This window comes from Rhinolophus sinicus, chromosome 3 (assembly GCF_057876585.1).
Source record: "Rhinolophus sinicus isolate RSI-liver-muscle chromosome 3, RSI-T2T, whole genome shotgun sequence".
In the NCBI taxonomy this organism is placed as follows: domain Eukaryota; kingdom Metazoa; phylum Chordata; class Mammalia; order Chiroptera; family Rhinolophidae; genus Rhinolophus; species Rhinolophus sinicus.
Window position 1 is genome coordinate 90,983,546 of NC_142503.1, and position 55,551 is coordinate 91,039,096.

Sequence of the window (55,551 nt, forward strand, 5' to 3'; positions counted from 1 at the left end):
GCTGGAGGAGTAGGACTCCTGAAGGCGTGGACCCACTAGGCCCCGCGTTCCCGGTGACACACCTGCGCCAGGTGTCGCGGTCCCGCCCACCTGCAGACTGCGGGCATCGGTCTCCACACGCCCCTTTCAACAGTGGCTCTTCCGGACGCTTCCGAGCTCGGAATGGGGTCCCGCCGGGGCGGCGGACGCTTGTTTGCACCAGAGTAATGGGTGCTGTAGGAGCCGTGGCCCACACCCGGCAGGAGATGGGCGCCTGAGGGGAACTCCGGCCACATCCCGGGTGCACGTGGAACTGGAGACTCACGGACCGCCAGAGCCCAGAGAAGGGCGGGGTTTCCCGGACGCGCCCACGGGGCGGGGCCGGGCCCGGGGACCAATGGGGCGCGTGTGCTGGGGGGGGCAGGCTCCGGGCCTGGCATCCCGGTAGCCGCAGCTGTCTTTTCCGGTGCCGGTGCCCCCTCCGCCGGTAGCGGACCCTCCAGGCTCTCAGAAATCACCCTCAAGCGGCTGCGTCCTCCGGGGGGGTAAGTGAACGCTCTGCCGCACCCGGGATGTGGGGGTGCGCTTGGCCTGGGAGAAGGAGATCTTGGCCCCCTCCTACCCGCCCCGGGCGAAAGTGGGCAGGAACTGGTGCAGGGGAAGAGGACCCACCTTGTGTTTCTATTTTGTTAGTCGAAGGGTGTGTTTGGGTTGGTAGTGTTTGGGGGGAGCCTCGAGTGGGTGGGAGAAATCTGATGAGACTAAGAAGAGGAGAAGCTGATTTGACATGGCTTGAGGGAGAGGGTTGACAGAGGGTGGGGCGTTGGAAGATTTGGAAGTTTCTTGTTCCCTTTAGGTGACTACATGGGGAGCTTAGGTGGGGGCAGCTAAGACTGCTGGGGTGAGGAAGGTTTCCTGCCCATAACTCACTTCCCTTTTGGGGGATTTGCTTCCTCTTCTACTATTAGTTAAGAAGGGAAAGGATCTTTACCCCTTTCTAGAGCCACTGCCATCCCTAGCCTCAGGGACATGGCGGAAGGGGTTGCCCACAGGAGCTGGGAGGGGCCTTGATAACTAAATTCTGCCATTGTTGGGGCAGTGGCCAGGGCCAGTGACCCCCCACTAACTCTTTGTGTGTGTGTTTCCTTGCAGCTCTCCCTTTGGGTGAGTCTTCTGGGTGTTCGCTTAGAGGTATTTTGTGGGGGCCTCAGTGGACCTGCTTTCCATTCAGCACACTCTCCTGTGCAGGCCTCATAACCCATTGCTGGTTTCCTCTACCTGCTCTTGGCCATGGCCAGCGAGAACTCTCCTCTGCTGGCCTACCGGCTCCTGGGGGAGGAAGGGATTGCCTTCCCTGCCAATGGGGCCGGGGGGCCTGGAGGCACATCAGCCCGGAAGCTCTCCACCTTCCTGGGTGTGGTGGTACCCACGGTCCTGTCCATGTTCAGTATAGTTGTCTTCCTGAGGATTGGTGAGTGGATTGGGGGGGGCGGGCTTAACCGGGGTGCAGTGGGGGATGGAGGGATTGGGATGAGGTTGGGGAAGGGCCCTGGGAGAAGTGGGTGGATGAAGGGCTTGGGGGGGCTCCCTGTGGCCTGGTTTCAGCTCTGGCGTGGAGCTTACTGATGACCAGTGGGGTGGGGTGTGGAGGTGTGGAGTGTGTGGGGGGGTGAGCCCCCAATGACCTATTTTGCCATTCCTGTCCCAGGGTTCGTAGTGGGCCATGCTGGGCTGCTGCAGGCTTTGGCCATGCTCCTGGTTGCCTACTTCATCCTGGCACTCACCGTCCTCTCTGTATGTGCCATCGCCACCAATGGAGCTGTGCGGGGTGGTGGAGCCTACTGTATCCTCTAACAATGATGGATTGGGGTCTGGGCTCTTCAGTCTTGTAGGGAGAGGAAGGGGTCCCTCCCTGCATCCCCTGGGGGGCAGGGCAAAAGGAAGGCGAGCTCTAATGAATGCTCTGCCACAGGCTGGTATGGGGAAGGTGACCAGTGTGGCTTTACATGATAGTGCCACTTTCCAGTCTACCAGGTGTCTTCCAGCTGTCACTTTGGTTTTCCTCACAGTCTCACCAGTTAAGTTGCATTCATTTTACAGAGGAGAAAACTGGAACTCAAGAGCATTAGGGACTTGTGCGAAGCCATACGGCTTGGGAGTAGCTGTGCTGGGACACAATGCCTCTGGGAACAGTCCGAGTGTGTGCAGGGAGACAACACCTGGAGGGTCAGCTGCAGAGTGCTTTGTGCCAGGGTCCTTCCTCACACTCCACTTCAGTTTCTTTTTCCTTAATGCTTACCCCCTGCTTCCACTTTTAGTCATGATCAGCCGGACCCTGGGGCCTGAGGTCGGAGGCAGCATTGGCCTCATGTTCTACCTGGCTAATGTCTGTGGCTGTGCTGTCTCCCTGCTGGGGCTGGTGGAGGCTGTGCTTGATGTCTTCGGGGCTGGTCCGTGCTCCCCAGCCCGCTATGGCAGGGTTGGCAGGGTCTGGGATTCTGGGATCATGAGGGAGAGAGGCCCTCTCCAGGACAGGGGCAAAGTGGCCCATTAGTTTGCTTTTCTCAGGCTTTTACTGTGTGCCCAGCTATGTGTAGATAGATGTCCAAGAGATTGTCCTGGCCCACAGGGATCTTACCATCTAGTCACGGAGGCAAGGCTAATAACCCTAAAATCGTCAGCAAGATTGGTAGTACCCACCAGGCAGGGCTAGTATGCTGGAGTACAGTTGAGTGGGGGAGTAGGAAAGATGGCCTTTCTGAGGACAGGTGGGCCAAAGAGGGCATCTCTCCTGCTTTGAGTCGTGGTTGGGGTCCCACATTAGGGCTTGGTCTTCTAACTCTGTTCCTTCCTCTGCAGATGCCACTGGGTCCAGTGGGCTCCGGGTCCTACCCCAGGGCTATGGCTGGAATCTGCTCTACGGATCCCTGCTGCTGGGCCTGGTGGGCGGGGTCTGCACTCTGGGGGCTGGCCTCTATGCCCGCGCCTCCTTCCTCACTTTCCTGCTTGTCTCTGGTTCCCTGGCCTCAGTGCTGGTCAGCTTTGTGGCTGTGGGGCCCAGGGTCGTCCCTGTGACCCCTCGGCCTGGCCCCAATGGCTCGTCCCTGCCGCCTCAGGTTGGCCACTTCACCGGCTTCAACACCAGCACCTTGAAGGCCAACTTGGGTGGTGAGCTGGGCCCAGGGCTGCTGGGGTTTCTGGGGGGAGGAGCGGACATGTGTCTGGGCTGCGCCCCTGGAACCCCTGCATGAGAACTGATGTCAGAGGGAATTGGGGTAGGAGGTCTGGACCCCAGAGAAGAGCAGGTTAATTAAGATCTGTGTGGTGTGTGTTGGCTGCTGTGTGTTTGGCCCAGCAGGCACAAGAGTGACCGCAAGACAGTCTCTGCCTTAGAGGAACTTGTTTAGTTGGAGAGATAAGATGTACATTCAGGAAACAATTAAATAGCGTAATAGACCATGTGATTCAAGTACACAAGAATCACAGAGGAGTTGAGAGGAGCGAGACCAGAGTATGGCCTGGGGAGGGCAGAAGCAGGTGGAGCTGGAGGTGGCCTGAGGCGGGCCAGGGAATTCAGGTAGGAGCCAGAGGGAAGGCATCTTAGGAAACATGAATGAGAGGGAGGGAGGAACAGAGGATGCAGGAGAAAGAGGTGTCGAGGAGCTGAGTTAGGACTAGAGATGGGTCAGGGATGGGGTCTTAGTGAGGGTGGGGGAGGCAGGGGGATTATGGAATGTGAGGAGCGGGTGGCAGGGCCAAGATGCCTGGATCACTAGTAGGGATGTTGACACCCTCTCCTCCCTGGGCATGATCCCTCCTCAGCTGGCTATGCCAAGGACTACACCACAGGCACCATGATGACCTTTGCCAGCGTCTTTGCCGTCCTTTTTAATGGCTGCACGGGCATCATGGCTGGGGCCAACATGTCTGGTGAGAGTCCCTGCCTGCTGCCTCTTGGGGGTGTTGGGCTGCCGCCCTGTGCCTCAGTCTGGGTGCTGAGGGCTCATGGATGTAGGGGATGGTGGAGGGCTGACCTTTCTCCCTCTGCTTACCTCCCTCCAGGGGAGCTGAAGGACCCCAGCCGGGCAATTCCTCTGGGGACCATTGTGGCTGTTGCCTACACCTTCTTTATCTACATCCTGCTTTTCTTCCTCTCCAGCTTCACCTGTGACAGGTGCCTCGGGAGGGGGTGAATCACCAAAGGTAGCACAGGCTTGGGGGCAGATGTCCATGGGGTGCAGGGAAATGGGGACTGTTTCTTCCATGGGAGAGAAATGGAGCTGCTGCTGCCAATGGGAGGGCTGGCTAAGTGGTAATAGATAGCCTGCAGCCAGCGTTTGCCACGTGCCTGGTACTGTTGTAAGTACTTGCTTTGGGGGTGGGGTAGGGAATGGCTTCCTAGTCAATTTCCATAAACAGTTGGCTCCTTGTGTGTATACTGTTGGGAATGTCCATCACGTGATTAAACCCAAAGCAGTCCAATGATAACCAATGAATGCCAAGTCTATCCCCCTGGCACACTTGATCTGGTCCTTGAGATGGGGGTTGGGGTTAATTGAAAATGCGTAGCTCTTAACCTCACACAGTGTTATGAGCGCTGTTCTCACAAGGACCCCTGGATGGCTGAACATTTATTTTCCGCGTCCTCCTCTTTCCCTCCCGGTAGGACCCTGCTGCAAGAGGACTATGGGTTCTTTCGCGCCATCAGCCTATGGCCCCCACTGGTGTTGATCGGTATCTATGCCACAGCGCTCTCAGCCTCCATGAGCTCCCTCATCGGTGCCTCCCGCATCCTTCATGCCCTGGCCCAGGATGACCTCTTTGGTACACTGTCCCCTGCCTTTGTGCCGGGCTCTGAGCGTGCCCTCCCATGTCTTTCTCAGTCTCCGCTTGGCCCAGGCTGATGGGTCTGTTGTATTTCTGTTTGCACAGGACTGATCTTGGCACCAGCCAAGGTTGTGTCCCGAGGGGGTAACCCTTGGGGGGCCGTGCTCTATTCATGGGGCCTAGTACAGGTAAGCCTTCCTCTTTAAGCTGCCCTTCCCCTCACCCTAAGCCCCTCCTGATTACGCTCACAGGATCAGGAGGGCTTAGGCTCTGGGTGAGAGATGTGAATGAAAGGCAGGATGCATCGGCATTTGGTGGGGGGTTGGCTCAATGTCCAGCCTCTTGGTCCTTGTCCAGCTGGTGCTCTTGGCTGGGAAACTGAACACACTGGCTGCAGTGGTCACCGTCTTCTATTTGGTGGCCTATGCTGCGGTGGACCTGTCCTGCCTGAGCCTGGAGTGGGCCTCAGCCCCCAACTTCCGGTGAGAGAATAAGATGCCCATGTCCCCAGAAAAAGAGGGAGGAATGGGAAGAACTCAGACCAAGGTGGGTGAGGCTGGGAATGGAGTGGGGTGGCCTAGTGTTCAGCCAGTCCTGAGTGTCCTTCCTTCTGTCTACCTACAGCCCCACCTTCAGTCTGTTCTCCTGGCACACCTGCTTGCTGGGGGTGGCCTCCTGCCTGCTCATGATGTTTCTCATCAGCCCCGGGGCTGCTGGCGGCTCCTTGCTGCTCATGGGCCTGCTTTCTGCCCTGCTCACTGCTCGAGGCGGCCCCAGCAGCTGGGGCTATGTCAGCCAGGCCTTGCTTTTCCACCAGGTCAGGGGAGCTTGGAGGAGGGTGGGGAGGGGAGGAGGCAGTCTGGGAAAACCTACCCTACAAGGAGGCCTCTTTTTCTCTTGGCTAGAGTTAGGGTTCCTGTCTGAGAGGTGTTGAGTGGGGGCTGCCCACTTAAGTCCTTCCTCCCTACCACCTTACCCTGTCCCCAGGTGCGTAAATACCTGCTCCGGCTGGACGTCCGGAAGGAGCATGTGAAGTTCTGGCGGCCCCAGCTGCTGCTGCTGGTGGGGAACCCCCGGGGTGCCCTGCCCCTGCTGAGGTTGGCTAACCAGCTCAAGAAGGGGGGCCTCTATGTGCTGGGTCACGTCACCCTGGGAGACCTTGGTAAGTTGCCCTCCATTCCTCCTTTCCCTGTCAGTCTCAGAAGCTCTTGGTGTTTTTTATGTCCCAGAGGCTTCATGCTTCTTCCCAGATGACTCTTAAACCGGCACACAGTCCTTCCAGACCTTCTTCTTCTGCCAATCGGGGATTTGGACTCAAGGACAAAGTCCATGAGTTTGACCCATATTTGCTGCTTTCCTTCTCTGCAGATTGCCTGCCCTCAGACCCTGTGCAGCCGCAGTATGGGGCATGGCTGAGCCTCGTGGACCGGGCCCAAGTGAAGGCCTTTGTGGACCTCACCCTCTCACCCTCTGTGCGTCAGGGGGCTCAGCATCTGCTGCGGATCTCGGGTCTTGGTAAGCTGCTCCTTCCTGGGTCCCCTCTGCCTCCTTTGTGGCTCTTGTCAGTCTCTGCCATACCCGTGACCCCACCACCACCCAAGAGACTAGACCACAGATTACAAACTCCAAACCCTCAGTTTAGTGCAGATAAGACATAGCACTCAAAGATAACAGTGTGTGATCAGATCTCGGAAGAGATGTTTAAGGACTAGAGATGGGGTGACACTTATTTTTTTCTGATCCAAAAATTGGGGCACAGATTCCAAAGAGTATGTTGTATTTCTGGGGATAGTGGGAAAATTATTTCAAGCCGGGGGCTGCCCCATCAAATCTGTGACAGATGGTTTCTAACCACTCAAGTTCCAAGAAAGGAAGACCACTATGCACTGATACAGCCAGCAAAAGTATTGTGATGAGATGATCTTTCAGCTGGGCCTTGAAAGGGGCAGAGAAGTAGGGAGTGGTGTCACATGGCCCCCAGAGACTGCAGAGATGCAGAGGGTGTATGAGGCTGATGCTTTTGGGTGGAATGGAAGATGCCCAGCTTTGTGACTGTATTAGTGCTGAGGCCTCCGGTCTTGCACCCCAGTTTCCTCCAAATCTTTGCTCAGCCACCTCCTTCTTTCTTAATCCCGGTACAGGTGTCTGCCCCCTCTCTGAGTGTATGCTTCCTTCTCCACTTAGAATCTGGGTAAAGATCATGTGTTGGACATTGCCCTATTTCGTGTAAATGAGAATCCTGGAAGATGCTCAGGAGGGGGTGTGATTAGTTTAATTTGCAAGATCAGCTAGAGTTCCAAGGTGTTTTTGGATGTTATCAAGCATTATGAGATAGACCCTGGAGCAGCTGAGGGCCTGGTCTCTCCACAGCCCCACATTTTGTGGGGAAACCTATGCCAAGAGACCACTACTTTCATGAAATTTATTCTGTGGAAAATGATTCAAATAAAAGGAAGGAGATTTCCTTTTATTTCCTCCTGGTAACCCATTTGTTTCAAGAGAAAGGGTCTAAGGAGAGGTCTCAGAGTCTTCCTGCATAGTCTGCCCTCTTGAGGGGGTGGAGAAATTATCCATTTCCATATTGGTTGTTCAAAAAATTAAAAACCAGGAGCTGTTGGCAGGGACTTGGGGTGTTGTGATTGGTACACATAAAAACTCAGAGGCTCAGAGAATGGGCTCGAGTGCTGGGTACATTGTGTTCACCTGTCGCCCCAGTATTTACCAACCATGAGCCTTTGGGCAGGTGACTTCACTGCTCTGTGCCTCAGTTTCCTTATCTATAAAAGGGAGTGAGTAAATAGTCTCTACCTCATGGTGTTGCTTCAAGGATCAGATGAGTTAAAACATGAAGAGCTTTCAATAGGACATGGCCCCTGGTTAGTGTGCAGATAGATGTTAGCTGTCTGATCTCCGGGCGCCATGCTTTGGACATGCCGTCATTAGGGAAACAGATTGCACAGCCCCAGCCTGGAGTTCTCATCCTCCCCCAGCAGGGTCTGGGTGCTGTTTCCCTGGATATTGAGGCCATGAGCTTGACTAATTAGGGGGTCTGGTCTGCCCAGTGGAGTCAGACTCACCTCCCATCACGAAAAAGATGTGCTGCTAGAAGCTTGGATTGAAGGCATCCTACTGCCACTAAAAGTGCTCATTAGTTAAAATAATCTTAAGGTGAATTTCTTTGCCTATTTAAACAGGGGAGATTAGTCATGGAGATAAGTCAAGTAAATGCATGCAAATGTGGGAAAACTAAAAGTCATCATGCAAACATGCATAGTGTTGTCCTAAGAGCCCAAGCACAGTGGGAATGTCATACCCAATGTTGCCACCAGTGTGTACGAGTGGATGTGTATAGCATGGTGAAAACTCAGCTGGTGAGTCTGATTCCTGTCGGTTCCTTCCCACCTCCCCCCTCTGTCCCCAGGTGGCATGAAGCCAAACACGTTGGTCCTGGGTTTCTACGATGATGCTGCACCTCAGGACCACTTCCTGACAGACCCGGCTTTCTCTGAGTCTGCTGAGGGCAACCAGGAGGGTGGGTCCCCAGCCCTGAGCACCCTGTTCCCTCCACCCCGGGCTCCTGGGAGTCCCCGGGCTCTCAGTCCCCAGGACTACGTGGCCACAGTAGCGGATGCCCTCAAGATGAACAAGAATGTGGTTCTGGCGAGAGCCTGTGGGGCCCTGCCCCCTGAGCGGCTAAGCCGGGGGTCTGGGGGCACCTCTCTGCCCCATCACGTGGATGTGTGGCCCCTCAACCTTCTGCGGCCCCGGGGTGGGCCCGGCTATGTGGACGTCTGTGGTCTCTTCCTGCTGCAGATGGCAACCATCTTGGGCATGGTGCCTGCTTGGCACAGTGCCAGGCTACGGATCTTCTTGTGCCTGGGGCCTCGAGAGGCCCCAGGGGCGGCCGAGGGGCGACTCCGAGCCTTGCTGAGCCAGTTGAGGATCCGGGCTGAGGTGCAGGAGGTGGTGTGGGGCGATGGGGCTGGTTCCGGAGAGCCTGAGGAGGAGGAGGAAGGGGACTTTGTGAACGGCAGGCGGGGAGACGCTGAGGCAGAGGCCCTGGCATGCAGCGCCAACGCCCTGGTTCGGGCCCAGCAGGGGCGAGGCAGAGGAGGAGTGCCTGGGGGGCCTGAGAGTGGGGATGGCAGGGAGGGGCCCACCACTGCCCTCACCTTCCTATACCTGCCTCGGCCACCTGCTGATCCTGCTCGCTACCCTCGCTACCTGGCACTTCTGGAGATTCTGAGCCGAGATCTGGGTCCCACGCTGCTCATTCATGGTGTCACCCCTGTCACTTGCACTGATCTCTGATGCTCCATTCCTGAAGTAGAGTGTCCAGGTCTGGTGGCCCACTTTGATAAGTGGATGAGGAGGGGAAGGGCCACCTTGGGCCTGCCCTGCATGTGGGACACAGAGCCAGGTGGAGGTATTAGGGGATCCTAGGCTGGGGCATCTCTCTGTCTTTGGGAGAGGGGTCCTGGTGCACTAATGCAGGGAAACTGTCCCTGCCACAAAGGAGAGGGAGTCAGCCCTGCCCCCTCCCTCCCTTAATCGGTGCCTTGATGGGGGCTGGGTCTCCGCTTGTGAGTCTAGGCTACCTCAGTCTCCCTTTGCCCAACAGACTCACTGACCGGTGAGGTTGTGATGTTTTTGTTGTTTTATTTTTCTAACTGCTGAATGTCAATAAACGACCAAAACACTACTGCTGGCTGAACACTACTGATGGGATAGGTGGGACTGGAAGAGGGAGACGTCTGTATAAGGGGACGTGGGAAACAGGAGCACTGGAATGTCCCAGAGGCGAGGTGGCCACGTGTAGGACTTGGGGAGCAGGCCTGGGGGACTCGTGGAAATGGAAGCTGCCCACGTCCCCTCAGACGGGCTCCCGTGGAAAGCCCTCCTTGTTGGGCAGGAGGGGGCTGACTCCGGGGAAGAACGCGGTTTAGGGCCTAGGGGGCCACGTGACCCTCCCCCAGGAATGCGGTGACGTCACGGGGGCGTGGCCGTCCCCCAAATTAGGGAGGAAGGGGAAAAAAAGCCAGAAAAAGTTTCTTTCCTGGAGTCCCAAACGAGGTGAGCGACCGAAGAAAGGGTCAAGTCCAGAGGCCTCGGGCTCCGTGGGACCCTGAACGCGCTGTCTGGAGTCCCCCATTCTAGGCCATGTCGGGGCCCACCTGGCTCCCCCCGAAGCAGCCAGAGCCCGCCAGAGCCTCTCTGGGGCGAGCTCTCCCCCGAGGCGCCCTGGGGCCGCCGCCAGCTCACGGAGCAGGTAAGGCAACCCCTGTGCATTGGAGGAAGCCACCCGTCAGCGGGCTCCTGCCTCCCGCCGAGCTTTCCCCTGCCGCCCCTTCCCCGAAGCCAGGCTGGAAATCAGCTGCCCCTGCCCTTTCTCGGCCCTCCCTGCCTCCTGCCACATTCTCAGACCCCAGGTTCTGGGGGGAAGGGGAGAAAAGGACCTGAGAGGGTCCTCCACAAGTGTTACCCTTTTCTCCTTCCCCATCCCCACCTTCACTCTCTTCCCTCACCCCAGCACTCCAGCCCCACCCCAGGGTCAATTTTTGCCCCCTCCCATCTGAGCAGTGTTACCAGGTCCCTGGGGGGCCCGAGGATCTGGGGCCAGCCTGGGTGGGTTGCCATGGAACACCCCAGCGCTCGCAGGTGAGAACTGGGATTGGGGGGTTGGGGGGCATTCAGGGCGGGAGAGGAGGCCATGTGATTTGCATTCTCCCTGCTTTTGCTCTATCCCTAGGGCCCCCCCCTAGACAGGGGGGCCCAGCGCCCAGGAAGTCTGGATGCTGAGATAGATTCTCTGACCAGCATGCTGGCTGAGCTGGATGGGGGTCGTGGTCATGCTCCTCGGAGGCCTGACCGGCAGGTGACCCCCCTGTCCTGCCCCTGCCCCTGCCCCCCTTTTCTCAGCCTTGTCCCTTCTTTGTCCACTCAGCCCACCGCCCCTTCACCTTCCCCTCTGTGTAAGTGACGCCAGCATGGAAGGCGCTGGGCCACCAGAACTTCTGGGTTGTCAGCTTCTCTGAGGGTGGGCCTTTGTCAAAAACCAGCCCTTACCTGGTGGCCACACACATGGGGTGGGGCTGGGGTGTTCACAGGTGTGTGTCCTGTAATGGGCCGCCTCACTCCTTTTCCTCTGCATTTCTCCCCAGGCTTACGAGCCCCCTCAGCCCCCTGCCTACCGCCCTGGCTTGGGCTCCCTGAAGTCAAATGGAGGTGGTGTTCCTCCCCCACTGCTCCCAGTGTCCCCCTATGGGGGCCCCACTCCAGCCTCCTATGCTACAGCCAGCACTCCCGCTGGCCCTGCCTTCCCTGTGCAAGTGAAGGTGGCACAGCCAGTGAGAGGCTGTGGCCCCCCCAGGCGGGGGGCCTCTCAGGCCTCTGGGCCCCTTCTGGGCCCCCACTTTCCTCTCCCAGGCCGAAGTGAAGTCTGGGGGGCTGGCTATAGGAGCCACCGAGAGCCAGGGCCCGGGGGTAAAGAGGAGGCTGCTGGGGTCTCCATCCCTGCAGGAGGAGGAAGAGGAGGCAGGTATGGGCCCCAGGTAAGCCCCAGGCACTGAGATTTGGGGTCCTCACAGACAACTGGACACTGATTGGGTGGGGTGGGAGTGATATTTAAGTCCTGGTTGTCAGATGTCTGGGGTGCCAGAGCTCTGGACCCCTCTGGGGATGTGGGGCAGGTCAGGAAAAGTAGGAGGTAGGGGGCTGGAGTGGCACACTAGCTCGAGACATGCCCCTGGGCCCTGGGATGACATGTTCTTCAGCGAGTGCTCTTTTGGGTGGAATTGCCTGGTCACCCTCAGGTATTTTGACAGCATCGAGAGCTAGAGGTAGGGCTGAACCTCTGATTCTCATCTCCCAGGTCTCCCTGAGCCAGCCTCCCGAGGAGGAGCTTGAGAGGCTGACCAAGAAGCTGGTGCATGACATGAGCCACCCGCCCAGTGGGGAGTACTTTGGTGAGCTAAGTCTGAGTGTGGCTGGAAAGGGTGGGGGGCTGGAGAGACAGAGGGATAGCAGACCTGGCTTCCTGACCTATGCAGGTTGACCCTGTCCCTCCCTGTCCCCAGGCCGGTGTGGTGGCTGCGGAGAAGATGTGGTTGGGGATGGGGCCGGGGTTGTGGCCCTGGACCGCATCTTTCATGTTAGCTGCTTTGTGTGTTCTACGTGCCAGGCCCAGCTTCGGGGCCAACATTTCTATGCCGTGGAGAGGAGGGCATATTGTGAGAGCTGCTATGTGGTGAGTGGGTGGGGCTGGAGGCTGGAATCAGCAGAGGAGGCAGGGGGCTTCCATCTAAGGTGGGAACTAGATGTCCAAATCCCAAAGAGGAAGAGGGCTCAAAGTTAGGGGACTGAAACAAGAAGGGAGGAATTAGGTAGCTAAATACCAGGCTGGGGAGAAGGACAACAGCCCCTTATAAATGTGAGGCCTTTGTTTTAGAGTTAAAGGAGTGTGTTAAACTCCCACAACATGCTGTGAGGCAGATATTACTACTGAAGGAAACTGAAGCTCAGAGAAGTTAAATAACTTGTTCAGGAAGTTGCAGTGCTGGAATTTGCACTCAGATCTGCACAAGGCCACCTTGCACTAAATCACATGCAGCGGGCTACATAAACATGGGTGGGCTGGCAGGATGCCTGTAGGGCTGCTGTGGGCCTCCCCAGCCCCTGACCTTTCTGACCTCCTTCCCAACAGGCCACCTTGGAGAAGTGCTCCACATGTTCTCAACCTATCCTGGACCGGATCCTGCGGGCTATGGGGAAGGCCTATCACCCAAGCTGCTTCACTTGTGTGGTGTGCCATCGTGGCCTCGATGGCATCCCTTTCACAGTGGATGCCACCAGCCAGATCCACTGCATCGAGGACTTCCACAGGTCAGGCTGGGTCCCCCACCTTTGTCTCAGGATGTCTGGCCTTTCCTGTCTTCCTCATTTCTTCTTCATGTCCCAGTACCAGCCTCTCCTGTTTCTCACCCTTGCCATGCCTTGTTCTCATTAACATCACTCTCTTCCCCCAAATCCAAGACCATACCTCTGGGCTCTTCTGTTCCCCTTCCACGTCTCATCTTCTCTGGGCTCTACTGTTAGTCCCCTTCAAACCTGGGGCTTGACAACCTCCTTGGTTCCCTTCTACACCAGGAAGTTTGCTCCACGGTGCTCAGTGTGTGGTGGGGCCATCATGCCTGAGCCAGGTCAGGAGGAGACTGTGCGAATTGTTGCTCTGGATCGCAGTTTTCACATCGGCTGTTACAAGTGCGAGGTCAGGGGGTCTGGGCAAGGGGTTATAGGGGTTCTTGGGGCCTGGGGATATTGGGTATGGTAGAAACCAGGGGTTTGGGCCTGATGGAAAGCTGTTGCTTTTTTCCTAATAGGAGTGTGGGCTGCTGCTCTCCTCTGAGGGTGAGTGTCAGGGCTGCTATCCGCTGGATGGGCACATCTTGTGCAAGGCCTGCAGCGCCTGGCGCATCCAGGAGCTCTCAGCCACCGTCACCACTGACTGCTGAGTCTTCCTAGAAGCAACTGCTGCATTCTTCCTTCTCATCGACCACCTTCCCTGACATCTACCTTTACAACTTTGTCACTAAATGCTGTTTTCTCTTCCTCCAATCATGAAATAATAATCTCCCAAGAGTTTATAAAATACTTTCGAGTCTATTATTGTCTCATCTGATTCTCACAGCAGTCAACACAAGCATACCTATTGTGACTAATTTTAACTGAGAAGTGACTTCCCCAGATTGCTTGGTTCCCAAGTGGCAGAACCTGGGTCTTCTTAGCCCTGGTCCAATTATTTGCAACTCTAGTACAGTTCGTCCTCTATCTTGGGTTCAATCAACCGGGGATAGAAAATACTCAGAAAAAAAGTTACATTTGTTCTATGTGTACTATGTAGTTAGGCCTACCATGGTTGCACTTGGTACTGAACATGGTACAGATTCTTTTCCTTGTCATTATTCCCTAAACAGTACAGTATAGCACTTACATTGTATTAGGTATTTATTATACTACAGAGATGATTTAAAGCATACAGGATATACGTATATAAATATGTATGTATATAAATACTACACCATTTATATAAGTGATTTGGGCATCCGCGGATTTGGTATCCCCAGGCATCCTGGAACCAAATCCCTGTGGAGACCAAGGAATGACTGTATACTCTTCAATGTAGTTTGGTATAAAGACACCCCTCCTCTCAGTGCTGGGAGGAAGGCAGCAGCATGCTCCTGGGAGGCAGCATTTCCTAGGACGCCTTCATACTCAACTCACTGAACAAGGAGTTGGTGTTATACCTGGGGCGGCGCTGCATTTAATCTGGGGCAAACCAGGTACTGCCTGTTTATCAAGACCTCAACCTACTGCGTATCTCATCAAAGTACTGGTTGGGGGTGAGGCTGAGAATTGCCAGTTTTGCCTACAAGAGGAGCCTCCTTTGCAGAATTAGACCAGGAACAATGGGTTTTGCAGGCAAAACATACCGAGGCACCAATAAAGACTGATCTCCGGTGGGAGCACAAAATGGTGGGAAATACTTTAAAATGGTTCCTCTATCCCGCTAAACCCCGCATTCCCCAAGCCCCTGCCCTGCGAGAGGAGAGGGGGGAACGGCCCCGGTTGAGGTCCGGAGGTGCCCGGAGCAAGGTGGTGGGGAACAACAGCTAGATACGACCCGATTCAGAACCGGACACTTCCGGGGAAGTGCGACCTTCGACCTCCGCCGGAGGAAATTCTTCACTCAGAGGACTCCACCGCCCACCTCAGGCTGCGCCTGGTCCTTTCCGGCCTCCGTAGTTACTCTCGGTGGCGCATTTCTCGTCTCAAAAGGCTCGCGAGACTTGCGGGTCCCTGTCCCTTCCCATCATGCTCCGGTGCTGCCGGCCTTTCCCTCTTTGGTTTAGTTCTAGTTAGGGCCGCTCGAGGAGTAGTTTGTGGTTGGAAGCGCCCTTCCGCGAGTGACGCAGGCGCAGCGCGAGAGGCGCGCGCCCACAGCCCATCCTCCGCTATCTCACTTTCTTTGCATTTCGTTGGCCAGGTAGCTGAGAGCCCTACATCTCCCTCTCACGCTCTACGCGGTCCTCATCGCGTGCCCGATGCAAGGGGCGGGCCCAGGTCGCCCAGAGAACCCAGGCAGCTCAAGCGCGACACTAACGGCCGCGACCCCTCACGGGTGGGGGAGGGGAGGAGCCTGGAGCGCACCGGCTGGGGCGGGCGGGCGGGGGGAGACGCGCCCTGGCCGACTGGGGTGGGCGGGGGACTCCTCGGGGCGAGTGGAGTGTCTGGGCCGACCACCTTGCCGGGGAAGAGGGCTTAGGATGGCGGGGATAGCGAATGGCTGGCTTTTGCGAGGGGAGGCGGGTGTGCAGTTTCAGAGGGGCGATCCTTTTACTCCCCTCGTCATTGTTAACCACCCCGTCTGGGCTGTAGGCCTCCTCAGACCGCGCCATGGGTGACAGTGATGACGAGTACGATCGAAGGCGCAGGGACAAGTTTAGAAGAGAGCGCAGCGACTATGACCGTTCGCGGGAAAGAGATGAAAGACGTCGAGGGGACGATTGGAATGACCGGTGAGACACTTTTCCTCATTTTTGTCCCCCGTCTCATTCTGTAGCACTCCACCCTCATTGCATCTCACTTACAGTTTTATTAAGGCGAACCATCTGAAATCGCTCCTACTTGACTTTTATGTGGTTCATTCAACCTGTTTGCCAAAGATTTTTGAAATATCTGGAAGGTCAAAGCAATAGAGCTAAGAAAGATTGAGTGTAGAAAAGCAGTATTTAGAAACGTTCTTAAAATGTGTGCACTTTATTGTTTTGTAAATTATACCTCAAAAAGTTTGATTCAGAAAAAGTAATATTATAGAATCGACTTGACTGGAGAGGTGGTCAGACCAGTATGATTAAATTTCTTGTAATTTGTTTTGCCTAAAATCAGAAAATTCTGTGGACAGTAATGGTTGAGTTTGACATTGATGGGATTAGGTTTGATTCTGCTAGTGATTAACTTTCTGGGATATTCTTGAGTTAATTTATAGTTATGTTGTTTCCATTAAGAAGCATCTGATGTGGTTTCAAACAAAGTAATCAAGTTTAAGATTTTTTTGATATAAGGGGTGTCACAAATACCTAATCAGTGAGCATTTGGCATTGACTTGATTGGGAAACAGATTATCAAAAAAGAATTTGCGGTGACTTATTGTGATAGCATTTATTCATTCATTATGGTTTTGAAAAATGAATTTAGTGAATCATTCAGTCTGTAAGTCAATGTATCTCTTCATTGTGAAGACTGTGGCACTTTGTTTTCCTTGGTATTTTCTAAGAAAAAAGAAAAGGTGTTTTTCTGAAGTCTAGAGTTGGGTAAGATGTAGTTATTGCCCTTGAGCTTATGGTCTGGGAGGCAAAATAGCCTGGGGTGTATGCTGCAAATGAGTATATGAGAGATCTTCATAAAGATGGTAAGCATTGAGAGAACAGATCTTTTAAGGGAGGAGAGTAGTGGTGTGCTGGGGAGAGCTACAGGAAAGCCATGCATAGCATGACTTGGAGTGATGAGTGCGAATTCCCTAGACACAAGTGGTGTGAACAGCTTTGAGCTGTGGATATAACATGCGCAGAAAAGAGTACATATTCTAGTATTTTTGTTTGTTTGTTTTTGTTTTTTAAATTGAAGTCTCATTTGTGTGACACTTAAGATTTTACTGGGGAAGGGGAACAGGACTTTATTGGGGAACATTGTGTACTTCCAGGCCTTTTTTCCAAGTCAAGTTGTTGTCCTTTCAGTCTTAGTTGTGGAGGGTGCCGTTCATTTTCAAGTTGTTGTCCTTTCAGTCTTAGTTGTGGAGGGCGCAGCTCAGCTCCAGGTCCAGTTGCCATTTCTAGTTGCAGGGGGCGCTGCCCACCGTCCCTTGTGGGAGTCAAACCGGCAACCTTGTGGTTGAGAGCCCGCGCTCCAACCAACTGAGCCATCCGGGAGGCAGCTCAGCTCAAGGTGCCGTGTTCAATCTTAGTTGCAGGGGACGGAGCCCACCATCCCTTGCAGGACTCAAGTTGTTGAACTGGCAACCTTGCGGTTGAGAACCCACTGGCCCATGTGGGAATTGAACCGGCAGCCTTCGGAGTTAGGAGCACGGAGCTCTAACCGCCTGAGCCACCGGGCCGGCCCCTATTCTAGTTTTTTTGAGTAGTGGTTCTCAGAATGTGGTCCACAGACCCTAGGGGGTAGGTGAGGTTACAATTATTTCTTATAGTAACACTAAGATAGTATTGACGTTTGCACTGATGGTTCTATAACAATGATGGGTAAAAGTGCTGGAGCCTTAGCACAAATCAAGACAGTGGCACCAAATAGGGAGAAGAAAAAAAGCTAGTTTCACTTAATGTCCTCGATGAAGCAGTAAAACTTTACATTTTTATTAAATTGGATTCTTGAATATACATCTTTTTAATTCACATGACAAATGGGAAGTATGCATAAAGCGCTTCTGCATATAGGAGTACAGTGGTTATCTTGGGAAGAGTATTTGTGGGATTGAGAAGTGAGCTGAATAACGGGTTTTTTTTTGTATTTTTTTTTTGTGTGTGTGTGTGTGTGTGTGTGTGGGTATGTGGGCTGCCTTTTTTTTTTAAACCTGAATGAAAGACTGTTAGAACAGCTGTTCCCATTTGGGTATTTGGCAGACATTTTCTTTTTTAAAAATTTTATTAGTTTCAGGTATACAAAACAACATAGTGATTAGACATTTATATATCTCATGAAGTGATAACCCCAATAAGTATATTACCCAATTGACACTGTATGTAGTTATTACAATATTATTAATTATATTCCCTGTGCTATACTTTATATCCCGTGACTTTTTTTTTTTTTTAAGTTTGGCAGACGTTTTTTTGAAAACAAGCTAGAGAACCTGTTACTTCAAGGAAAATTGTCGGTTTTGTTGCCAATGAGGAAGTGGAACTTTTTAGGGAAAACTGAATTTTGGAAAACTTATATCTACCAATGTGAGCTTGACAGCTGCCCACTACTTAAAGACTTTTCTGAGGAGATAGGTAGTACTACTAATGAATATGATGATTTTGATACTATGTGATCAGATGTGTCGAGATCCATTCAAAGAGTAAAATAGAGCAATGGATTCTAATGTAGCAGAGTACAGAATGTTCCTTGATATGTTTCGGATTCAATGGTGCAACCAGGCTTTCAGAAACTACCTCTTCTCAAGTTTTGGTTGGTATCAAAGAACATTCTCAGTTATCTGAAAATGCTATTAAAGTATTTCCGTAAAGTATTTCCAACTATATATCAATGTGAGGCCAGATTTTCTTCATATTTTTCAGCCAAACAACATATCAGAACAGATTGACTATAGAAGCAAATATGAGAATCCAGCTGTCTCTGTTAAGCCAGACCTTGAAAAATAAAATTGTAACTGTAAAGATAGGGCCACTTTTCTCATTAAAATATTTTTGGAAAATAGCCATTTTTCATAAAAATGGGTAATTTACGTTAATATACAACTTCAAAATGAATCAGTATTTTTTCTGTTCTTATTTTGAATATAGTAAGTATTGATAGATACAACCCATATAAGCAAAAACTCTTTAATCTTCAATAATTTTTAAGAATGTAAGGGGATACTAAGACGAAAAAGTTTGGAAAGCCACTAGGTTAGAGCAAAGGATTTTAAAATTTTTGAGATGGGGATGGGTGCAGCTGGTGACTGGTAGAGAACCTGGAATGACAGCCGGAAACCAAGGTTTTGAACAGTGTTATGCATTGGTATTTAAGCAGGGGCGTGGCATGATCAGATTTGTGTTTGAGAAAGAGCACTTGACTATAGAGAAGGGCGAAGAGACCAGAGGTAGGTAAGCAGAACCAGTGTTGCACTTAGGAGAAATGACCCGGGGCTGACAGAGGGCAGCTTTGATAGGCTTTGAGGCAGAGAATTAACAAGCCAATAACAAAGTAGTAGCAAGGAGGACACTTGATAACTGGATACATGGTGATACAGTGATATACTGAACATGGGAAACAGGAGGAGGAAAACAAATTGGGCCCATACTGGTGGAAATTATAGGTCAAATTCTGACATGTTGAATTTGAGGTGACAGTGACCGTCTAGTAGGGGATTGTTAATGGTCTTAGTGCTCAGGCTGGAGAAAGAGTTGAGAGCCATCAGTTTGTGAGTAATGGCTGAAGTGATGGAAGTAGGCATGAGTCTTCTTCTATTTAGAGAATAGTTCTATAATTTTAGGCTTTTGTCCTTTTAGTCACAGACTAAAGGGCCTGTCTAGGAGTGTGACGTTGGGATAGCCACGTGTGTCTTATTTACTGGTACTTGTTCTTATCTCCAGAGAGTGGGACCGTGGTCGGGAGCGCCGCAGTCGAGGTGAATATCGTGACTATGACCGCAATAGGCGGGAGCGCTTCTCTCCTCCCCGGCATGAGCTCAGCCCCCCGCAGAAGCGCATGAGGCGAGATTGGTGAGATGGCAACAGTTTCTCTGTCTTCCCTCATTTCTGCTGAGATCTTTCTTTGTCATTTCCTTTTCTCAAACTTCCTATAAACCCATTTTTTTTTGGTCCCTTTAAACCCTTGGGTGATCACTTTCCATATGCCCCCCTCCGTCTGTCCCGCCTTCCGTGTTCTGGAGAGGTGATTCTCTCCTCTGTCTGACTTTTGTGTCCCCCACCCTCAGGGATGAGCACAGCTCTGACCCATACCACAGTGGCTATGAGATGCCTTATGCTGGGGGGGGTGGGGGCCCAACTTATGGCCCCCCTCAGCCCTGGGGCCACCCAGACGTCCACATCATGCAGCATCATGTTCTACCTATCCAGGCCAGGTAAAGACCTGGGGTTCTAGGGTTCTTCGGAGAAGGGAGTTGGTGGGCTTGGGATGGATTGGGATTGCTGAAGACTGGCAGGAAGTGAGTTAGGCACACAGAGGATTGCCTGTGGGGGTGGTAGAAGGTGGTGCCTGGGGTGATGTCCATGTGGGCAAAGAAAGGGGGCAGCTGGCTACCTCGGCCCCCCCATCCCCCCACCCTCTTCCCCCACAACCAAGACTTCCTGACCGGGCCCCCCTCAGGCTGGGCAGCATCGCAGAGATTGACTTGGGTGTGCCACCACCCGTGATGAAGACCTTTAAGGAGTTTCTCCTATCGTTGGATGACTCTGTGGATGAGACAGAGGCAGTTAAGCGCTATAATGACTACAAGCTGGATTTTCGAAGGCAGCAGATGCAGGATTTCTTCCTGGCTCATAAGGATGAGGAGTGGTGAGTGCCCCTACTTTCCTGTTATCTTTTTCCTAGCATGTTTCCCCTGGCCCTGCCAGTGGAGCCTGCAGTCCTGTCCTTTTCCCATTTTCCCCAATCCAGAACTTCCTGGGGGGTGGGGGATGGGAAGTACAACAGCATTGGCTGATGGATTCTCCTCCTCACTTCAACGTCTGCCACAGCCCCCTACCCATCTCCCTTCCCCACTGTCCTCAGTCAGTGGGACACCTCCAGGCACCTGGCCAGAGCCACCTGTTCCCTGGGGGCAGCAGACAGACTGCTTCCCATTTGCCGGATTTGGGTCATTGTCATCCCTGATCGCCGGGACCCTCTGTGGCTATGGCATCCTCCCAAAAGCAACGAGTGAATTCAGACAAGAAAAGCAAAGATCTCAGGGTCATTTGACAGAAAAAGAATTTTAATCTTTTTTTCTTTTTTTTCTTTTTTTGTGGATGTTTTAATTTTAATCAACCATCTTTTCCCCCCTTCCTGCTCCTCCTCCTCCTCATCCTCTTTCTGCTCCTCCTCCTTGAAAAGAGCCAGAACTGGGAACTACACCCGCTCATCGACGGAGCTCGGAGCAAACCCACCTCCACCCCCACCATACCCAGACCATACATGAGCCCCTGGGCTGAGCAGCGCTGCCCCGGCCAGGCAGACAGGCAGGGCACTGCTGTGCACAATGCAGCAGCTTAGCTGAATGTGATTGCTCAGGCAGCTAGTCAGTCAGGGCCCCCACCGCGGAGTCCCGCGGCGGGGGCGTCCGGCCGGGACACCCCAGCCAGGAGCCAGCCGGTGGCCCACCTGCCAGCATGGGCCCTGGGCACGCTAGTTAAATCTTGAGCTCTGTTTGACCAAGCGGCCAAGGTAAAGATCCTGGAGGTGATGCCTGCGGCTTTCCTTTCCTCTTATGCTCAACTTGCGGTTCTGTCCTGTCTTTCACTGCCCCCTTTCTTTTTTCTCTCTGTCTTACTCTCATGTACCTTTCTCTCCCTTGTCTCTGTTCTGTTCTTGCTCCCTGCCTAACACTTCTTTTCTCTGTCCCCCCCCAGTTTCTCTTGTCTGGTCTTCAGTTTTTCCCTTTGTTTTTGCTATCTGGGACTTTCTCACACTGTCTCCTTTTTCTCATCTCCTAATTCCCTGTTTTTTCCCCCAAGGTCCTATTTTAAATGTTTTCTTTTCATGCTCCTCCCTAACACCCCACCCCTCTCTTGTTCTCCCTGTGGGCAGTACCTGAGGTTATAAGGGCATTTCAGGTTCTCCTTTGGTGGTCTGTCCCTGTCCCTTAACCATCTGCTTATCTTCCCAAGGGGGGAAGAAAGGTATCTTGCCTTTTATGGCTTTTCCTATCTGGTACATTTCAGGTTTCCCTCTGTCTTCCAACTAGGGATGGAGGGAGCTGGTGGGAGCAGTCCTTTTAATGACTAGTTTGGGGTTGGCAAGGAGAGGGAGGTTCTTTGGGGCCTACTGTTTCTTTAGCCTTCCTTAGAAGCTTGGGGAAACTATACTTTTTTACATTAATGTTTCCCAGAGACTTAGGGCAATCAATTTGCCTCTCCAACCCTGTCCCTCCTGTCCCCACCCCATCCCTCCCATAGTCACTACTCTTCCCAAATCCAGAACTCTTAGTTCCTGGCTCTCCCCCAGATCATCTCAGAGCATAACCTCTGGTTCCTTTAGGGGTATTGGGTGGTTCTAGTGCACCTCTTTTCCCAGTCTCTCTGCTTTTATGACCTTTTGTGGGTGTGAGGATGGGGGCTAAGCCCTGATTTTCCTGGGCCCCTCCCCATGTCCTGGCCCTGGCCTCCAGTGACTATTTTGTCTTTTTCCTCCCTACTTGATAGGTTTCGGTCTAAGTACCACCCAGATGAGGTGGGGAAGCGTCGGCAGGAGGCCCGGGGGGCCCTGCAAAACCGACTGAGGGTGTTCCTGTCCCTCATGGAGAGTGGCTGGTTTGATAATCTTCTCCTGGACATAGACAAAGCTGATGCCATTGTCAAGATGCTGGATGCAGGTGTGTAGACTGGGAGGGACAGTGGGTGTCTGGTGACCAAGGTCTTTGTTGAGAAATAGAAGTAGGTTGATAGAAAGCCAGAGGCTGAAGGCCAGGGCCCTTGGATTATAACCTCTGTTCCCTTTGTTGGTAGCTGTGATTAAGATGGAAGGAGGTACAGAGAATGATCTACGCATCCTGGAACAGGAGGAAGAGGAAGAACAGGCAGGAAAGCCTGGGGAGCCCAGCAAGAAGGAGGAAGGCCGGGCTGGGCCAGGCCTGGTAGATGGAGAGCGCAAGGCCAGTGAGAAGGAAGACAAGAAGGAAGATGGCAAACAGGTCTGGGTGCTGCCTGTGATCATCGGGGAGAGGGGACAGCTGTTCTGGTGGTGGGGTCCCCAGGAGCTGGAACTAGAGGATTGTGTGTTGGATGTGGGAGAGGTGAACTTCTGGGTCAGCTGTGGAGGGCGGGAGGGGCTCTCTAATAAAGATTGATGGGGAGATGGACATCCCAGTGACTGCGTCTACCTGTAGGCTGAAAATGACAGTTCTAGTGATGACAAAACTAAGAAATCTGAGGGTGATGGGGACAAGGAAGAGAAGAAAGAAGACTCTGAGAAAGAAGCCAAAAAGGTAGGGAATCTCTTGCATGGGGTCAGTGTCAGGGCGAGGGTCCTGGTCATGCGGCTCACCTCCTCTTGCTGCGACTCCCACAGAGTAGCAAGAAGCGGAATAGGAAGCACAGTGGTGACGACAGCTTTGACGAAGGCAGCGTGTCCGAGTCGGAGTCAGAGTCTGAGAGTGGCCAAGCTGAGGAGAAGGAGGAGGCTGGTAGGTTTTATTTTGTGCTGCTCGTCCGTTCTCTTCCTACTGAATAGGAGTGGAAGAAGTGAGAGGTTGGTGAAATGCACGGGAGGGTGGCCTTTTGGTAGACACAGTTAGGGTGGGGTGAGAGTTTGACAACTTCTCTATCCTCTCCAAAATCAATAAAAATTCATCAACTCCCCCCACTTCCTGTATAGAAGAAGCACTCAAGGAAAAGGAGAAGCCCAAGGAAGAGGAAAGGGAGAAGCCCAAGGATGTTCCAGGGCCAGAATGTAAACCCCGGCCCCTGCATAAGACTTGCTCTCTCTTCATGCGCAATATCGCACCCAACATCTCCCGGGCTGAGATCATTTCTGTGAGTGTGGAAAATGGCACTGGGGGCAGCGATGACACTCAGGCTCCATCCTTGGGTGGGGTCGGGAGGTGCGAGGTGGGGAGAAGATAATCAGGCACTGTTTATGACACACACCCCTATTTCTTTAATAGGGAGGTCCCCTCCCCATGGGCCAATGCCTTTTGAGGGTTGCTCCTGGTTGCACCATTTGCTTTCAAGTGCTGTTATTATTAAGTTCTTTGTTGGTTTTCCCTTGTACAAGTAAAGACTCAAAGGCAGTTCCTTAGGGTTCTGAGGACATGGGGATTGAAAAAAGGAGTAAATCCTTTGAATCACTAAAGGTGTCTCTTCCTCTGCTTTTCCAGCTTTGTAAAAGATATCCAGGCTTCATGCGTGTGGCACTGTCGGAGCCCCAGCCTGAGAGGAGGTGAGGAATGGAGAGCAGTGTGACCCTAGATACCTTGGAGAAAAGGTGCAGGGGAAGGTTAATGGCCAGCGTCACCTCCACCCCAGGATGATGCTGACGTTTTCTTTCTTGTTTAGGTTTTTCCGTCGTGGCTGGGTGACATTTGACCGCAGTGTTAACATCAAAGAGATCTGCTGGAACCTGCAGAATATCCGAGTGAGTGCTGGGAATGGGACTGTTTTGAGGAAGAAAAGGTGTGGCTCTCCACACAACCTCTGATTCCTTTGTTCATGAATTGCTTCATTCATTCTGCCCCATTTCATCCATTCAGTCTGTCCACGCTAATTGTGTACTGTTGTCTCTGGGCTAGGTGCCGGGACTATTACGGTGGCCACACCTGGTCCCTGTCCTCAGGGAGCTCACAGTTTAATCACTGGTGCTCTCCATAGGAGCAGTCTTTGAGTTGCTGCTTCTTGGGCAAGTGTTGGTAAGCTTTCTGTTCCTTGCAGCTCCGGGAGTGTGAGTTGAGTCCTGGCGTAAATAGAGACCTGACCCGTCGTGTCCGCAATATTAACGGCATTACCCAACACAAGCAGATAGTGCGCAACGACATCAAACTGGCAGCCAAGCTGATCCATACGCTGGATGACAGGACCCAGCTCTGGGCCTCCGAGCCTGGGACACCTCCTCTGCCAACAGTCAGTGACTCCCCAGAGAACTTTTTCAAAAAGCAGCTAATACCCTCATCTGCTGTGGGCACCTCTGGTCTTACATGATCTGTAGCATTGACCCCTTATACCCACCTTCTCGTGGCCTTTCTATGCAGCATCTTTATCTTCCAGCAGAACAGACGGGTATAATTATTTGTGGGTTAGGGTAGAACAAATATAAACATGAAGCTAAATGCTAAGGCAGCAGTACCGGGCCATGTGAGCCTTGAATTCCTTCCCCCTCACCTTGCCTTTTCAAAAGAGGCTCCTAGGCTCCCTACCCCAAGGGTCTTTCTCTGCCTCATTTGGCTCTCTTCTCCCTCCCAACCAGAGTCTGCCTTCTCAGAACCCAATCTTGAAGAATATCACTGACTACCTGATAGAGGAAGTGAGTGCTGAGGAGGAGGAGCTACTGGGGAGCAGTGGGGGCCCCCCGCCTGAGGAGCCTCCTAAGGAAGGGAACCCAGCGGAGATCAACGTGGAACGGGATGAGAAGCTGATCAAGGTGCCAGTGAGAACAGTGTGGGATGAACAAGAGCCTGGCTTGGAGCGGTAAAGGGGCGAGAGTGGTGAACTCACGGCTTCTCATTTCTCTTAGGTTTTGGACAAACTCCTCCTCTATTTGCGCATTGTGCATTCCCTGGATTATTATAACACATGCGAGTATCCCAATGAGGATGAAATGCCCAACCGATGTGGCATCATCCATGTTCGGGGGCCCATGCCACCCAACCGCATCAGTCATGGAGAAGGTGAGGTCCCCTGGCTGAGTCCCCTTTGGTTCCCCTTTCTTCCCTTTCTACTCTGGAGCAGTGCTCTGTCCCCTCCTTGCTTATTCCTTGAAGCTTCTGGCTCCCTTCTCCAACCTGCTGTCTCTGTTCCCAAACCACAGTACTAGAGTGGCAGAAGACATTTGAGGAAAAGCTGACTCCACTGCTGAGTGTGCGGGAATCTCTATCAGAGGAAGAGGCCCAGAAGATGGGTCGCAAAGACCCTGAGCAGGAAGTGGAAAAGTTTGTCACCTCTAACACCCAAGAACTGGGCAAGGATAAGTGGCTTTGCCCTCTCAGTGGCAAGAAATTCAAGGTCTGAGATGTTAGAGTTGTGTGTGAGATGGGTGGGAGGAGGGGGTGAAGCTAGGAATCTACCTCCAGGATACTGCTCATTTGTGATTGGTAGGAGGGGAAGGTGACTGTCCTTCCAGATGGGGTCTGGGGAATAAGGGAACTGCTTACTCTACTCTGACCCTCTCCTCTCTCCACCCAGGGCCCTGAGTTTGTACGCAAACATATCTTCAACAAACATGCAGAGAAAATTGAGGAAGTGAAGAAGGAGGTGGCATTTTTTAACAACTTTCTCACTGATGCCAAGCGCCCAGCTCTGCCTGAGATCAAGCCAGCTCAGCCACCTGGCCCTGCCCAGAGTAAGATATGATCCATGAGGGTGTGCCACTTTCCCTCTTCCTTGACTATGCAAGGACTCCTGTTTCTATATCCTATTGTCCCCTGAAAAACGTTTCTGCTCCACTCTGAGGCCATATTCCTAAGTCAGTTGTTTGCAAACCCCCCCCCCCCCCGCCCCGCCGCAGTAATTCATGTCCCTATTCGTGTTGTACTCCCCCCAGGCCTGACCCCGGGACTCCCCTACCCACACCAGACTCCCCAGGGCCTGATGCCCTATGGTCAACCCCGGCCTCCCATCTTGGGCTATGGAGGTAAGTACAGGAGGGACTTGAAAGGGCTTGGTGGTTGTGAGGGGCTGGGAGAAAGAAAACAGCCAAGGTGTAGTTGAGGTCATAGATGTTCAACTCGACACTGATCTTTTTCATAGCTGGTGCTGTCCGTCCTGCAGTCCCCACAGGAGGGCCTCCCTATCCCCATGCCCCCTATGGTGCTGGCCGAGGGAACTATGATGCCTTCCGAGGACAGGGAGGTTATCCTGGGAAACCTCGCAACAGGTAAGAACGAGCTAAGATATCCAAGCTTTCTGGCCCTCTTCAGACTGGGACCAGCTCTCATCCCATCTTCTTTCTTATCTCACAGGATGGTCCGTGGAGACCCACGGGCCATTGTGGAATACCGTGACCTGGATGCTCCAGATGACGTGGATTTCTTTTGAGCCATCTACTTTCCTCACTCTTGGTATCATCTATACTTGTGACTGCCTTGTCCCAGCTCTGAGAATTTTTTGTACGTCCAGCCCTACTGCCAATAAAAGCACTTCCACAGTGACTCCTGACTGAATATTATGTCCCCAGATCCTCCCAAACATTGGCTGGGGCAGTGGTTAGCTGTCTTGCCACTTTATTGACGCCAAAGGCCCCAGCTTCTAAGCCTCTGCTTTTGAGAATGGATAGGTGTCTGTGCGGGTGGGGTGGGGTGGGGTGGGGCAGCTGACGGTCTTAGTTTTGGGATCTTTGCCTCAGTCCAGAGCTTGCCGCTGCTTTTCTGAGTTTCGGGTGGTCAAACACAGGTTGTAGAAGGAGTTGGGGTCAAAGGCTGTGCTTGCTTCTCGCCAGCCCACCCACCCAGCAGCCTGTAGTTCACTGGGGTTTTTTGGAGCGCCCCAGCAGTGAGGGTCTAATACCAGGACGTAGGCTTCGGTGCCTGGCCCCAGGCAGACCCCCAGCAAGGCCTTGGACTGGGCATCTGCATCCCCCCCAACCATTACAGGACCCCCGCCCCCTACGAAGTGGGAGTAAAGCCTCTCCAGTTCCCCCTGAAGACCCGCTCCACGGGGCACATGGCATAGGCGCCCCTTGGGCCCTCCGAAGTAGTCGAGGCAGAGGCTGGCCTCTACACAGCCGATCCAGCTCCGGGAGCCCCGGAACCCAGAAGGTTTGTCGCCCATGTCCTCCAGTGCAGTCTGCACGGCGGCCATCCCGGGCACGCCCTCGGGCCTGCCCTCTGGCCACGAGCACAGAGTCTGTAGAGTGCGGTATCCGCAGCCCCAGCCTCGGTCGTCCAGGCCGTCGCAACCGTAGTGATAGTAGAGGTAGTGACCCGAGAGGACAGCCAGGCGAACGGGGCCACGTCCGGGTGGGGCAAGGCCCATGTGGACGTCCTTCAGCAGATCCAGGGCGTTCGGCTGGAGCGGAGGTTGCCGAGGCCGGGCAGATGCTGCGTCCTGGCGGCGCAGAGCAAACTCCAGGGAGAACTCAGGCTCCAGCGCTTAGTCTTGGCCCTAGGTCTTGGGCTAGCTGCGGACAGAACAGGCACACACGACCTGGCGACTTTCTTGCCGGGAACCAGGCAGCAGCTGAAGGAGAGCACTGTGGAGGCTACGCCGACCCGCGGGGTTCCCACAATGCACCGCCGCGGGCCCCTCCGCCGAGCCCGCACCTCCCTTCTGCGCAGGCGCGAGTTCCGCCACGCAGGGGCGGGCGCGCTGCGTCCCGGCTCAGAGTCTGCCAGTGCGCGGGCTCCAGCGCCTATCCTTCGATTCCCTCAGCCCAGCGGTTAGGCTTTCCGTCCAACCCCCGCTTCCCAGTCGCGTACACGCCTGTGGCTGTAACAGTTTATTGGCAGCCCAGAGGGGCGAAGGCACCGCAGGGGAGGGGGCTCGGCCGAGACATGCAGAGGACCGGGAACCCAGGGGGAAAGTCGGGGTGGGGAGGGTCTAGGGCTCCTCTGTTATATCCCAGCCCCTAGATAAATAGTATATACAGCTAGTGGGCCGGGAGGGGCGGGCAGGGCGGCGGGACGTGGGGGTCCCGCCTGGGTCACAGGTCTGAACAGCGATCCTGCTTGCTGTAATGGTCAAACTGGTTCTTCCAGTGCACCATGTAGGAGCTCCAGCGGTGGAACTCGGCCTTCCACTGGCGCTCCGCTTCGTCCAGCGTGTCTGCGGCCAGGCCGCCCGGCAAGTGGGTGCGTGGCGGGGAGAACACGGGAAAGGTCGGGGAACGGACACGGGGGGTGGGAGCGTGAGTGCAGGAGGATACAAGGAGAAAATAGGAGGCCACGTGGGATAGTGGAAAAAGGATCAGGAGAACATGCGAAAGACGAAAGTCCAGAGGGAGAGTGAGGGTAGGGGCGGGGCCAGGGAAGGAGGAGGGAGGGGGAGAAAATGACCGGAAGACAGGGGGACGGAATGGATCAGAAGGGGGAGCATCCGTAGGTTTATGGGGAAAAGAGAAGAGACAGAAATGGTTGACGGTTATAGCCCCTCTGGGAGGTGCTATCTAGCCCGGGTTTTCCCTCTCCCCCAAAACTCCAGGCTCAGGCCCTAAGGAATAATTTTATAAAAAAAGAAAATTGGCTTTTTCATTTCTATTTAAACAACAAAGGCGTGTGGGTCCCTGAGACGGGTTGTAGGTCACCCCTCCCCACTCCCTGTCCAGTTTGAGTCTCTCGGTTTGAGGAGGGAAGGGGCACTGGGTCGGAGATCCCTGAGTGGTGCCCTTCTCCCATGGTCCCACCACTCTTTAGAGGAGGGTCCCCTGAGGCCGGAGGGGTAAGAGGCCGTGGTCACAGCGGCAGGAGCCGGGAGAGAAGGAGGAGTAGGAGGGGTAGGGAAAGGCCGGGCCTGGGCCTCGGGGCAGCCTCCCCGTGGGCGGGGCCTGGGCAGGTGCTGGGAGCCTCCGAGGCTGGTGGGGAGAAGAGAGGGGTTACACCCCGCCGGCTTCCACTCCCCTTTCTCTCTCCGCGCCCCATCCCCCAACCCCCTCCGCCAAGCCCCTGCCCGCTGGCCCCTGCGTACCGGTGGCGCTGAGCAATTTGGGTAGGAAGCCGTTCCAGAAGGCGCAGGCCTGTGCGCGGAGACCCCGCCTCACCTCCAGCGGCCGCAGATTTAGGCTCACGTACTGCTGCACTCCCGCGGTGTACGGTGGCCACTGCGTGGCTTTGGGGTCCTGGGGTTCATTGGGGTCCCTGCGGAAGGAAAGGTAAGGCTCAGCCTCAGGCAAGCCTGCCCCGCCCTGGGGGCTGGGGAATGGAGAGAGAGGAGGCTGCTTCCAGACTCCATGCCTTCTCCGCTCCAAGGGGAGCCCCATCCCCTCCCTCCCACTGCTTAATCCTTCTTTATCTTCTCCAGTATCCCTCAACATCGGAGTCTTCCCCTTCCTCCTGCCCTCCCTTTCTGTCTCTCCTCTCCCTTTCTCTCAGTTTTTCTGCTCCACCGTCGTCTTTGTTTCTCTCATTTTAAAAAACTGATGATTTATTGAGCCCTTACTCTGTAACTGGGCTCAGTCCTATCTCTACAAAACATCACATTTACTTCTGACAACGCCCATGTGATACCGGATTTATTGTCCCCTTCTTCAGGCAGGTAAAACTCCGTGTGCCCATGGGTGCATGTCACAGCAGATAAAATCACCACTGGTCCAATTGATCAGCTTTGCAGTTGACACACCGAACTACTATGGTAACTCCTCTGTCTCTCCTTGTCCATCTCTTTCCTTCGCCTCCCTCTGCTGCTGTCCTTGTCTTCTCAAGAGCTGCCACCCTGCTTTCCTTCCTCTTTCCTTCCTCCTCCTTTCCTGGTATCCTGTCATTCCCTCTCTCCCGCTTTATCTCCTTTGTGAACTTTCCCCTCTCTCTGCTCTCTCTGGCCCTTACTGTCTCTGCTTGTTTCCCCCCTCCCCCCCACCTCCCTGGCTCCTGAAGCCGTCCTCCCCTCAGCACTGCTGACCCTGTGCGGGCGAAGTTGGCCCAGTATCTCATCAGTCGCTGGGCAAAGGCTCTCTCCTCGACGGTGTAGTTTAGCGAGGGTTCCAGAGGGAGCCCAAAGATGAACTCGATCTCGTAGCCGTGGGGCACCCCCATCCAGAGGGGCCAGGGTAGTGTGGACGCACGGTGTTCAAAGATGTAGGCATAGACCCGAGCGCCCTGGGCAGCCAGTCGCCCAGCCAGCTGGGCCACTGGGCACACGACATTGTGGTCGCCCACCACATCATTCATGGCCTCCCTCAGGCGTGCCGGGTCCTCAGGGTGCAGCCAGTCTGTGTAATGCAGGACCACAGCCTCGGCAGCCAGGTCACTTGCCTGGGGGACCCCGACCCGCACCCCGGCCAGGAACTGGGCCCGGCTGATGAGAGACTCGTTGTCTTTGCTGAAGCCTGGGGCCCCGTAAACCAGAAAATAGGAGCCCTCATCCTTCACCACACCCACCAGCACCTGAGGGGACAGGAGGTGGGGGAGACACAGACAGACAGGCAGACAGAAACGGACAGACAGAGCCAGAGAGATGAACAGTTACAGACCCACAACCATGAAGGAAGAGAGTACAAGATTGGGGATGGAGAGGAGAAAATACACCCACATTTCCTTTCCTCTGTCCCACTGGCCACCCTGGGATCAAGCCCTCAGGGAAGAGAAACCTGGGCCTTTGGGAGTGGACCTTGAGAAGCTCTCATGTCTGGGTCCCCAGGGGGAGGGCGGGTGGGAGAACAGGCCTAGAGGAACCAGCTTCACCCCCTCCAGCCACTAGTCACCTGCAGGCCGTGGAAGTCTCCAGTGTTGATGAGGGCCTCGGGCGTGTCACTGAGGAAGTCTCCGTCCACTACAGGCACGAAAGAAAAGCGGAAGATGCTTTCCTGAGGCAGCACATGCCACTCGTGGTCCACCAGGTCCTGAGCTGGTCGTGTCCGCAGGCAAGCAACCAACTCTGTGTCATTGCTACCAGCCCCACCTGGGGGACAGCCTACGAGGCGGGCCAGTAGTGTGGCCCTGCGGCGGGCCTCTCCCATGCTCACCGTGGCCCAGGGCCCATTGGGTGCACCGCTTTGCAGCACAGCCCTGTGGAACAGGCCCCGGCTGGGTGGGGACAGCAGGTGCATGCCCACAGAGGCGGCACCTGCACTTTCCCCAAACAGAGTCACTGACATTGGGTCCCCCCCAAAGGCTGCCACATTCTCCTGCACCCACTGCAGGGCCAGCCTCTGATCAAGGAGACCCACATTGCCTGGGGCCTCCCGGCTCCCTGGCAGGGCCAGGAAGCCAAAGGCTCCCACGCGGTAGTTCATGGATACCAGCACAATTGCTTCGGCCTGGGCCAGGAAGCGGCCATCATAAACGTCCAAGGAGGAGGCCCCACTGTAGAAGCCGCCCCCATAGATCCAGACGAGGACAGGGATGGGGGTTGCAGGCCGAGGGTATGGTGTCCACACGTTGAGGTAGAGGCAGTCCTCACTCAGCTCACGGTTGGGGTTCCACATCTCGCTGCCCTCAAAGCCAGGGTACAAGGTGTCCACGTATTGGTAGCAGACACTTTGGAAGGCGGTGGCGTCCAGCACCCCTGACCAGGGCTGCTTGGGCTCCGGTGGCAGAAAACGACGGGAGCCCACAGGTGGCTCTGCGAAGGGGATGCCCAGAAAAGCAGAGACAGGGCCCCCAGGGGCCTCCAGGCGGATGCCCTGCAGCTGGCCCCCACGCACCATCACCCGAAGCTTTGGGTCCTCCAGGTGCTCAGCCTCTGCCCCTCCTCCCAGGAGGAAGAGGAGGAGGAGAAGGAGTGGGGCCATCGGGAAGGGAGTGTGTAGAGGACACCACTGGAGCCTCATGGCTGCCAGGGCAGGCAGGCAGCTGCTGGGAGAAAGAATGGCAGAGGGTAAAGGCCTGAGGCTGCCAGGAGGGAGGAGATGAGGTAACATTCTTGCCCGGGGTTATCGCTGAGCTGCAGAGAGGTGGGGCAGGTTGGTGGAGAGGAGGAGACAAATGGAGGGAGGGAGATGGACATAGAGACAAGGACACAGGCAGACAGGGAGAAGCAAGAGGGGTCAGAGACCAGGCACATAGACACCCAGCAGACAAATGTAGGGAACAGAGATGAGACCTGCCAAGCAATTCCCTCCCCTGCCCCGCAGAGGGCCCACCGCCCTCACCTCCTTGCCTCAGCTGGGTGGACTGGGTTGGGCCCAGTGCAAGCAGTGCGGGCAGCGGCACTAGAGGCCGCAGTCAACGTACAGGCCACCCGACAGGGGCGGGCCCTCGCTGACGGGAGGCGCCGAACAGGGCGCTTTCGGTGGAGTGAAGGAGAAGCCTCTCCTCCGTTGGTCAGGGCCAGGGCCCTTGGGGGGTGGTTTGGGCATTCAGGGTGTGGGAACCGTGGGTCCTGGGGCACCCCAAATCCTGCCTACTCCACACCCTCCCCCCCATCCTGCCTCATCCACTGTGCGGCACAGGCGCTGGTGCCCGCGAGTGCCGGTCAGCTGCGCTTCCCAGTCGCCTAGCCTCAGCAAACGACCTCGCTAGCCCTGGATCCCAGGACTCGAGCCCCCCATCCATTCTGATGCTGCTGTGCACGCTGCCGCCAGACAGGGGCAGTACAGACCGAGAAAAGGACGGCGCCCGCCGCCCCGAGTCCAGGAGCCGGGAACTTGGGGCGGGGGTCTGGGGGCTTGTAGGCATTGCGGAAGGGTCTGAAGGGCGAGCCGGGACGCTTGTGGTCCCGGAGCTCCAGAGATCCCCGGCTGCAGGGGCGGGGGCGCTATTTTGAGGCAGCAGCTGCTGCGGTTCCGGCATCTCCAGCCAAGGGATCAAAATTCCCCGGGTCGGAACTACCCCCTCTCGCGGCGGTCACCCCTCACCCAGTCTCCGGTGCCCCGAGCTGGGGTGGTGGTGGTGCTGAGATTAACTAGGAAACCCGAGTGGGGCTAATTATAACTCAGGGCTTCCGCTAAGCCTCCCCTTGCCCCCAAATAGAGACGGAGTCCCTGTGGGAAGGAGACGCCTGGGCCTGGGAGGGGGCTTTGGCTGGGCGCTGCGCCGGGGCGCTGGGGTCGCGGGATCAGGTGGGCCCGGCTGGGCTCCAGGAACCTGCGCAGCCCGGGCTCTGCCCCAAGCAGGGGGCATCTTCCAGTGACCCCAGACTTGGGGACGAGCTGGGGAAAGGGGGGCTCCGGGGTCCCCACAGGCAATTGAGAACAGAGGCGGCGGCCAGCCCTGCGGGGTGCCGGTTCCCATGCGGGCGACCGAAAGTCTGCGGCGGCGAGGGAAGAGTTAAGGATGAGTGTGGGGCGGTGGAGGGCGTCGCTGGGCAGGCCCGGGGGCGCAGCGGGCGTCCGGTATGGGGGCTTGGATCCCCCCGAAGTGCACCGTCCGCCGGACGCGTAATAGGCCACGGGCCGAGGGAAGGTCCCGGGAGGGGCGGGAGACTCACCTGAGGCAGCCAGGCCGGGCCGGGCCGCGCCGTGCCTCGCCGGGGGCTGGAGGCGGCGGAGGATCCCTAGCGCAGGCTGAGCCGAGTCTGACAGCCGCCGCCTTCGGCCCCCCGCACACACCCACTCCGGGCCACACGGCGCCCCCGCCCCCTCCCACTGTCTCCGCCCCCGCCCCTCCCCACCGCCCCGAGCTGCCACCTCCACTGTCTCCCTTCCTAGGAGCCGAGATCTAGAGACCCGGGAACCCAGACGGATGCCAGTGACAGACGCCGACAGACGGACAGACACGCGGTGACAGACACAAACGAAAGAATCGCAGCGGCAGGGCAGACACCCACAGTGATAGATGGACAGAATTTCCTGGAGACAGACAACGCAGACCGATGGTCTCCTGCAGTAACCGCCACAAACGCAGCGACCGACATTCACATACGGACGGACACACTCGGACACAGTGACAGCCTCTGTGGGGGCTGGGTGCGGGATAAATGAGCATCCCTAGACACGACACAGCAGGGGTGGCATTGAGGGACCGGCACAAGAAAGTGTGGCTGAGGACCTCCTCAGAGGTCCGGGCAGTACTGGTGGATAAAAGGTGACGTGGGACACTCCTGTGGGAATAGAGATGTGAATATGAGATCACGAGTGGAAATAAGGGGGCCTTGAAGGAGGAAGGGGACGGGAGAAGTCACTCGAGGACACCCCAGAAGGAAGCCCAAAGTGGTGGCAAGCCAAAGGCTGCGGTGCGAGGCCGCACTCCGCTGTCTTAGTGGAAACTTCTGGAACCCCCGCGGGTAGGTTATCTCTCGTTCCCTGACGGGTGACTTCGGACTTCGTCACCAGGGTCCGGCCGGGGCATGACATCACCAGGCCAGGCTCCAATTGGCCGCCGCGGCCGGCAGGTGGGAGCGGCCTGGCCCCAGCGTCCCCTGCCAGTTCTGAGGGGCCGGGTTCGCACGGACCCCCCCCACGTCCCGCCCTATGGGGGATCACCTTTGGGAATGTGCGGCCGCGGCGGCGTCTCACGCCCGACGTGAGGGCGGAAAAGTGTGCAGCGGTGCCCGCACAAGTGCACCGCACCAAGGGACGCCCCCCCCACCCCTATCCGGGCGGCGAGCTCCCGAGCCCGCAGCCCACTGCGTGCAGTACCCGGCGGCTCTGGAGAGCGTCCAGACATACGTGCGTGCGCGCGCGCGGCGGTGCGAGGCGTTGCGTGGGGTGGGTGCGCACGCGCACGTGCACTCAGCCGCCGAGCGCCCCGCAGGGTCTCGGACCGCGTCTGCCGCAGTGAAGGCCCAAGGGCACCAGGTTTCGAGGTTTCGTGAAGGTCGTGGGGTCCGCCGGAATCCAGAGACGTGACCCTCCCTGGGCCGTGCAGTCCTGGCTCTTCAACCTGGGCGCCCCCCAACCCTCTCGCCCGCGCACTCGCGCGCCCGCAGGCCCGCGGACCCGCGCGGAGTCTGCTCTCCGATGGCGTGAGGCGGCCGCCAGGTGGCGCAGAAGGTAGCGGCTCCGGCCTCGGAGACTGGGAAGGGGTTAGGGGCGATTAACCCCTCGCCATCTCTTCCCCTTGTTCCCGGCTTGCCGCGCTCCACTCTTCAGGCATCCCAAATCCCCTGCACGGACACGGAGGCTTCCTGCATCCGGCTTTCAGCATCCTGACCCCACTGGTTGAGGGCTCGCCAGTGATCAGACCACGGCCCCAGTCCAGCTCCCTGAAGAGCAGGCATAAGGTCTGTGGGTGGGGATGGAGAACAGAAAAATGGACAGTCAGTGTAGCTGCGGGAGAAAAGGAAATGACGCGGGCTTCCCAGCGTGGTAATTATGAATCATTAGAATGATGAAAAACAACTACGAATGAATGAATGAGCAGAGGCCTGCCCCCAGCCTAAGGCTGAAGGAATATTTGACCTGTAAAGGCCCTGGTCATGATGGGGGTTTGCCTCTCTGCCACGCTCCAAAATGAGCTGTGTCACACAGGCGCCTTACCTGACGTCTCCAATCAGGAGTCCCTAAACCTGAACCTTGGAGATAGGGCGGGGACAGCCTATATAGCCCCAAGTTATCAGGAATTAGTGATGCTTAGGTAGCTTAGAAGGTGAGAGAGCATGGCGTGTTCTAGGAGCTGACCCAGCAGAGACTCCCTCAGAAAGATCAGTGCTGATCTCAGGCTGGACCTGTCACTGGAGCCAAGGACAGGACACCCAGGGTGGGCTGGACTCTCCCAGGGAGGCAGACCCTATATTCATTTGGGTTGTAGTAAGTGGATTTCGCCAGAAAAAGTGCCCAGATGTGTCTACAGGGGCTGGAGTGGAGAGCAGTTCCTGCATCTTAGGGATGGCATCAGCAGGGCAGTACCAATGAGGGATCTGTGAGAGGTAAGGGTAAGGCAGCCATCACATCTGCATTCCAGCCAGCAGCAAGGACTAAAGAAGGGCATTGTTCTCCTCTTTAAGGACATTTTTTGGCAATCAATCATTTTTTTTGGAGTGTTCTGAAGCCAATCAGAACAGGAGAGAGAAGGGGAAGAGGAGTTTCCAAAGATGGTCAAGAATCTGGGGTGGGAAGAGAATGTAGCCATTGATGTCAGTACCCTCCTCCTCATTCCCCAGGCCTGAGGAGATGGGAGAAGGGAAGGCAGGCCCAGTAGCGGGGTAGGTTGGAATCTGAGGAGGATGTCCTACTCCTGGAGCCCCTGATGTGTTTCCCCCAGACCCTGGGTCAGGGAGGGGTCAGTCTCCAGTCAGATGAATCTGCAAGTCTGCACCGAGTCCTAGGGCACGCAGGCCCTGTGCCAGTGAGGCTGGCGCTCTGCAGCTGCGAGCAGCTTTGGGAGATGTGCTGACGGGTGTGTCCTCAGCCTGCAGGTTATCTCAGGATTGTGAGGGTGGAGGGGACCATGAAGACTGTGTCCATCTCAGAGAGTTTTTAAATGAGCAGGGGACCATTTGAGAATAAAGGGTGCAGGTGTTGGGAGATCCACAGTGCATTAGAGTAGAAACCCTGGACTGGCGGTCCTGACTTGAGTGTATGTCAGAATCACTTAGAGGAACTGATCCAATTGGTATTGGGTGGAGTCCGTAAGTCTGCATTTTTACCACATCATCAGGGCATGGTCTATGGTGGAGGTCTGAGGACCACATGAGGAGAAATGCTGGACTAGGTGCCCCCACAGTCAGTCCAAACTGACATCCTGAGGACCAACAGACTGTGTGGGTCAACACAAGGTGTGATGGGCAGTCAGCAGGTACAAGAGCTAACGGACACCTCCGGCCACGAAGGGAGATGGACAAGGATTTGAGCTTATTCTTGAAAATGGATACAACTTCCAGGAACAATTCATCTTTTTACCTTAAGCCCCTCCCCAACCTTAGTCAACCCAGGGATCTCACCTGTCTCGCCATGACACTTCCCTACATTGTCCAACCTCCCCAACGTCCTCTGTGACCCCACCCTCTACAGCCATCACTACAGGGATGTCCTGGATTCTTCCATTTCTTCCTTCTCCATGTCTGTTTACCCAGAAATCAATCTTGCTTTGACCACCAGTCCTGCCAATTCAGGGAACACTCCTACTTCCCTTGCGTGTCTGTCTCCCACTTTTGCCAACACAGGGAACCCCTTCTATTACAGTCCTTATCCCACCTCTGCCAATAAAAAAGATTCTCATCTCCTCTGTTTATTGGTTAGGATTCAGTTCAGCTATGTGAGACAGAAAAACCAAACAAAAATGGCTTGAATGAAATATAACAGACATATTTTTTTTTCTTACATAAAAGAGACCCAGAAGTTGGCCATGCAAGGTTTGCAGGGTGCCCTGGGTGCCAGGGACCAGGTTCCTTTCCACAGAATTTTGTTACTTAACTATCTTCAGCATGTACTTTCAACTTCATGGTATAACAGAGCTGCTGGAGCATCAGCCATCACATCTGCATTCCAGCCAACAGGAAGGAGGAAGGACTGAAAAAGGAATCACACACACAGCCCTTTGCTTATATCCAACTGGCCAGAACTTAAACCTAAGGTCATAATTGGCTATGCAGGAGGTTCAGAGATGTAGTTTTTGTTCTGCATGACTGTGTACTCGTAAAATTTGGCTGTCCTAATATTAAGGAAGAAGAGGGAGCAGATAATGGGACAGCCATTGTCTGAGGCCACTGCCCCAACCCCCATTAAGCGGGATTGACCTGCAGAGTTGGGAGCCTGAGGCATGCAAGAGGCTTTCCCCCCTCCCCCCACCCCTTCCTGTGACCCCTTCTAAAGGTTGGCCTAAAATTTGTACTTGATCCAATTTACATAATTTCACAGGATTCCTCCTGGGACTTATCCATCCATCCTGTTTGTACCTTTTCTCTCTTTTGTTAGTTTTGAATATATTACACCATTTTTAGTTTGTCTCTGGATAGTCTAATTTTATTTTCACAATTCTGTTATATATTTCACCAGTTTACAGTATTTCCCACGCAGTTCATCAGACATCCTTCTGCTTATTCTCACCCCCTTTCTGGCAGGGGGTGGGGTGGAGTGGGGTTTCATATCCTGTGCTTCGGATGGATTAGTTATATAGATATCGGTACCTTTCTCAGATTGATTTCTGTCCATGAGCTGTCATGGTTCTGAAAGGAGTGAAATGCACCAAGAGCGCATTTTGCCCCATGTTACATTTATCTGCCCTGGTGTCAGAACCCTGAAAGAACTCAGGATCTTGGAGTTATGACTCGGCCCCACCCCTGACAGGGTCCCCAGTGTGCAGACCCCCTGCCTGCTCAGATCCTGGCTCCAGCCAACCCCGCTGCTGCTTGTGGTTTAAATGCAGCACATCTTGGTTGACGTCTTGGGAAGCTGGGTTGCACTAGGTACTATCGAGGTTGGACACCTAGGGAGCTCCTGCAAAAAATGTCCCCAGCTGCTCCTGCAGGTGTCAGCCAGCCAATCAGAGTATCCCAAAGCAGAGATTCTTTGGATGAACGTAGCCATGGATCCAGGGACACCAAGCATCGGACACAGGAGAGGTGTAGAGGCAGGGTGGGATTGTCTAGGATCCCCTGTCTTGCCTGGGGACAGTCAGGCTGGCTTCAAAGTTGGCTGCATGGCCAACAGTCCTGTAGACAGCTGGAGCCCCAGGTGAATGTTCACAACATTGGGACAGCAGGTACTTAGGACCGGGTGAGGGGCTGTGTGTTGGCAGGCTTTGGGCCATTGACAGGTGGGAGCTGCGCAGGCAGATGGATTAGCTTTAAGCACCTGGGGCTCTGGATGTAGAGAAGGACCTCCCTCCTTTAGTTCAGTTGTTCTTTCCCACTCGCCTCTGGGCATCCATACGAATGTCCGTAGTACAGGTCAATGTGATGCCCAGAAATGAGAGCTAAAGGATTTCGGAAGAATTGGGAGAAGTTATTTCCTGGCTGGGGATTTCTTTTTTAAGTTACAGTTTATTCATTTGAACAGTTAACAAATTCATAAAATTCAAAAGGTATAAAGAGAAAAGTCCCCTTCTTACCCCTGTCCCAGACACCCATTTCCTGTCCCTTGAAGCAATGGTAACTGTTGGTCAAGTATTGCATTTATTAGCACTAGATATCCTACCTCTAACCCAGGTGTTTACATAAATTGTAGCATCTTATACACACTCTTTTGCACCTTGACTGTGTTTTGAACTCAACTGTATCTTAGGGTTAGTTACAGATTGGTATGTAGACTTCTTCATTCATCTTTATTTCCTTCCTTTTTAATGAAAAGCTAACAATTGGATTCATACCCTACTAAAGGGTATTTAAATTGCTTTCAGTTACTTGCTATTACAAACTTTGTACATAAATCATTTTGTAATGTTACAGGTATATTCTGGGATAAATTCCTTAACTTGAATTGCTCCAGCAAGATATGAAAGTTACTGGTGGCCTGTAGTCTTGCCAACACATTCTGTTATAATTTTTTTTTTTTAAATCATGGCTCATTTAAGAGGTGAATGGTATTTCAGTATAGTTTTAATTTATATTTCTTATTATGAGTGAGTTTAAGCATCTTTTAATTTATTTAAGGGTCCCTATTTTTCTGGTTTCCAATGTACTAAGTCTGCTGTTTTCTTTATTAATTTTTCTTTCTGCTTTTCTTAAGCTTATCGTATTGTTTTATAACATAAGAAGTGACATAATTAATTTGCTTATTTTTATTATTTATTGACATAAATTCTTATTTATTGCTATAATTTTCCTCTGAACGTTGCTTTAGCTGTATCCCATAGGACTTATGTGTACCCTTTTCATTATTTCTGTTTTCTAGGATTTCTATAAATTTGGCTCTTTGTCTCAAGAGTCTTTAAAAAAGGGTTTTAAATTTCTAGGTGATAGTTTTCTTAATAGGTTCATTATTAATTTTTAGGTTACTGCATTATGGTCAAAGAATGTGGTCTGCTCTACCATATTTCATTGAATCTAAGATGCTATAATTGTAAGGTGTCAGTTTTTTATTTCTAAACATTTTAGTTTTTTAACTTTTTATTTTGAAATAGTTTTAGGTTTACAGAAATGTTGCAAATAGCATGAAGAGTTCCTGTATATGTCCTTCACCCAGCTTCTCTTAAGTATTACCATTTTACATCGCCATGATATAATGATAAAAACTAGAAAATTAATGATACAATACTATGAAAAAATCTACAGACCTTATTCAGCTTTTGCCAGTTGTTTCATTCATGTCCTATTTCTGGTCCAGGAGCCAACCCAGGAACATTCCACTTAGTTGTCGTGTCTCCTTAATCTCCTCCAATTTACACAGTCCTCAGTCTTTCTTGGTCTTGCATGACTGACATATTTGAAGACCACTGGCCAATTATTTGATGGAATTGTCCCTCAATTTGGGTTTGTCTGATATTTCCTCATGATTAAATTCAGGTCATTCACTTTCAGCCAGAATTCTGCAGAAGTAATGTGCGCTTTACAGTACCTCATATAAGGAGGTCCGGGATGTTGCTGTGACTTATTTACTCGTTTACGGGAGTTTCTGCCAGATTTCTCAATTATAAAGTTAACAATGTTTCCCTTTATAACTAGTAAGTATCATATTATTATTATTATTTTATTATTTTAATTGGGGAAGGGGAACAGGACTTGGGGAACAGTGTGTACTTCCAGGATTTTTTCCAAGTCAAGTTGTTGTCCTTTCAGTTGTAGTTGCAGTTCAGCTCCAGGTCCAGTTGCTGTTGTTAGTTGCAGAGGGTGCAGCCCACCATCCCTTGCGGGACTTGAGGAGTCCAACCGTCAACCTTGTGGTTGAGAGCCCACTGGCTCATGTGGGAATCCAACCGGCAGCCTTCAGCGTAGTATGGAGCTCTAACCACCTGAGCCACCAGGCCGGCCCCCATAACATTATTTTAAAATACCACAAAGAGAAAGAAAGAGAGAGAGAGAGAGAGAGAGAGAGAGAGAGAGAGAGAGAGAGAGAGAGAGAAAGAGAGAAAGAAAGAAAAGTGTTGCTTGGCCGGCCCGGTGGCTCAGGTGGTCGGAGTTCCGTGCTCCTAACTCCGAAGGCTGCCGGTTCGATTCCCACATGGGCCAGTGGGCTCTCAACCACAAGGTTGCCGGTTTGATTCCTTGAGTCCCACAAGCGATGGTGGGCAGCGCCCCCTGCAACTAAGATTGAACATGGCACCTTGAGCTGGGCTTCTGCTGAGCTCCTGGATGGCTCAGTTGGTTGGAGCGCGTCCTCTCAACCACAAGGTTGCCGGTTTGACTCCCGCAAGGGATGGTGGGTTGTGCCCCCTGCAACTAGCAACAGCAACTGGACCTGGAGCTGAGCTGCGCCCTCCACAACTAGGACTGAAAGGACAACAACTTGAAGCTGAACGGCACCCTCCACAACTAAGATTGAAAGGACAACAACTTGACTTGGAGGAAGTCCTGGAGGTACACACTGTTCCCCAGTGGAGTCCTGTTCCCCTTCCCCAATAAGATCTTAAAAAAAGAAAAAAAAGTGTTGCCAACGACAAATGTAAGACACAGTCAATTGTAAGATGGATACTCATTTTAGAGATATCAACATGTGAAAAAAATATACACCTCAGAACTAACGAAGTACTGTATTACTCTTCTTTTGGAGATGTGTTTTCTGTTTTGGTCTAATGCATGGTAAAATTTGTGGATGTTCCATTGGCACCTGCAAAAGAGATGTTTTCAGGATATAGAATTAATTATAGATCTATTAGATTTGCCTTACTATGTTATTTAGGCTTTTTATATTCTATTAAACCATTTCTACATTCATTTTTTTGGCTCTTTTGATTTATCATGGACTGAGAAAGAGAAAGTTTTCTATTACTTGTCTATTATATTTCCCCCCGTTTCTTTTGCCTCCCCCACCCACTTCCGATTCAAGCCATTCTCAGTCTAGTTGTGTAAGACACAGCTCACTGGCCCATGCTGGTATTATGAGCCTTGCGCTCCCCCGGCCTGAGGCAGTCAGTAGCCAGTCGTTGGTCGGCCCCTCACAGCAGCTCACGGCAGCTCTCGCCTGGCCGGCCGCTCACGATGGCTGCCGGTCACAGTGGCACATGGTAGCCCACGGCAGCACACAGCAGCCCACGGCAGTACGCAGCAGCCTGCCGCAGCTCACGCCAACCTCCAACTGCTCACAGCAGCCCAGCTCCAGGGACAGCCATTGTTCACAATCTTAGCTATAGAGGGCGCAGCTCACTGGCCCATGTGGGAATCGAATCAGTGACCTCGGCATTAGGAGCATGGAACTCCAACCACCTGAGCCACCGGGCTGGCCCTGAATTTTCTAATTATACAACAATTTCAATGGTAAAAATTGGGACATTTAACTTTTTTCTATTGTTTATGTCAAATATTTGTTTTTATTTTTTGCCTTATTGCATTAGCTAAGACTCCCAAAATAATGTTGAAATAATAATGCCAATAGTGAGCATCCTTGTCTTGTTTTTCATTTCAAAAAATAGCTTGAGTATTTAATTACTTAGAATACATTATGTTACTGTCTATTCCTTTAAATTATTTTTTTGAGAAATATGCAATAAAAAGTGTGGAAAGCACACACACATGATTACAGAATAGTAATAAAAGAACACCCTTGCACCCACTGCCCAGCTAAAGAAATTGAACATCACATAGTTAGAAACCCCCTGGATGCTTCTCTCCAATTGCATTCTTTTATGATAACTTCTTTTATGATAACTGCTACCCTGAATTTTATATTAATAAGTACTTTGATTTTATTTATAGCATTACTACACATATATGGAATCTTAATCAAACTAGATTAGCCTTTAAAAGTTCATATAAATGGAGTTGTACTGTATCTATTACTTTATGAATTGATTCTTATCCTCAATATTACTCTATTTCTTGATTTTAAGATGTGAAAGGTCACATTTTACCATCTCCCACCAGTACCAAAATTCTCTTCATTACTGTCTTATTTCTTCTACAAAGTGTCCAGAAATGACAACAGTTATTACCATCTCTGCTTCTCACATCATATATTGATGCGGCATCCAGTGTTGAAGGTACCTCCTTCCCATTGTTAGTAATCACTTCCAATACTTCCATGAGCATGTTACCAAATCGCCTCAGTTCTGGGGAACGCCCCCCAACATAACTGCAGTGTCCAGTTTCTCCAGTATAGGAGTTTCCCCTCCTTCACTGTGGGTAGTTCTCCAACATCTTTGGCTACTGGGGTTGGGGTTGAGCCCACCAATATCCTATCTGATCATCCTAATTCTACCATCAGAGGGACCATCTCTATTAGCTTTGTCTGACAAGCTAATACAAAGACTCACCAGAGGTTTGAGCCTGTCTGCCAATGTCATTGATGGATCTTGATTATCATAAACCATAACCACTGCCAGGATCCCAGCTCTAGTAGGTTGTATCATTGTTCAACATATTTGCTTTCCCTCCCTGCAGTGGATTGTACCTTCCTGCCCCACTGATATCAGGCTTGGCATCAGACGTATGATGCCTCTCCGTGATGAAGAATTTTACATCCCTGTCTTGTCAAACACAAACATATGGCTTGCTTTGGACAACAAACTGGGTGGAAGGGTGTGGGGAGCCATGGTTTCTTGCAGCCCTGAACCTTGCAGACTGGCTCGGTTTCTGCCCCCATAACATTGTCTCTGCCTTATCTGAGAAGCGCCTAACGGCTGCTGAGGAATGTGGTGAAAACGGCCAGTTCCCAGACACAGAAAACTAAGGGCTTTCTGGACAATTGGTAGGTTCTGTCTCCTTGAGATATTTACTTTTGTGAGTTTCAGTGACCTTGTATCTTCTATGTCAAAGTAAGGTTGAGGCTGGAAAGATTTACTTTCACTGAGATAATGCATATCTTCTTCGTTTAACTGCACGTACTCAAATTGTATATATTGGTTAGAGATAATAAACTCAGGGCTTCAGCATGACTGAAGACCGGCCGCATTAGCATTTGTGTGTGTCTTTTATTTCATTTCCACTCCCCCATTCAGGTACTGATCGACTCGTGGCGGCTGGCCCGTCACACTTGGCGCCCGAACAGGGACCTGAATACGGGGGTAACAGTGAGGAACACCGCGTGGCAAGGGCCCAGCTCGTAGAGAGCTTATCAGTGGATGCGTGGTGAGTAAGGCACAATACCCCTCGGTCGAATGAATGTGTGAGTGAGTGATAGTTCCACGACTTCTTGTCACGGAGCTTGATTGGGCCCTAATCTGCGGTTCTGGTTCTGTCATACGGCATAACGGCGACTGGGCTTTATAGTCCACCTGTCCGGGGGGTTATACTGGAGCGCCTTAGCCAAGACAGATTTAGCTCCGCGAGGGGCACGGCCAGACGGGCATCAGAGTGTTTTCCTTGTTGATTGAAGGGCCGAGTTAGGGTGAAGGATGGGTCACGCTAGCAGCAAGGACCTGTATGTTAGAGGACTTAAGAAATTGCTTGCCGCCCGTGGCAGTCGGGTGAGCAGAGAACAGTTAGATAAGTTTTTAGAATTTGTAAAAGAAGTTTGTCCATGGTTTCCAGAAAAAGGCACTGTCAGTCTGGAAACTTGGGAGAAAGTGGGAGAGCAGTTACAAGATTATTATGCTGCCCAAGGACCACAGCAGATCTCTGTAGAAACATTCGGGTTGTGGACCTTGATTAGAGATTGTTTAGATCTCAGGCGTAAGAGCTGTAAGCTAGAGAAAGTTAAACAAGCTGGCAATGAAGAAATTCTTTCATCTGCCGCTTCTCTGGCAGAGAGAGAAAAGGGGGAGGAAGCCAAACCCACAGAAGAACTTTTTAAAGATACAGAGCCTATTTATCAGGAACCTCCGATCGAGGACTGGGAAGATTTAGACCCTCAGGATCAGGAAGACTTAGAGGATGAAGCAGCCAAATATAATAGGAACAAATACCCTCCTTTGGTGGCTATGGCTCAAGAAGGCAGACAACCTGCAGGCACTACACTTTCTTTTGCAGATCAGCTAAAAAAGATTCAGGGACAGCTGATTGAGCTTAAAGTTGCTGTGGATGAAGGAAATTGTCCTCGGAGTCCCCAGATTCCTTTTAGAAATCAATGGAATCCTCGGGGTAAAGATCCCCCTTGGAAGCAGAGGTGCAAAGATTACAAGCCGCACTCACTTCCCTCTGTGTTCAAAAGCAATTAGTCCAGGCTCAACAGACTGGGCCTTTATTAAAATCTCAATCAAAATAGAAGCCTAGGTTACAATTAAGCTCTCCTCCAAGTGTAGTTGCAGGGCTAGATCCACAGCCTGAGGCCCCTGTTGTAGCCCCTGTGACAATGAGACAATTACCAGGCGTAAAAGATCAAAGGTCCCCCCTACAAAAGAGTTTACAAGCTGCTAGTACAGGACCAACTTTAAAAGGGACACATTGCTTCCTCCAATTCTCCCTGGAATTATCCCATTTTTGATATTATGAAAAAAAAAATCTGGTAAGTGGAGATTATTACAAGATTTACAAAAGGTTAATAAAACCATGGAATTAATGGGAGCCTTACAGCCAGGCTTGCCCTGTCCTGCAGCCATACAAAAAAACACATATAAAATTGTTTTGGACTTGAAAGATTGTTTTTATACTATACCTTTAAATCCTGATGACTGCCCTAGGTTTGCTTTCAGTGTTCCTTCTGTTAATTTACAAAAACCTTTTAAGAGATATCATTGGCTAATGCTACCTCAAAAAATGGCTAATAGCCCTACATTATGTCAAAAATTTGTATCAGCTGCAATAAAACCTACCTAAAGGACATTTTCAGATATTTACATCATCCACTACATGGATGACATACTTCTTGCCCACTCTTGTGAACCAAAGTTGCTTGCTGCTTTTGCTCACTTACAAAAAAAACTCCTCAATTATGGGCTAGTTATAGCCCCAGAAAAAATTCAACAAGTGCCTCCTTACTCTTATCTGGGATATTGTTTAATGCCTCAGGCCATTGTGCCTCAAAAAATACAAATCCGGCGAGATTGTTTAAAAACATTAAATGATTTCCAAAAGCTACTGGGAGACATTAACTGGATTAGACCTCAGTTGTGGTTGACAACCGGTAAATTACAACCTTTGTTTAAAATATTACGTGGAGAAGCTGATCCTACTTCTCCCCACGAGATAACACAAAAAAGAGGCTTTGCTTGTATTTCTCCAGGTCCGGAAGAAAAACCTTTGTGAATTCCTGGTCGGTGTTAAACCATACCATGAGCGACAGCCCACAGAAGAGAACACATCTATAGATACCCATCCACGCCCCTAGGGTGTGAAAAAGCTCTCACTTTCCGCAGCTGCAAAAGGACTTTCCACTTCAGACCCTGTTAAATGGATAAAGACTTTGGGTAGAGGGTTTGCTGGGGATATTGCTATTCTGTTTATTGTTCTGTTTATTTTACATAGTCCTCAGATGTGGACAAATAGCCCTCCGACAGGCTGTAAATGAAATAACTACACGTTCTGTGTTTCTCATGCTTCAAAAACAAAAAAGGGGGAGATGTAGTCACACAACAGCCTAGCCGACTGTCCCCCCATATCTTTCCTTAAGGAAAGAAGAGTCTGTAAGACTGTGCCTTTCTGGGACTCTGTTCCATTCTTGTGTTTACACCTTATGTCTCTCTGTCTGGTCCCCAAAAGATGGTTTGCAGCCAAAGACGGGTAAGATATCTCACGGGAGATACAACCTAAGCCAGGCAAAACCGAGTGAGGACCCCCAATGAGCTGCCTTAAAAGATCCAAAAAGGAGCCTTGCCTCCCCTTCCCCCTGCCTGGAAAAAGCCATTGCTGTCTCTGGCTTTCCTCAAAGGAGATCGGTAGCCAATGATGGGTAATGATCAGTAAGCGTTTTTACAACCTAAGACAGGAGTCGATCGCTTTGATGATTGATATCCAATGACGGGTAAGTGAGAATGTCTGTACTGACTACCTAAGCCAGACACGATCTCAAAAATAAAAAATAAAAAAGGGGGATATGTAGGGAGCTGGAGCATTAAGGGTTAAGAAAATGTAACTTCAAGCAGAGTTTGGGAGGATCGCTAAGGGAAACTCCGATAAGCATAAAGAACAAACAGACACCTGCTGCCCTGGGAATGGGAAAATATCTAAAGGTCTAAAGACAGTCAGGGTCAAACTTTGAGAAAACGTAACTAATCTGTACTTGCTGCCTCAGCCGCTTTATGTAACCTTCTTGTTTCTGTGTGTATAAAAGAAAGCTGGCTTCATGATGAAATTCAAAGTATGAGAGAAGCTGAACCCTTAAAATTTGATGCAGCTCAGGCTGCCTCTGAGTTTGTTGATGTTCTTAGGAGTGTTTTGCCCTCTATGCCTTATATTACCCATTCTGTTATGATATTTCTTACATTGGGCATCTGTGTCTGCTTGGTTCTGTGCCTACTCCCCATCCTCATCAGATGTTTCATCAACAGGATGTTAGACTTACGAGCTGACATCCATCAGCTTGAGCTTAAGGCGAAGCCTTAAGTCTTTCTCCCCCATGCATTTAGAGGGGCGGGTTAGTCAACGACGGGCAAATACTTGGGAGCCGCTTCAACACCTAAGACAGGGCTTATATAATAAAATATGAGTACCAAAGACGGGTAAGTTGAGGCTGGCGTCCTGAGACACCTAAGTCAGGCACCGTCACCTCGCCATCCTGGCTGGATGGACTTTGCTTTTATAAAATAAAAAAGGGGGAGATGTGGGGAGCCATGGTTTCTTGCAGCCCTGAACCTTGCAGACTGGCTCGGTTTCTGCCCCCATAACATTGCCTCTGCCTTATCTGAGAAGCGCCTAACGGCTGCTGAGGAATGTGGTGAAAACGGCCAGTTCCCAGACACAGAAGACTAAGGGCTTTCTGGACAATTGGTAGGTTCTGTCTCCTTGAGATATTTACTTTTGTGAGTTTCAGTGACCTTGTATCTTCTATGTCAAAGTAAAGTTGAGGCTGGAAAGATTTACTTTCGCTGAGATAATGCATATCTTCTTCGTTTAACTGCACGTACTCAAACTGTATATATTGGTTAGAGATAATAAACTCAGGGATCAGCATGACTGAAGACCGGCCGCATTAGCATTTGTGTGTGTCTTTTATTTCATTCCCACTCCCCCATTCAGGTACTGATCGACTCGTGGCGGCTGGCCCGTCACAGAAGGGATGCATGTCATCTCTGGAAAGAAACTTTAAGAGCCAGCTTGTGGTTTTGTGCACCTGTCATTTTCCACTGCCACAATACTGGCAATGTCCCAGAGAGTGGCTGCTCCATAAGCCTGGGTCCCCAAATGAAGACGACATAGAGGACAGCACAGACTTTGAGATGGGCAAGTAGTATGAGTGAGAAATAAATCTGTTATAAGCCACTGAGCCTTAGGATTGTTTGTTATCTCAGCATAACCTGACATCTCCTGACTGATACACCAACCATCACTGGCTTCCACTTGCCCCAAAGCCAAGTACAGGCTTCTCATCTGCCATCATGTGAATTGATGCCCCCCACCCCACCCACCATGACTTCAGAGACAACTCTGGTCAGCACCTTCACATCATCAATGACACTTCACATCATCAATGACAACTGCAACCACAATTCAGATCATGACATAGTGGACTAATATTCCCAACCATCCCTGACTCACTCCTGTGGAAAGAAGGACTGACCTATTCCTGGCCTTATTTCCAACACTTTGTCCCTAGTCCTTGACATTTGGGGGATGGTCCCAGCCTGTACTTTCCTGAATTCACATCTTCCCCCTGTGACAATAGTGGGACCTTGGAGAGAGCCCAGTGCCCCTCACTGTTCTCATATGAATCCCACTGTAATGTCTCCTTGCTTGCAGAGAGAGGTGTTGGGAAGGGGCCCAATGGTGGGTGTCACTGATGATTGAGCCAACCTCACCATCCTCCGCCCCCAGTCTTCCCACCTCTGCCCCTGCCTCCTCACCAGCAGTTCTCTTCTTTTGTCCATCTCAAACTTTAGCTGGGACCATATTCATTTCTGGAGCCACCTCTGGATCTTACATGTATGTAGGCTTCTCACCAGCCTACAGAAAGGCAAGGCTGGACCTCAAAATGAGGGTGGGCATTCTTGGACAGCAGCAAGTAGACTCCAGCAGTCTTATGTTGACCATCTTCTCCCTGAGCTGGGTGCTGGCTTCCCTGGCTCTGGAAGCAAAGTGGCCACTCTCCCAGCTCACAGTGCAAAGGTATAACCTTCCTCTCCCCCTTATGGTTTTGTGCACCTGTGGCAAAACATTAAATTATGGGCAGGCATTAAAATGATGGTAATACCTGCCACTAATGACAATTAAGTGCCATGGGAAATATCAATAGTAAGCACCATTACATTTCAGGAGTGGGAGAAGTCACTTCCTGATTATACATGTCTAACTGGTGGGGGGAAAGAAAGGAGCAAAGCAGTAAATGATGGGTAGGATATTCATAGGCAGAGAGAAAGAGAAAGGGATATGTGGAGGGCATTCCTGGTAGAGGAAAGAGCTCAGGCAAAGGCCCAGTGGTAGGAAAGCCTGAGGCAAAGAGGCCTGTTGGCTGGAGCAGAAGGAAGTTTGGGCTGCAGAGGGAAATGAAACTGAAAGGGTGGATGGGAAGGTATCAGGAAGATTGAAGTTGGATCAGGATCCATCTCCCCAGGAGTCTTGTGTCCCTTGCAACCAGGGTCAATTCATGTCTGTGTCCCCAGCACAGTAACTGGAATTTTGTGCTTTGTTTCCAGCATCTTGGTCAGCCCTGGTGCTTGATCACATAGCCCCAGCCCCACAGAGACTCCTCTAAAAAACAACAATAAGACTTTTCAAAAACAAATAATTTAATGTTTTACTGGTGAAATGTGTTAAGAAATCAAAGTGGAGGACTCCAAAGAATGGCCCGGCACCCTGTCAGCTCCCTGCCCTGAGCTTCATCTGTGGTGTTGCTGTCTGGTCTGGGCTCGACCTCATCTGGATGCTTTATCTTTTCATTCCTTTGTCCACTTCCCCAACTTGACCGCACAAGATTATTGTAGCTTTGTAGTAAGTTTTGAAATCAGGAAGTGTGAGTCTCCCAGTTTTGTTCTTCATTTTCAAGATTGATTTAACTATTCAGAATTCTTTGAGATTACATATGAATTTTAGCAAATTCTTGGATATTACACCAATATTTTAAGCACTTTGAATATATCAGCCTACTATCTTCTAGCTTCCAAAGTTTCTGATGAGAAATCTGCTGATTATCTTATTGAGGATCTCTTGTAGGTGATATTTTGCTTCTCTCTTGCTGCTTTCAAGATCCTTTTGTCAGAATATACAAGGAACACATGCAACTCAACAACAAAAAAACAAACAACCCAATTGAAAAATGGGCAGAGGGCTTGAAGAGACATTTCTCCAAAGAGGACATACAAATGGCAAATAGACATATGAAAAAATGTTCAACATCACTAATCATCAGAGAAATGCAAATAAAAACCACAATGAGATATCAACTCACCCCAGTCAGAATGGCTATCATCAACAAGACAAATAGTAACAAGTGTTGGAGAGGCTGTGGAGAAAAAGGAACCCTCATACACTGTTGGTGGGAATGCAGACTGGTGCAGCCGTTAGGGAAGGCAGTGTGGAGGTTCCTCTAAAAATTACGAATAGAATTGCCATATGACCCAGCAATCCCTCTCCTGGGTATCTACCCCAAAAATCTGAAAACATTTATAGATAAAGACACATGTGCTCCAGTGTTCATTGCAGCTTTGTTTACGGTGGCCAAGACATGGAAACAACCAAAATGTCCTTCAATAGATGAATGGATAAAGAAGTTGTGGTATATATACACAATGGAATACTATTCGGCGGTAAGAAAAGATGATATAGGACCATTTGTGACAACATGGATGGATCTTGAGAGTGTAATGCTGAGCGAAATAAGTCAGACAGAAAAAGCACAGAACCATGTGATTTCACTGATATGTGGTATATAAACCAAAAACAACAAAAAACAAGACAAACAAATGAGAAACAGAAACTCATAGACACAGACAATAGTTTAGTGGTTACCAGAGGGTAAGGGGGGTGGGGGGTGGGAGAAGAGGGTAAGGGGGATCAAATATATGGTGATGGAAGGAGAACTGACTCTGGGTGGTGAACACACAATGGGATTTATAGATGATGTAATACAGAATTGTACACCTGAAATCAATGTAATTTTACTAACAATTGTCACCCCAATAAATTTAAAAAATAAAAAAAAGATCCTTTTGTCTTTGTCTTTTGAAAGTTTGATTATAATGTTTCTTGGTGTGGGTCTCTTTGAGTTCATTTTTGGAATTTGTTGAGCTTCTTGAATGTTTTTGTTCATGTCTTTCATCAAATTTGGGAAGTTTTCAGTCAGTATTTCTTCAAATATTCTCTCTGCCCCTTTCTCTCTCTCTTTTCCCTCTGGGACTCCCACAATGTGATCTTGGTCTGGTTGATGATATCCCACAGGTCCCTTAGACTCATTCATTTATCCTCACTCTTTTTTCATTTCTGAGACTCAATGACTTCCATGGTCCTATCTTCAAGTTTGTTGAGTCTTTCTTTTGCCTACTCAAGTTTGCCTTTGAATCCCTCCAGTGAATTTTTCATTTCCAGTATTGAACTTTGCAGCTCCAGAATTTCTTTTTGGTTTCGTTTTAGGTTTTCTATATCTTTATTGATATTTCCATTTTGTTCATGCATCATTTTCTTGACTCTCTCCACATCTTCCTTTAGTTTTTTTTTTTTTTTTTTTTTTAGCATTTAAGACAGTTGTTTTAAAGTCTTTGTCTAGTATATCTGCCATTAGGTCTTCTTCAGGGACAGTTTCTGTTGAATTATATTATTTTCCTTTGAATGAGCCACATTGTCCTGTTTCTTTGTATGCCTTGTGATTTTTGTTGTTGTTGAACACTGAAAATTTGAATTTAATAGTGTAGTAACTTTGGAAGTTAGATTCTCTTCCTTCTCTAGGGTTTGCTGTTTTCTCTTATTGTTTATTAATTAATCAGTCAATCAATTGATTAATTAATTATTGTAGGCTGCCTCTGTGCCAAGGATCAGCATGAGGTGTAAACAAAGGTCTTCCTGAGCCTTTTCTAAGAGGCTTTAAATAATTGGGGGAGGTGCAAAAACAATGGCTAGCTACCTCTTTTCCTGTACCTTGTGATCAGAAGCAGCAATCAGTGATTAGAGCACAGATCCAAGATGTTTGGAATACATGGTCCTTTTTGCCTACTCTAATTCCCACAAGCAGTGGGCAAGCTGCTCCAGGAACATGTGCACAGCTGCCTGCCATGTGGCTAGGAGTGTGGAATGGGTTAGCTGCTACTGTGCTAAAAGCTGAAATTGACCAAAATTAACTGTAGTTTACAGTCCAGGTCTTCTTCTGGAATATGCAAGCCTTCAACAGATTCTAGAATTCCAAAACAGTTACATCAGATGGATTCTGCCAGTGCAATTATTGTCTAGCTGGGGAGATGGATTCCTGGTGTGTCCTACCCCACCATTTCCTAGAGCGCTCCTCTAAATTATTTTTTAATTAGCTTCAAATACATAATACAGTCTCCAAGTTGTTAAAGATAAACAAAGCCAGACACTAGAGTGGTAAGGACAGATTTTAACTGGTAATGTACTATTGCAATAGGGAAAAGAATCCAGTGTGAACTGAACTCCACTTTGATTTACACAGAGGTGACTGGACATTTTAAAGGGAGAGTGAGAGTGAGGAAATAGGGAGGGAGGCAAGTGGGGGCTCAGTAGAGTCAGGAAAGTGAAAAATTACAAAAAGGGGAGTAGGGGTTGGTCCATGTGAAACTCATCCGGATTTGCTAAGTGATGCTGTTGTAAGTCAGGCTCCTATCTTCCCCAGAGTCTGGGAGACAAGGCCCCTATCTTTAGGTGTTGGCTGGAATAGTCAGTTATTGTGGCAGCCTTGAGTTTTCTTAGGCAGGCACTTTAAGGAGGGCTAGAGTCATGCTAGGGATGTGGCCTTGAGCTGTTAGAAACTGTTAATATTTGTTCAAGTCTTTACAGATCAAGGTTGAAGCTTAGTTGAGAAGAGGGCTCAGAAGATCCTGGCTAGAGTTTGTTCAAGGAGAGAATCTTTGTCAAAATAAAAACCACAGATAGAGCTAAAGTTCTCTATCATTCCCAACCTCAGTTCGTTCATGTTTCTCTGAGCTAATCTTACCCCTGTTATTGAGGTAGGTGAACCTCTTTGCAAATTTTGAATGTGTGTGTGTGTGTATGTATTCATAGAAAATACCATGTTTCCCCAAAATTAAGACCTAGCCGGACCATCAGCTCTAATACGTCTTTTGGAGTAATAATTAATATACCACCCGGTATTATATTATAATATATTGTATTGTATTCTATTATATTAAAAACCCAGTCTTATTTTATATTAAAATAAGACCAGGTCTTATATTAATTTTTGCTCCAAAAGACGCATTGCAGCTGATGGTCTGGCTAGGTCTTATTTTCGGGGAAACACGGTATATACATGTGTTTTAAAGAAAAATGTATCTGCTGGTTTCACTGAACAAGATTTCCCAAGCATCTTTCCATGATGGTACCATTCTTTTTTATTCAAGCACGGTATTCTACACTGTGACTATTCTGTAGTCATGCTAGTTTCCTATTCAGGGCTATTCTGGTGGTTTCCAATTTTTATTGGAGTTGCAATAAACTGGGTGGCAATAAACATACTCATGAATGCCTCCTTGAAGTGTTTCTTGAATAAAGAGATGGAATAGTGGAATTACTGGGTCCTTGAGCATGCATTTAAAATTTTAATAGATGCCACCAGATTGCCTTTTTAAAGCAGCCCAACCCACTTCCACTCCCGCTAGCTGGATAAGCATGTTTATTCTTCACATCTTTCCCAACACTGATTGGAATCAAACTTCCTAACAGTTGCTAATCTGCTGGGTCAAAACTAATCATTTTCTTTGATTGTTTCCACTGGCCATTTGTATTTCCTTTTCTGGGACCCAAACCAAATCCTCAGATGTTAAAATAACTTCTGATTGGATTCTGCATTGTTCCCATGGCTTTGGCTGTGGGTTCACAGCTCCGGAATCCTGCTAATGGCAGGATGGGGAGAGGGAAGAGCAAGCGGCACAGTGAAGGATGATGAGGGAGGTTCCACCTCCCTTTTCTGCAGCTGAAACGAAACTGAAGTTGAGGCTGTGAGAGCCAGCCTCAGACTCCAGAGTCCAAGGTTATGTCCAAGTATATTATTCATCTGGTTTTGATAGTTCTTCGTGGGGAGGGGAAGGTCAGAGCAGTAGGAACTGCTGAGTGGGCTAGGCAGGTGGTAGGTGGGGAGAGAGGGTGTGTGTTGGTCTATCAGTAGCTTTCTCTCTCTGACACCTCCTTGCCTTATCTTCTTTGTGTCCCTTCCCATGTGATGTAGTCAGAAGAAAGGAAGTGGGGTGAGGTGGAGCGGTACAAAGGTGAAGGAAGCTGTGAGCAGCCCCGTAATCAGCAGAGCAGATAACCACGACTTTCAGCTGGCGCTGGGTCCTGCTGTAAGCACTGTGGCTGCCCCCCTGCTGCTGTCCCCAAGGTGTTGCCTGCTCTGCCCCAGCCACTATCACATCAGGCTTATGCAGCTGCTTGGACTCTTCAGCCTCCTATGGATGCTCAGGGCCTCTCCGGGGGCCACAGGTGAGGGGGCAAGGTGGGAGTGAGGGAGAGAGACCCTCCTGATGTTCAACGGCAAGGATTTGGTGTGTGTGGGGGTTTGCTCTGAGGCCAAAGGGGATGCTGAGAAAGGGTCCCTCAGAGCTCTGCTTGCAGGGATAATTGAAGCAGAGGCAGAGGGAAGTTGGGTCCAGCTGATGTGCTCTCCACCTACAACAGAGCAGGTTGTAGGGGTCTGTACTCAAATCAGGAGGGTGGGAATAACCTCTTTCCAGAAGAGTGCTCTTCCCACTCTGATGCAGTTAGCTGAGTCGCTCTCCTCTTCTGCTCTCCTCTTCAAATTCAGTGCTCCTTCCACTCTGAACTCTGTCCCTCCCTTTACTTCCATCCCTGCCACCCTCCTGTGAGTCCCCCTTTTTGCCCCCGGGGCACCCTCCTCTTCCTGGGGTGTCTCTGGCTTTGGTCCCTGGTGTCTTCTTTTCCAGCTCTGCCCCTACCTCTCCCAGCCCCTACTGGGCCTGTTGCTGGGCACAGCTGTCATTGGCAGGGCGGGGGTCGGGTATCCTGAAGTCTGCTTTGTTCTCAAAGGGTGGGTCTGAGACCAGCTGGTGTGGAGCCCTGGGCCTTCTCTCTCCCACCTTTTAGGAACTCTGAAATTCCTCTTCCTTTGGACCCCCAATCCTAGACCTTCCCAACCCAGAGACCCACGGTCCACCCTCTCACTAACCTCCACGGCTACCTTCTGACTGTAAGGGCTCTAGCCCAGGAATCTTCATAATCTTCCCACCTTTCTGAGACCCCCAAGCTAGGCTGACAGGTGTGCCAAAGGGTAGGGGCAGAAACCCCAGCTCGCAGAGCAAAGATGGTCTGGGTCCGAGGTGAGGAGGAGGCTAATCCTGAGAGGAGAGGTGGTCTGGGCACTTCCTGTTGGCAAAGGCTGTGGCTGCGTGAGTGT

At 51.3% G+C, this 55,551-nt stretch overlaps 5 protein-coding genes across 19 annotated transcripts; 3 read left to right on the forward strand and 2 right to left on the reverse strand.

The window, feature by feature from the left end:
* Positions 1-387: 387 nt before the first annotated feature.
* Positions 388-9,508, forward strand: SLC12A9 (solute carrier family 12 member 9). Of its 2 annotated transcripts, XM_074328354.2 has the most exons (14): positions 388-524; positions 1,132-1,450; positions 1,688-1,822; positions 2,298-2,429; positions 2,839-3,147; positions 3,802-3,909; positions 4,042-4,153; positions 4,646-4,803; positions 4,912-4,994; positions 5,164-5,288; positions 5,431-5,623; positions 5,794-5,968; positions 6,175-6,321; positions 8,228-9,508. In XM_074328354.2, exons 2-14 carry the CDS (start codon positions 1,270-1,272, stop codon positions 9,115-9,117), a joined length of 2,748 nt encoding a protein of 915 aa, XP_074184455.1. In that variant the 5' UTR covers positions 388-524; positions 1,132-1,269; the 3' UTR covers positions 9,118-9,508. The 2 variants fall into 2 exon arrangements, with proteins under 2 accessions (XP_074184455.1, XP_088652871.1); XM_088796745.1 differs by lacking the exons at positions 388-524; positions 1,132-1,450; positions 1,688-1,822 and having other exon boundaries at positions 1,829-2,429.
* Positions 9,509-9,815: 307 nt separating this feature from the next.
* TRIP6 (thyroid hormone receptor interactor 6) lies at positions 9,816-13,455 on the forward strand. Its single transcript, XM_019752782.3, has 9 exons — positions 9,816-10,075; positions 10,337-10,464; positions 10,556-10,681; positions 10,968-11,357; positions 11,678-11,771; positions 11,883-12,052; positions 12,509-12,687; positions 12,952-13,072; positions 13,185-13,455. Exons 1-9 carry the CDS (start codon positions 9,967-9,969, stop codon positions 13,314-13,316), a joined length of 1,449 nt encoding a protein of 482 aa, XP_019608341.1. The 5' UTR covers positions 9,816-9,966; the 3' UTR covers positions 13,317-13,455.
* A 1,258-nt stretch (positions 13,456-14,713) lies between these two features.
* SRRT (serrate, RNA effector molecule) lies at positions 14,714-26,596 on the forward strand. 6 transcript variants are annotated; one of them, XM_019752723.3, is made up of 20 exons: positions 14,714-14,848; positions 15,241-15,380; positions 19,173-19,301; positions 19,517-19,663; positions 19,885-20,097; positions 21,942-22,111; positions 22,245-22,429; positions 22,625-22,723; positions 22,807-22,921; positions 23,113-23,270; positions 23,615-23,676; positions 23,793-23,871; positions 24,165-24,353; positions 24,697-24,870; positions 24,964-25,117; positions 25,258-25,451; positions 25,632-25,788; positions 25,978-26,079; positions 26,196-26,322; positions 26,408-26,596. In XM_019752723.3, exons 2-20 carry the CDS (start codon positions 15,259-15,261, stop codon positions 26,481-26,483), a joined length of 2,652 nt encoding a protein of 883 aa, XP_019608282.1. In that variant the 5' UTR covers positions 14,714-14,848; positions 15,241-15,258; the 3' UTR covers positions 26,484-26,596. The 6 variants fall into 6 exon arrangements, with proteins under 6 accessions (XP_019608282.1, XP_019608284.1, XP_019608285.1 ...); XM_019752725.2 differs by having other exon boundaries at positions 25,990-26,079; XM_019752726.2 differs by having other exon boundaries at positions 19,909-20,097.
* Positions 26,597-26,651: 55 nt separating this feature from the next.
* On the reverse strand, positions 26,652-27,553 carry UFSP1 (UFM1 specific peptidase 1). Its single transcript, XM_019752696.3, has one exon. The coding sequence runs from the start codon at positions 27,417-27,419 to the stop codon at positions 26,787-26,789; it is 633 nt and encodes a 210-aa protein (XP_019608255.2). The 5' UTR covers positions 27,420-27,553; the 3' UTR covers positions 26,652-26,786.
* A 316-nt stretch (positions 27,554-27,869) lies between these two features.
* Positions 27,870-34,144, reverse strand: ACHE (acetylcholinesterase (Yt blood group)). Of its 9 annotated transcripts, XM_088796751.1 has the most exons (6): positions 33,804-34,106; positions 32,188-32,373; positions 30,799-31,891; positions 29,997-30,481; positions 29,067-29,236; positions 27,871-28,208 (listed from the first exon to the last, which is right to left on the reverse strand). In XM_088796751.1, exons 1-6 carry the CDS (start codon positions 33,959-33,961, stop codon positions 28,087-28,089), a joined length of 2,214 nt encoding a protein of 737 aa, XP_088652877.1. In that variant the 5' UTR covers positions 33,962-34,106; the 3' UTR covers positions 27,871-28,086. The 9 variants fall into 9 exon arrangements, with proteins under 9 accessions (XP_088652876.1, XP_074184458.1, XP_019608292.2 ...); XM_088796750.1 differs by lacking the exon at positions 32,188-32,373 and having other exon boundaries at positions 27,870-28,208; positions 33,804-34,144; XM_074328357.1 differs by lacking the exon at positions 32,188-32,373 and having other exon boundaries at positions 27,870-28,208; positions 30,799-31,888.
* Positions 34,145-55,551: the final 21,407 nt, after the last annotated feature.

What these genes read in the sequence shown, in the direction of transcription:
- UFSP1 (XM_019752696.3), bottom strand. Translation starts at nt 27,419, where the DNA reads ATGGGCCTTGCCCCACCCGGACGTGGCCCCGTTCGCCTGGCTGTCCTC.
- SRRT (XM_019752723.3), top strand. Translation starts at nt 15,259, where the DNA reads ATGGGTGACAGTGATGACGAGTACGATCGAAGGCGCAGGGACAAGTTT. An exon ending in AGAAGGAAGATGGCAAACAG is followed by an intron (nt 22,430 to 22,624) that starts GTCTGGGTGCTG and finishes GTCTACCTGTAG; the next exon opens with GCTGAAAATGACAGTTCTAG. An exon ending in GCCACCTGGCCCTGCCCAGA is followed by an intron (nt 25,789 to 25,977) that starts GTAAGATATGAT and finishes CTATTCGTGTTG; the next exon opens with TACTCCCCCCAGGCCTGACC.
- TRIP6 (XM_019752782.3), top strand. Translation starts at nt 9,967, where the DNA reads ATGTCGGGGCCCACCTGGCTCCCCCCGAAGCAGCCAGAGCCCGCCAGA. An exon ending in GCCGCCAGCTCACGGAGCAG is followed by an intron (nt 10,076 to 10,336) that starts GTAAGGCAACCC and finishes CCCTCACCCCAG; the next exon opens with CACTCCAGCCCCACCCCAGG. An exon ending in TGCATCGAGGACTTCCACAG is followed by an intron (nt 12,688 to 12,951) that starts GTCAGGCTGGGT and finishes CTTCTACACCAG; the next exon opens with GAAGTTTGCTCCACGGTGCT.
- ACHE (XM_088796751.1), bottom strand. Translation starts at nt 33,961, where the DNA reads ATGCTCATTTATCCCGCACCCAGCCCCCACAGAGGCTGTCACTGTGTC. An exon ending in CACCCAGCTGAGGCAAGGAG is followed by an intron (nt 31,892 to 32,187) that starts GTGAGGGCGGTG and finishes TCTTTCTCCCAG; the next exon opens with CAGCTGCCTGCCTGCCCTGG. An exon ending in GCCAACTTCGCCCGCACAGG is followed by an intron (nt 29,237 to 29,996) that starts GTCAGCAGTGCT and finishes TTCCTTCCGCAG; the next exon opens with GGACCCCAATGAACCCCAGG.
- SLC12A9 (XM_088796745.1), top strand. Translation starts at nt 1,934, where the DNA reads ATGAATGCTCTGCCACAGGCTGGTATGGGGAAGGTGACCAGTGTGGCT. An exon ending in AGGCCTTGCTTTTCCACCAG is followed by an intron (nt 5,624 to 5,793) that starts GTCAGGGGAGCT and finishes CCCTGTCCCCAG; the next exon opens with GTGCGTAAATACCTGCTCCG. An exon ending in GCTGCGGATCTCGGGTCTTG is followed by an intron (nt 6,322 to 8,227) that starts GTAAGCTGCTCC and finishes CTCTGTCCCCAG; the next exon opens with GTGGCATGAAGCCAAACACG.